The sequence below is a fragment of the Cydia strobilella genome, chromosome 10, assembly GCF_947568885.1.
Source record: "Cydia strobilella chromosome 10, ilCydStro3.1, whole genome shotgun sequence".
NCBI lineage: Eukaryota > Metazoa > Arthropoda > Insecta > Lepidoptera > Tortricidae > Cydia > Cydia strobilella.
The window spans coordinates 15,671,136-15,743,224 of NC_086050.1; the positions used below are offsets into that span (position 1 = coordinate 15,671,136).

The 72,089-nt window shown below is 36.5% G+C and overlaps 1 protein-coding gene across 1 annotated transcript; it reads right to left on the reverse strand.

Annotated features, from left to right (window-relative positions):
- Positions 1-33,116: 33,116 nt before the first annotated feature.
- LOC134745034 (toll-like receptor 7) lies at positions 33,117-37,617 on the reverse strand. Its single transcript, XM_063679006.1, has one exon. It carries the CDS (start codon positions 37,257-37,259, stop codon positions 33,378-33,380), a length of 3,882 nt encoding a protein of 1,293 aa, XP_063535076.1. The 5' UTR covers positions 37,260-37,617; the 3' UTR covers positions 33,117-33,377.
- Between the last annotated feature and the right edge of the window lie 34,472 nt (positions 37,618-72,089).

Sequence of the window (72,089 nt, forward strand, 5' to 3'; positions counted from 1 at the left end):
AATCGTTGAACTACAAAAAATATCTACATGCCAAATACCTGGCATCAATATTACTTATCGAATTTAAACTGTTGTGAGACATACTAACAACACACGGTCGTCGTGAACGCTGCTCGCACTATTAGTGCTTGAGAAAGGAGACCTAGGCTCTCCGAAACATGTCGCGCGAGTGACTAAAACAAGTGAGTCTAAACCGTAAAATGATTTAATATTACTTATGTATTTTCTATCCTGATAATTGTCTAAAGTGGTCGTGTACTAAACCTATGACTCCTATGAGCTTGCGCGTCGACCAGTTATAAAGAATGGTGGAGGTGATATCAATTGTCATGATGCTATTTCTATAGCTATTCGGTTTGCAACTGCCATTAACTGTGCTAAAATATACTACATATATACAAATTAAAACAATCAGTAGGTACTCTAAAAGAAAATCTGATTTACTGAGAAAAACCCGTCCTTTTTTCCATTTTTTCACCCGTAAAAGTAATCTTATTAGGCCTGATTACAGTACAGTCAGCAATTGTTCTACATCAAGTTATTAGAGAGTATGTAGATATATACTTTTGACGCGTAGTCTGATCCGCTAGTTTCGATGCTAACTGCACCAAGGCATGGTCTTACATCATTTTGGTGATGTCTGGATGTCAACCGCAGCTGTATTACTGCTATGACATCGTTGTTGCCGCCGCTGTATCATCTGTGAATTTCCTTGATAAAATGAGTGACTTTCGCCCCCGTATTACTGCCGCGATTATGACGTTCGTTCCGTCACTTATGTTATCAAGGAAACTGCTAGATACACCGGCGGCTATAAGGACTCCGCACCAGTAATCAAACGAACGTCACCACTATTAATATGAGCTTTGAGATTTCTATCCACCGACTGCTCTTTGAGATTTACTACAGATTTCCTTATTCTTTGACGCCATATCATAACGGGGACCACAATGGACTTTCTGCGACACTTGCTGGAATTACGGGGTCCGCAATGGCGTAATACAAGAAAATTCCTATTCTGTAAGGCAGCAATACTGGCTTGAGATTCCTTTGCTAGTCACAATGCTTTTACTTTTTTTTTACAATTGATGTGACACTGATTTGATTGACTCTTGCATATTCGAGTGATAGAGACAGAAAGATAACCAAACCGATTTTCGACGTTCGCGGTAGTATTGGTTAACTCGAATCCTATCCTATACATGCTCTATATATACATGCTCGCAGAACTGATGGCCGGTGGGGCCGGAAGGTTCTAGAGTGGCGTCCGCGTACCGGAAGACGAACTGCCGGTAGGCCTCCAACGAGGTGGAGCGACGACCTGGTGAAGGTCGCGGGAAGAATCGACTCTGTTTCTTCAGACTCTTGTAATTGAGTCGAAACTCGAGTCCCGAGACCCGAGTCTGTTAAGAGTCGTAAGTTTTTCTAACGCGCGGAATCTCGTAAAATGAGTCAAGTTCTTTAAATTTAGACTCAGAAGACTATTTCGTACCAACACTAAGTCGCGAACGCTATCTGTCTCTATGTCGCACTAATATGTAAGAGTGATAGAGAGACAGAAAGCGTTTCTTTGTCGTAGCGCAAACGATCGTTGTCTTGGCTAGCCCCCCTCAGATCAAGCAGACACACAGCAAAGGTTAAACGTTTGTTCGCCACTAAACGCGTCGTGAGAGTTTGACACCCGGGTACTTTACTACGACATTCTTGTTATAAAACGGGTATCGCTTTGTTTTTAATGGCAGTTCCTATTTCGATTTGCTGAGACAATTTCGCTGTCAGTTCTGCGAGGTTTCACTGACTTTGAAGAAACATTCATAGCTTTAGAATTGGAGCTTGGTATAGATACAATAGGAACATTATTGGTGCTAGAATCAACTAAAGATATAAAAAAAACCTGTTACCGTCTAGTAATTATGAATATATTTTATAAGAGAAATAACTTTAATATAACATGTGTGCAATAATCGCACTTAAACTATCGTGAGACATATTTCAAAATATTTAGATCAGTACGGTTTAATATATATGTTCGGGTATATGTGTGCAATATTATAACATACACCTATGTAATCGCACTTAAACTATCGTGAGACATATTTCAAAATATTTATCAGTACGGTTTTTACTCACTATTATTTTTAGTCGCTTTTGGCGACATGTTTCGGATTCTTTGGGAATCCTTCCTCAGGCACGAGTGTCCGCGGCAGTTGTACGTCGTGCACTGCCCGCGCCGCCCGCCTCGTCGCTCGTTGCGCACGCGCTGATGGGGCGGGGGCGGGGGGCGCGGGGCAGTCCGCAGATGGAGTCGTCAAGTGAAGGTCTGGTAGCCGCCCGCCCGCCCCATCAGCGGACATTCGTGCCTGAGGAAGGATTCCCAAAGAATCCGAAACATGTCGCCAAAAGCGACTAAAAATAATAGTGAGTAAAAACCGTACTGATAAATACACCTATGTAGTGCATTTAGTCCGAACTCTGGCTGTAAACAAGCCATTTTTGGCTTAGCAGTTGAGAAACATGAAACTGCGATTTATTTAATGTTTAGACCTTTAATAAACTATTTAAAAAAAACTGATATAAACTTACACCATTTTTGTACATTATCATTTACGAAAACTGGACTTAATCGCGTATAACTGAGTTTTAAAATTACCTCCAATGTTTCGCGGACGCAATTCCATTATGCCAGGGATCATAGTGACATCTATGTAAGATACCGGAATAACACCTTAAGGCGGTTCCCTGAGCCAGAAGGCGAAAAATCTCCTTATATGATCATGTTTTTCTAAGAGGCGTTGATATTCGTAGACGTGGAAAAAATATATGTAGTTCTTGACTATATTATCTTTAACAACATAGCTTCCGATACACGAATTATGACACTTCGCTCGATACAATTAATTCCCAAAGTCACCTCTAACTCGGACTTTTAATCCTACTTTACTCGGTTATTTATTATGTGATACTATAAACAAAAAAAGAAGAAAAAACAATCTTAACATAAATAGTAATTTCACAGCTTTAGAATTTCGATAATGTAAGGTAACGTTTTTAAAATAAATAAAAACCGAAAAAAATCCGATCAAAATTGACACTTGGCGCGTAAGTTCTTTCCCGTTCTTTCTTGCGAAATGTGACAAAGACAGCGGCAAAACGATGGAACGGTCTTAACATTAAATAAAAATAAACCCTCGAGCTATAAATTTAGCGTTAGGTATACATAATTACCTCAAGATTATACCGGTATTTTATAGGTACACAGCACAGCAATATCGTAATCCATCTCGACTAGTATTAATACCTGCCACAGTGCCAATAACTATATAATTAAGCCGTGCCATTACAACGTATTAAATGGGTAACTTGTTGGTAACATTTAGGGCTAGATCGCGTCAATATTAATCACTCACATGGATTGAAGGTATTATTGGTATTAACGCCTAATAATCCTTTGATATTTTGGCAGCTACTTGTTATATTTAGTATTAGTTATTCATGTACATATATTACACCTATGCATTGTCATTAAAGTATAGTTTATATCTACTTAAAAAAGTTTAAGAATCCCCGGCAAGCTCGGTTCTCCATACAAACGTTGTTACACTCTCATTTTAAAACGACTAGCTAGATTGCTCTGAAACTAAGGTATATCTAGGTCTGTAATTAGTTTATGTAGCTTCAGATGTCATCGAATTTGTTTTTCATACAAAACTTGTTTTTGCTTTATTTCGTTTGTTTTATATACTAGAGCTATGTAAACTAATTACAGAACTAGATATACCTAATGCCATTGTATGTGCAGTTTCATTACAATCCAACACGTAGTTTTAAAATGAGAACGAAACTCTGTTTGTATGGGAAGGTGAAATTCGGTCGAGCTTGCGAGGGGACTCTTAATCTATAAGGCAAGGCTAAAACGGTTAATAAATTAATGAAAGTAGAGAACATGTATTTAGATTGATTAGATTTTATAAGGTAGTTTTTACATAGTTACATTCCTACTTACGGTAGTTAAAAAAAATGCGTTAAAAGAAAGAAAAATAATTCCATACAAGGCCTGCCTCTAAATACGAGTTCAGTTTTTATACTTACTTGTTCGTGTTTGACGGGCACAATTAAGAATCTCTTAGTGCCAGTTGCATCATCCGCACTTGACAGACTGATCAACGTCACTGGGCGCGCCGCGGCGGTTTACTATGAAAATTCCCATACAATAAAATTTTGCGAACTCTTTAACGATGACAAACAGTTGGTGCAACCGACCCTTAATCACTTTAAACATTTTGAAGTAGCCTTAAAAATAAATAAATATTGATATATGGAACTCTTACAGCAAGCAAACCAACAAATGTTAGCATATATACAGGAATGATCAATCTTAAGTGCAGTCCTATGGCATAAAGTCGTATATGTCTAAGGATTTCACATGGAGATACGTCGTTTTCACTTAGCACAGTATACCTATATTGTGGTGTTCAGGGTATTGCGCGCAAGCGTGTGGCTCTGCTGGACAATGGTCCTTTCTGCAGAACAGAAGCGCCGACAACCAGCTTGGAGCGGGAGATGGAAGCTAAAAATGTGCTTTGAAATCACATAACTTCTTTATGATAATATCTGCATGCACTTTAAGTCTTTAATACTCGATATTGAGGCCTAGCCTGTTATTTCCAGTAACAAACTTCACCACAGAAATCTATGCTAAGCGAGAAAAGTAATATTGTATTAATTTACGTGTGATTTAGATGTGATGTGATGTGATTGTTGTTACATAGGTAATATACCTATACCTATTATTACAGACGACTAAGATAGTGTAAGTAGTTTGTTGTACAAAAAGAGGTATTAAAGTTGAGAGGTGAGTGAGTTTTAATGAACACATTTAAAATTTTACTATTAAGACAATTGTCAGTTTTAAAACTTTGTAGCGGGCAAAGGGAACCTGTACGCCATCCGCTATTAGTTTTATTTAAGTACATATTTATTATTTGTTTATTCTCTATCAATCAACCACTGGGCCAAAAAGAGACGTTCGTTAGGTTTGTTGTTTAGGTACATATCATTGGAATGATCACAAATTCTAAGCACCACCTCCCGTCCACTAATGTCGTCATAACGAAGCGCGTCATGTTTGTATGTAATTAACGACGCGTGCTATACGGACATTGTTTAACGTTGTACAGCAAACAATGCATAGCATACTACCCCTTATACACACACGGATAAGGATCAATAAAGCACACTAACTCAATAAGTACGAATACCACTTGTGTGGTAATGTGAGCGTCTTGAAATCTGAGCTTAGCGAACAATCAGAGATTGTGCTTGGATCTAAATAAAATTGTAAGTCGGTGTATAAATAGAGTCCTATGAGGATCGTAGCGATTTACGTCCGTATTTACATGGCGTATGTACGTGCTTTCTGGAGTAAGCTGCGCTATGGGATTAAATACAGTGTATGAGTTCATTTCCATATTTGAGCCCTTAGTGTTACTATTATATGTTTGTTTAGACATTGCAGATACTATTTATTTTCGAGTATGACGTGACGGGGTAATTTTCTCTTAGTTTCTGTTTAGTTTTGATGTATTAAAACTTTGAGATAAAAGTAATAATTCTTACCATTTACGTAGTTACCTACATACCTATCGAATGACTTCACGTCTACAAATTGTACAAACGTTTTCAAACGCATCATAATTTGTGTTTTATAAGATACTATGTTATGGTTTTATAAATTGTGTTTTATGAGGTAAGTATTAATATTTTTACAAACTTATTAGGTAACGCTACCTAATTGTGTATCCATCTAATTTCTCTACAACGTTGTAATATTTTCTTATACATGTAAAGCAATAAGATTGTGACAGATACTTCTGACGCGAATTCCAGGGTGGCAGATACTTTGGAATCCGCTACTATTGATGCTGAGTCAACTGCTGAGTGTACAACATTTATTAACCTACGCATGTATATACACGATGGCAAAAAAATAAGTGCATTTCTGTTGCTAGGTAGGTTTTGGATTATACTGAGCAACTTTTACTATGGGACCAACCACGAAATCGCAAAACATTTCATATATTTTGGCTGTTCCATTTTCTGTGGGAGGGTTATTTTTTTTCGCGATTTCTTGGTTTCTTGGTTGGATTGGTTGGTATATACGTATGTGAAGTTTCAGCTCAATTTAGTTTGCAAGATTTGACCCAAACATAAGTCATATACCTACATAGGTACATACAAACATTGAAAGTTAAAGGAATGGTTGTAAAAACGAGCATTGAAAACGAATACTAGCTAGTGGTACCGAATAAGTAAGTAAGTAAGCAGTAAGTAGGTCCAGACCTTGTAATGAACCAGTATAAGACGAGAATGCCTAGCATGTAGTGTAGCAGCGAAACACGGTAATTCCTTGTCATTATAGTATTATTTATAACAGGGGAGCGCGGGCGCAGTTGAAAGAAGGCTGCTTGCTAGCTGGCAAAGAGTAGCGAAGTAGACGCGTTACTCTGATTACATTTTGTTAACTAATAAAGCAAAACAAGCCTTTTAACAATAGCTAATAAAGAAAAAATATTGTATGGAAAAAGAGTTTTAACAAAAATATTTATGTATGTTAAATGTGTAAAATAAAAGTATTTTTATTAGGAATAAAATACTGTTTAAGGTTATATATTTTTATTACTAATTTAGAGATTCGAACTGCATTCTAGTTTCGAGGAAAACTTTATGGAATGCCTTTTTTATATTGTTTTAATCATCAAAATCAATAATATATATTTTATAGCTTGAAACAAAAATTCAAGCTATAAGTTTAAAAATGTCATGTTTTTTTTATAAACGATTGTAGGTTTATTTAGTAACAATATTACCTACCGTAGTTTCTAAAAAAATTGTCGTATTCAAGCTTCAAAAACGTAAAGCCAGTGAATTCCATTCATAATGTGTCTAGGTATACGTATAATTTTGAAGCTCGCTGTGCATTAAGAATTTACCCTAGATAAGTCGTTTAAACACCCACATTGCAAGCTTTATTGTATTCATACTTGAATATTGTGGGACTTCACTTTGTGTCAAATAATAAAAAAAAATTTTTTGTTCCCTGGTGGGCCATCTTTATCGAAACCATGAAAATGATCGTAGGTCAAAACGGATTACCCCTCTGATACCCATTAGTATATCCAGAGCTCCAACGTAACGCCGGCGGCGACCCAACCTGTTCACGGAGAGAGCAGTCATACGTCATTGGACGGACTTAAAATTATTCCCGACTATACCATAAATCATAGTAAACCGGTAATTAACTCAGTCATAACCAGAACCTTAGAATAAAAAGAGTTGTATAATATTTTCACATTAAATACCCATTTCGACCGTGGCGGTGCCTAAACGATGATCGATAAAGGGTTTTTAGTTTTATTTTTCTATACATTTCCTGTTGCATGTAGGCATAATAAATGATCTCACGTGAATTAAATGTCTGTAACAATATTGGACCACTGAGTAACGTATTTCTTAACTGTACGGGAGATTTTAATACGACTTTGGCTGTCCGCTGCATTTGTAATAATCGTTAGTTTGGTGAAGAGAAATAATTAATTACCTATTTGGAAACATTTTAATATTAGGATGAAATATTTTGGATTATTAACATAGAAACATAGCAGTAACATAAGCGGAATGCAGTGGGTGTTCTTAAACACATTTTTGCAAATTACTATTACATTATACAATACATAAGCTAAAGACGCAAACAACTAACTAGAATAACTGGGCTAAATGACGTAGGGTATATACTTAGTTAAGTTATATTTTAGTAATCATTGTTGACATTCTTCTTTTTAATTTTGCTTTTATTATTATTTTGTGTCGTCATGTGTTTGTATTATGGGCTAAAAGACAATCTTGTTGTCGTATAAAAGATCGTAACTTTTGTACCAAGTTGCTGATAAACGTAAAAACAAACTACGACAAAAAAACAGCTGGAAATTGCTAAAAATTTTTTTTTATTCGTTTGGATATATCTTAAATACGTAACATACACAGCAAAACAACGTGACGTGAGTCATCTACTAGTTAGTTGCAAGCAGGCCCGTCCGCATTGTTGGCTGCAAATAGCACAAATGTTAATATAGGCAAATATTCGTTAATATAGGCAAAATCTTGCCTGAAAAAGTTTAGGGCGATTAGCCTTTACGTCCTCTAAGAATACTCCGACACACAAACAAAACTCAAAATCATTTGTGTTATTAATATGGATGAAGCTGAGGTTGAAAGATTTATCATTTACATTATCAGTTCCGATTTAGAAAACACATCTTTTGGCTTGCCACAAGGAAGCGTTTTATCCGCGACCTTATTTTTAATTTATATTAATGACCTATGCAATCTAAAAATAGATAGTGGCAAAATAATTTCCTACGCAGATGACACTGCCCTACTTTTTTCCGCAGTCAACAAACGAACTGCATTAAAAACTCGCGTTGATACACTTGATACGTCGTTTTGAATTCCAGCCGTTGTCGTGTAGACTGTCGTTTAAATTCAGCCTCATTTTGTTCGATACCTTGCTAACGAGACGATGGTAAAATGTTGAACGCTGAATAATGATGAAAATGCGAAAAGATGGGCAATTGCAGATTGGGCAAGGTACTAAGGGCGACCCCACACTAGCATCTTTTAAGCATCAGCGTCTAGTCAGCGCTATGGAAAATGGCGTCGCTGCGCAGTTGCGCCAACGTTGCGTCGAGCAGCAGCCATAGATGTTTTGAGATTAAATTAAGATTGATATATTACATAGGGAAATTTTATACCTGGAAACGAAATACCAAAATGTACTGTTTACATTACAACGCATTTGAATTCTCAGTTCATATTTTGTTAATTTTTTATTAAGTGCTAAATATAAATTATGTTATGGTGACAAGTATTTGCATGAAAATATATTATAATTACATACAAGTACTTTTTACAACGTTTTATATGCTTTCAGGTGTTCCTAAATCGGTCTGTAATCAAATCTTGCAAGTCATATTTGACCCACTTCCAAGTTCGTGATTGAGCTGAAATTAACCACAGCTATATTACATTGTAACTTCAGTGACAATACAAAGTTAAGCTTATTACATAACTCATAAAACCTTTTTCTTTCAGATTTTATTTTATTTATAATTTATGACAAAAAAAACACGTCAGCAATCTGTCTCTTTAATAATCGTTGTTGCGATTGCTTCAGCAAAAACAACTTGGCGCTTAACGCTTTTATTACTGAGAAGTATTAAGCTATAGCTAAGAGCGACGAACCATTTATCTCATGATAACACTATTCTACACCCTGTCCAATAACCTCTCCAGACAATTTTAAAATTCCTAGCATCCCGCGTAAATTCTTAGGTCGATTCTCACCGATAAATCATGTTTTAATGAGCAACACGGGAGCCGATATTATTTCGAAGCAGAAGCGACTACCGAGTACCGACCCATCAATGTAACGTACTACATTACCGTCTTTATTGGTAGGCCGAGCCGCTCACAGAGGTAATTTGCCTTAATAACTTTAAAAACTCATTACGCTTCAAAAATCCGGTGGGATCACAGTGTATCGTGGTGCAGTAGAGAAAGCTTTGAACGCACTTTTTAACCGAGTATTCGTTGTTTTTTATGTCCATATGTCTTCTATTTCTTTATTTATGTAATATGTTGTAGCTTTAAATTTATTTATTTTTATTTTTAAACTTTATTGCACAGTAAAAAATATACGTGACAAAAGGCGGACTTAATGCTACACGGCATTCTCTACCATGTTTGTTTTTACTTTCTTTCTTCATTAATGCTTCTTTTTAAATAGTTTTGATTTTCTTTAAATACTTTATATTTGGTGTATTATTTTTCTTTTGATATTTAAAACAGTATAAAGTATGTATATCATAATAATGTTTCGTTTTACAAGTGGGTAGGTTCGTTCCGAATATTACTATTAAATAAATATTGTTCCTTTTGTGCGTGCGCGTGACCATTATTAGTGAGCGCATGCCACTCGCTGATACACAATGGTCACGCGCTCACCAACAATGGGCACGCGCACACACATAAGGAACAAAGGCTTTTGTTTAACAGATTAGAGTCTGGCGAAAAAATCATTTGAGAAGATGCAGACTATATCCATGTGCGAAACCCAAACGAAAGGGTAACAGCAACTATTGCTTATGATACTGCGTTGAAGCGATACTGTGTCGCTCTACAGTAATTTAATGCTGGCGTCCAAATAGGTGTTGAATTTAGACGGTCAGCCGAAGATAAGTTACACGGTCGGTTCCTAAATAAACGAGTAGATCACAATTTGTTGTGGTAATTATAAAGTCTCGAGAAAGTGTTAGATTGCTCCACCCACAGTACACATTAATTCTCATCTAAACTTGGTAGAATGTTACACATTTCATTAAATATTTAGGCAACTTCACATACTATACATATTTGGGCATGAATTCCCTAGCTAGTCCTAAACTAATTTAATAGCGCTGTAAAATTGTGACTGACTGGATAAAAGTTTAATCCATATTTAAGAACATCCGGATACAACTCTCCTGTAATCCCATTCAGCCATTCGTAACATTCACTCAATCAGTTCCGTCCGCTCGCGAATGAATTGCACATTAATTAAATATTTAGGCAACTTGGCATACTATACATATTTGGGCAAGCACACGAATTGGCCTAGTCCTAAACTAAGCAAATTTTAAATACTTACAAGAGGACAATAATACCTACAAAGAAGAAAAAATTTTGAAATTATAGTTATGTTTATGGTGTATCAGCAATATAGCATGGAAAGGCCTCCAGCAAGGTGGATCAACGTTCCAGTCAATTTCAATAAAAAGCAATGCATGGCCGGTGTAGATCTCCAGGGAAGGTGGCAAATCCAGCTGTGAATTTTCGGATTATGATGTTGATGACTGTCATTTAAAGGCACACTTTTTGTAATATTAATACCGATTTTGACTAATACCAACACTTCAGCCCTAAAAGGTAATGGGGCAATTTCAATAGCTATAGTACTATCTGTTACGGTTATTGACCAAAGCTATGTGACTTTCGATCATAAAATTTTATTAGTGACCATGAATCAAGGTGATAATGATAAGGTTAATACCTTGGAGAAATTTGTGATGTCTACAATGGATTAATTTTAAATGTCGATGTAGATTGTAGACGTGAATTGACGTGATTATCGACATGGTTAATTGATCAATATTATACCTTATTGCGACGATTTAAGTTCTACCAAATGATATTGTTGTTAGTATTTTACAAAATTCCACTTAAATTACTGTTGTTTTTTACCGGGATGACTCACATGATTGTGTTAAGACTTAATTTAAATTTTTGACCGAGCGTCAGTGGACGTCTCCATTTCAGCATGGGCAAAAATGCTTTCGTATGTCCGAATGTTCACCTCTACAGGTCGCCATTATTAACCGATTCTCATGAAGTTTTGTAAGCAGGTTCGGTAGTTATACTTATATAATTTTTCAGTCGTTTAGTTTTTTGAAAATGTTTCAAAATGGCGGAAATTGGCCTATAGGACACGGCATTTCAGACTATTTGTGAATTCGCTGTGAACAACAACAAAAGAAGATTTTTTTACATTTTTTAAGTTTGCTAGAGTTGTGCAGTTTGCGAGAACGTTCTCCGTTTTGTATGGGGAATGTTCTCGATCGAGAATGTTTCCCATAGTAAACGGAGAACGTTCTCGAGAACGGTACAACTACTTATTTCTAACAGAGCCACTATATAGTGCAGAGTTTTTAAAATGATTGTATAATTATAATCAAAATTAATTTAATAGCAGATGTAAAATTGTGACTGACTGGATAAAAGTTTAATCCGTATATAAGAACATCCGGAAACAACTCTCCTGTAATCCCATTCAGCCATTCGTAACATTCACTCAATCAGTTCCGTCCGCTTGCGAATGAATTGCACATATAATGAAACAGCCTGAATTATATCGTTATGGCTCATAAAATTATAGCGAATGCGATATGCTTTTGCTACCCGTTACTTTTCATCTGATAAAGAAACTTATTCGAGATTTCGATCTTAAGTAGGAACATTGGATTAGTTCTGTTAGAAGTATTAGAACAGACTAAATCATTTACAGAAAATACTTTTATTTGTTTTTATTTTAAATAGAAACACTACTCTATACATTATAAAGTGCCAGCCTGGGGCACTGGAGGCTTTGGTCACTTTTTTTTAGTGTATGACATTTATTTCACTTTATTGGATTAGTTGTTTTAACTTGTAGTTTTGTTTTTTAAAAGATTCATGAGTAATTTTAGTAGGTAATTTTCCTTGTTATTCTTTCCCAATCCTACATTCGCCTAAATAGCCAAATATCAAACGACGAAATAATTTTAATCAAAAGGCCTTCAAGGGGTTTCATATTAGTGCATTATTACGTTTGGTATTCAATATAATATGTAATTTGATTCTAGACACTCACCTGATTCGAACAATGTTTATAAAGTCACAGCGATGCGATACCTATCTGTCAGTGTCAAAAGTGACTTTTTTAGTTGAATTTTTTTTCGAAACTGGCCTAGAGAAAGAAGAAAGCATTTCTTTAACACCACATAATAGAACATAAAGAAAAGGAAGGCATAAAACATTGGACGCCAAAATAGTATGTTTCAAACAAAGGCCATGCCAGGATAAGCTAAACTTAGCTTTAGCCATTCAGTCATAATTTTGCAATAAGTAATTATTGCCAGTAAATCGTATAAAAACCGGATAAGTGCGAGTCGGACTCGCCCACCGAGGGTTCCGTACATTTTAGTATTTGTTGTTATAGCGGCGACAGAAATACATCATTTGTGAAAATTTTAACTGTCTAGCTGTAACGGTTGATGAGATACAGCCTGGTGACAGACAGACAGATGGACAGACGGACAGAGGAGTCTTAGTAATAGGGTCCCGTTTTTACCATTTAGGTACGGAACCCTAAAAACAATGTTCCTCATAATCATTCAAGGTTGAACTACTCTCCACATATAAAATTCGTGACTTCAAAAACACAAACACCCCTCGCCATTCAGTAGCTGTCGAATAAAATTTAATTTGGCTATTGTTTATTTTTTCCTTTTCCTCCCCAAAATGCCTCATTACGCGACCATTTCTATACACCGGGGGAGAACTGCGAACACATGTTTTCCTATTCAATGCTAGTTTATGGTGAGCGCACACTTTACCACTACCCGACTTTGTCTTTAGTTTGTGAACAATGTATGGGATAATTGGGATATAATTTGTCACAATTTAAATTTCTTTATTGCTGGTTATATTTCCTAAAATGGTTGTTCGTTATAACCTGCCTTTAAGGTGTATTCTTAAACTACATGTATGTATTACAAATTTATGCTCTACATTTTTAACCTTCAAGTAAACATCATTAAAGCTATAGAAACCTTGACATACGCGAAAAACCAGCTTATTAACTCCCATACAGAGGTTATCCCCTTTTTCCAGCTTAATTTGCCTGGGCTACACTGCAAAAGTGCGTATGTAAGTAAGTAAGTATTTATTTATTTATGTATAAATAATTTTCTATAAATATAACAAAGTTTGCCTCCAACTGAGATCTCGCAATACACCAGCAACTTTTGAGCGTCATATAACTAACCTCCAGAGCGATCCTTTTAAAGAAACTGAAATAAGTCCAATTAACTAGTCCACTAGTGGCAGTGGGCGGGGCACATTGCTCGCAGAACTGATGGCCGGTGGGGCCGGAAGGTTCTGGAGTGGCGTCCGCGTACCGGAAGACGAACTGCCGGTAGGCCTCCAACGAGATGGAGCGACGACCTGGTGAAGGTCGCGGGAATTCGGTGGCTGCGAGCGGCACAGGATCGGTCGGAGTGGCGAGCCTTGGGGGAGGCCTATGTCCAGCAGTGGACGTCTATCGGCTGACATGATGATGATGATGAACTAGTCCACACATAGACATAGTATATACAGTAGTTATAGACATGAAACCGAGCGACCAGGGGTAAGATAAATACATATTCTTGCTGTATTGACAGTTTCATGTATGGCAGCATAATCCTTTTTCTCTTTCACTCGTATACATTTCGGTATTTCGCTATCGCCTCCTTGCTTATGATGCCATAAGTGCCATAACCCGACCATGAAAAAATGCCCGGTCGGTGATAAAGACAAAGCATGGCACTAATTTCTCTTTCCTCTTATAGGAATCGCAATAAGACTATCTTTCTCTATCAAAGAGTGTCAGGCCCTTGAGTCCACACAACGGCTGATGTGACATGTAAACGTCAACCTTTATCCAGAGCAATTGTTGTTGTAAATCATAGAAAAACTGTTGCTCGCTACCGAAGTCGCGTTTTATGATTCTTTTGTATAAAACTTTTATTGGCTCGGCCGTTCCGTTCCGTTCCGGAAACTAATTTATTCAGGATCCCAACCGAAAGCTCGGAACTTGTGTACTTTACATAGACAACCTCCCATAGATTCCGTATTAGAAAACGCTTACAAAAGGTCACAGTCACGAGCTCTGCCTTTTGCATACTTAGGTAGCACGCAACTAGTTAGGAACATCACTTTCATTACTTATTACATATTTGGTCCTAATTTACATGTGTAAACAAATAAGCCATTATTCATTGTACAGTTAGGCGCGCCTGACTGAGAGCTATGATCTGTTACGATATAATTGTTTTACCTAGTAAATTTTTTTTTCAAGCTATCAGAAAATGATGCGTAGAGTTTCAATTAGTGTCCGATCAAAACCAAATATATTAAATTATTTTAAACCGGGTCACTCACGTATTATTAAGTCGAAAAGCTCGACATGTTTCGGTCCAATTTACGAAGACCGTCTTCACGGAGCAACGACACGTCTTCACCAGTTTATGTTTGAATTAATTTTAATTTTATTTTATTCATAGACCAACTGATGAGATCATTGTTGTTAGTACAAATAAAGCTTAAATATATGGTTAGTACTATACACTATATAGTACGAAAGTCAATAAACTTAATAATAAATTAATTAATTAAAATTGAAAAGAAGTGAAAAAGTTAGTCTCACGGGAGTTTTATAGTAAAAACCAAATATTTTACCAAAACGGAAACAGAAATCGAAGGTTCGGTTTTGCTCTAGTTTCGGTCAAAACCGAACCTTCGGCCGTAACATGATTGTTATGCCGAAAACTTCCCAAACCGAAATTTCGGTCAGACACTACCGGAAATACAGTTTCGGCGCGGACGAAAGGTTCGGCAGTATTTATGAGCGAAACCGAACCTTCGGCCGGAACATAAATTTTATGCCGAAACTGAAACCGTAAATTCGGTCAGACACTAGTTTCACTGGTTGATTATTGGTTCTGACTACTCTCATCATAAAATTAATAATGGGTATAGGATAGGAACGCTGCATGGTGATAGTATATCGTATAACATTTAAAACTCGCGTTTTGAACACATAACAAAGGTAACAAAGTAAATTCGCAATAGACCCGGTTTTAAATACGTTTTGATAGTTCATAGGTATATCTAGGGAATGCAAACCGGTTTTTGATTGTATGGACGATGTGATTAACCGAAATTTCATACAAATAAAAGCCGGTTTGAATTCCCTATGTATATCGTTTTTTGCTTTATCTAGTAAATGATCTGTGATACTTTTCAACTGCCATCCCATTTACTTTTTTCTATTTTACGACTGTTTTGGACTTCTGTTAAGTGTTGAATCAAATCTTTTATCGATATCCTAAGTTGAGTGCTTAGCTTTGGGTAAATTAAGCTATTAGGGATGGCCGTTCCTCGTTTACGTTAGTAACTTTTGTATTATAGGAAAACTTTTATTATCAGTTGATTTTACTGACTACATTTCACTTTTGCAGTTTTTCTAGTCTTAAAAAAAATGGAATTTCATAAGATGATATCTGATGTATCTATGATAGAATCCATCTAAGCTAACTTAGCACCGAGTTGAACATAGCAAAGTGAGGGAATGTCAATATAAAAGTCTAGACGAAACTTGACAATAATGACGACATTGTCACACTTTGTCATTACTGTACCTACATAATTAGGCCTTAAAATACTCGTGTGATATTTTTATAAAAATCGCTTTTAGCACGTTTCATAAATCCACACTCATATTTTAATACGAGTACATACTTTTCGTTATCTAACAGTCACAAAAATACTATTACAGTAATATCTTGTATTTTAACAATAATAAAAGTAGGTACTTTTACGAACCTAAATTTACCTTTATTTAATTTCATTTATGTAGTACGAACGCTGTAGCTAAATTTAGATCAGGGCCCTTTTCTCAAAAGCTTGTAACTTGTTATACAAGCTGATGTCACTTTTCGTCAGCTTTTGTTAGAAAGGGACTTCCACTTGTATTATAACTTATAAGCTTTTGAGAAACAGGCCCCACGACGTTGTAAGTTTGTTACTAATATATAAACACAAATGTTGTAAAATGTAGTATGTCCGCCATCCATAGCGATTTGCGGTTTTATTCGGGTCAGAAAACCTACCGCAAACATCGAAAATCAAAATTTCGTGGTCTAACTCTCTTTCGTTTAGTATTCAAGCGATAGAGAGGCTAATAGTGGCTAGTAACGGAGTGTTTCATATAAGACTGCACGCAGTTACTGCCCATGTGTGTTTCAGTTTTGGTTGGCTGCCTCGGCAACTAATATGCCGACCGTATGTTGCAAAAAAGTAAAACGCGATCTACACCAGTCAAAATAATTAATTAACCAGTCTGAGTTTATTTATTCGTATGGCATATACAGAGTCGCTAATTATTAATTACAATATCTAAATTCTTCACCCATTGGGCAGCGTGTGCATTAGGTGAGTGAAGATCTAGGGCCTCACCGATAAATTTCCGTATCGGGCAATTATGCATAATGTGGTGTATAGTCTGTAGTCTGTAGTCTGTACCGGGGCCCCGCAGTCGCACGCTGGTGAGTCTCTCCAGTCTGAGTAAATTATTTTAATGGAAAAAATCAAATAAATTATGGGCGATGTGAATCGATGATGTAGGATCTAATATCCGCTATTTAAAAAAAAAAAAAAAAAAAACATTTTAATATACAAGAACAACAATTTCAATGCTTTTTCTATTAGTCTGTTAATAGTTTACATATATATTAATAAGTGACCTATGTACAGCGATGTCAAACCTACTGAAATTCCAAACATGTCTACAATAATAAAACTAAACATTTCGGTCGAATACGATTACTTAAACAGCGAAAAATCTAAATATTATTTCTGACGTTAACTGTAGATAAGTATATCTGAAAATAGTTCCCATATAGTGTTATTTGTAATGTCTACAGTAGTCACAAATAATGTCTACATGAACGGCATTACTGTCGGATCTTCATTTCAAAATAATCCTCATTGATTAGTATATTCGTTTTTATCGCGTTCGGCGGCACTATATTTCAAGTCTCTTATCCAGATAAATGCTAATTTAAGAAAATTCCTTTAAATTAAATTAATTTGATGTAGGTATTTAAGTTCAACTAAATGAGTATGCTTATCTTACCCCGCTATTCTTGATATGTTAAGTTAAAAATTACTTTTCATTTGTCTGTGTGTCACAGAACTTTTTCAATAAGCTTTTTTATTAATAAGTAGGTATTAGCTGATACTCGTAAATCTGATAATTAATTAATCAGACAAGTTAGTAAGTGTTAGTCATAAAATATAAATAATTATAATGCTTAATTTTTGTATATCATATAAATAGGAAAACTTTCTCTTTATGTCAAGAATGCAGTAGGCTACAAGGCTACATGTATATACGAGTAGGTATTATTTTATGCTCTACCTATATGGTGCTTTCAAAAATGTTTAACCTCCTGACGACCAGCGTCCTACACATAGTACATAGGCCTCAAATAAGTTTTGACTCTTTGTCAATTTGACAGAGTTTAATTTAAACATTTTAAACTAGCAAATTATGATACCCGGCCATCAGGAAGTTAAACTAAGCCCGGGCTAAAACTAAGTTAAACTAGGTTAAGTTGAGACGAGCTTAAACTAAGTTAAGACGAGCTTAACGGGCTCATCAAGTCATCAACTACCTCCATCGGCTTCACCACTATGACTATTATGCAATTAACAAATTAGGGTATTGGCAATAAAACTCAAATACAAATAAACTACCTATTTTAAATAAATCAATTCTTAGAAGCAACAGCAACCGACATTTTCTAAAGGCCAAAAAGTTTGTTTCCATAAAAACACCTTTGTCTCAATTTAAGGCGTCATAAACAGCATAGTAAATTGTTTTAAAACTTGCGTCCCGTGGATAGTAGGTAGTCATTGTGACATTCATTACAAAACGGGAGCCGGAGCGACCATTGTTTAGCTGTCAAAACTGAATGAGAAAAATGTGCAGATGTGTAACAATGTCACAATAAACTTAGCGCACTTAAGCGACCCAAACATTGCCGGTAGCAGCGACTTTTGTCTCTGCCGGCCGTTTATGACCCTATTCTTCAAGCGTGAGCTATTTTTTTCTATCGTCTTAAATAAGACATAATGTTCTAAGAAACGGTACGTAAGAGCTTTCTCTTTTTGTTCGGGACACGTACGCATTTTATGGTCAATTGTTTTACAAGTTAGTGTGGCAAAAAGACGTATGGCCGACATCTTTGTAGTCCTGTTATACGGATTGTAAATGAAGCTTTTTCGGCTCGATAAACCTTTTGAATCGAGGGAAACGGTTCCGCTCGATTTGGTTAGAGTTAATATAATAAAATACCGATCGTAATTTGGTAAATGACAGATATTGGCATGCCTTGTTAATTCGTGTTTTATGACAGAAGAAAGACCCTACTAGACTAGGTAATATTACAAGCGGAACTCCTTTTCTTATAAGTGAAATTAGAAAAAGAGTTCCACTTGTAATATTAGTTGTAGTTTATTATGCAACACTGCCCTGTTGTAAATAAAGTTTGATATGCAATCTCGCCCAATCAGCTAATTAGGCGGTTTTAAAATGTATTGAAAAATATTATGAGAAATCAAAACTACAAACCTAGACTAGAACCCTCGGTAAAAGAAGAATACTTGTACATATCTTTGTCTGCGCGTGCGCGAATGGTTCTAAAAACAACTAGATATGCCACTCATGTCACAGTTTAGTACTGATATGTTAAAGGTAAAAATTATTATAACGATTGCCTAACTGCGAAAAATGTATCTATTCTTCTTCAGTCAGTAAATAGTATTCCATATTCCATGCGGCTTGTAATAAACGACTAACTTTACCAGTTACCAAACAGATGATTAATTATCTATCGATTTATGTATCAATCAACGCTTAAAGATCATAAATCGAATGATCATCTATATTTGGACGAGCTCAAGGTCACAATAATAGAGTTACATCGCTTAACAATTAAAGTCGTCGTCAATAGAACTTGCAAAGAATGTAAACAAACCATTTTACCTTTATTACTTCGTAATCTCGTTCTTTAAAAGGACAACCATGACTTTATCAACAGTCTATATAAAATAAAACTATGAAAACGGATTATATCGCGTATATTGAATTTATAATACATCCCGACGTTTCGAACCCTTTACAGCGTTCGTGGTCAACGGGTGACTGAGGAAAAATTACAAAGTGCAAAATTACCCACATACTAAAATAATGAACAATCATAGACTATAAACTTTAAGGCTGGTTGTACATGCAAAATCGATTCATAAGGCTAGACTGTGGCTGTGTAGGCTGGACTGTGAGTGTGGCCTATCATATGTCGGGCAGACGAAACGGAGCATTTCCACTTGGCTGTCATTATATTTTCACTATTACGCAAGTCAATGTAACCGTCACAAACCTAATAAAACGTGATGCGCGAATGCATTTATCCACGCTCAAAAATTGAAATTTTGGGGAAAAGTGTGAAATAATTGGTTCATTAAGTGAAAGTATACCGCTTGAATAAAACGCTTCTATTGGACCGTGACGGATTGGACGTCTCTATAATGCATGGTTTTATATTTCAGACCGCAGGTGAAAGCACGATCCACATTTGGATTTTATGATATGTGGACTGATGACGGGTGAAGTGCTAATGTGCCGTTTAAAGCCGATAGGCCGTATGTTGCTTTGAAACTTGTGTTCTGATATAAAAATCTTAGGGCGCTTGGCGCTTACATAGCGTATAATTGCATTTGTGTTGAAGCATGATTTAAAATAGCTTAAGCACCATCCCCTTGAGGTCCGTTTTAGTACAAAATGGTCTTATATTAAACTAGCGACCCGCCCTGCGCAAATCGCCATACGACTGTTATATGACACACGAATATTTTCAGAATATTTTATCACAAGAACATAATGCCGTATTGGATTCCATACCAAAAACCCATGAAACATAAATTCGAAGCGAGTATATTTCTATTAACGCCGACATACGTTGGGAGAAATTAAATTAGCTCTTTCAAAATGAATGTCTCAATAATTCTGATATATGAAGTGAAAAATACTTTTTTATTCATCCATATGCAAGCCGAATTGGTATCGGAGAATTTTTTTTATAATTGTGCTCGGTAAAGCGTTGAAACTCAATAACCTACATTTACGGAAATGATTTCATGGATTATATATATTTTTTCGATCGATATTCGATAACATACGTATAAATCAAACACTGCGGTAACTACCGCAGTATCTACCGCAGTTTATTTATACAGGGTGGCTAAAAATAAATGCATTCCCGTTGCTAGGGAGGTTTTTGGATTATACCTACTGAGCAACTTTTACTATTAGGACCAACCACGAAATCACGAAAAGACCGGAACAGTATTGCAGCTGTCATCCGAACGTCACCTTTACGCTATATAGAATTCATTCATAAACTGACCATGCAATTTTCCTGCTTGGTATTATTCAGGGTGTATATTAGGTACATGTTCTTCTTTTGCTTAGTGCAGCATAAGTTAACATTTACATAAGTTAATAGGTTGTTTTCCTTATAAATAAGGACGGTGCTTGATATTGTATAAATACTCTACCAACATGTTTTCCAACCCAGTTCTCGTGTAATAATGCTACAAATTCGTATTAGGACTAAGCCTCGCGCCACGGTTCACTCGCCAAAGCCTCTTACACGCGATACTTTAATTAACACGTGAGTTTTTAACGTATATAGCTCAAAAATATTTTAGTGAAGGCAATTATTTTACCGGTAATATTTTTTATGAGTAGAAGAGTTTATAATGGCCGCCAATGCATTTGGTTGAAACTGTGAACGAACTATAAGTTTTTTCGTAAATACATACTTTACATGCATTCAGAAAATTTCGCATGATTTCAATAAACAATTGACAAATCGCTTTTTATAAAGCAATAAACAATTTAGCAATAAACTCAGTTATCGCTAAAGAGTTAGAGCGTTTTCACATTATCCGATCCGACATCGGATGTCGGAAGGAAATAAAATGTGTGATATATGTGTTTCTCTGTATTTATTATTTATTTATTTATTTATCGTATGTATATTATACATGTATTTAATAAATCAATATTACTAAAAGACGATAAATAACGCAAAAAAGTCGAACTTAATGCCAATCGCACTCTCTGTTGGTTTTTGTTTTAGGCGCCTTCCGACATCCGATATCGGGAGCGCTTCCGATAATTTCAGCCATGTCGGAGCCCCCCGTCAGCTGTCGGACCGATAATGTTTCTTTGTGTGCGTATGTGTATGCATAATGTTTGTAGTAGTGTGCGTGACCGGTAAAGCCGGCGTCAGCGCCCCCGCGGTCTGACTTACCTACGCGGATATGGGATCCTACATCCGAATTCGGATCGCCGCTGTATTTCCTTTATAAAATGAGTGACGGATCCAAAGTCATAACGGCGGCAGCGAACGTCACTCATTTTATCAAGCCTCATGGCTCAGGGCCACCGCAGTAAGATTCCAACAGTAATGCAGCTGCAGTTCCCAACCCAACGTCACCTAGTGTTGCTTTTTAAAGTAACAATTCTACGAGTATTTGTCAAACGCGACCATTGCACAACACGTTTTCACATTTCCACACTCGGTTAGCACACTGCATCAGTTTTATTTACCTTTCTACAGCTAACATTAGCATTGGTAATTTATCGCAAACAGTTGAAATTGCTCTGTCATGCCGAATATTAATTACTGGCTAAATAAACGCACATTTGTGCAAGTCTCGGTCAACCAGGTTTAGTTGATAATCCGACAATAGTAGATGTTTTCCTAGATATAATAATTATGCGCTCCAGCGGGCGCAGCATGGTTCCATTTTTATTGCCTGTCACTATTTCACTATGCCCGTCACTTTCGCACTTATTATTCGCACATATTTGTTTGAACGTGACAAGTATGGTGACAAACGATAAAAATGCGACCGTGCTACCGCCGCAGAACAAAAGTAATCGTCTAATCGACGTAGCTGAGAAAGCGGCCAGGGCTGGTTACATCTGTGACATTTGCCGCAGCATTATTGCCGCGATTAATTTATGACGTTAATTCCGTCACTCATTTTATTAAGGAAAGTAACAGATACAGCGGCGCAAAGACGCCTCAACAGTAATGCTGCTGCAATTGACATCTGAACGTCACCTAATGGCATCGAGCAACAGTGGGAAGGGAGACGGCATTCGTACTATTTCCCCTCTGCCGAAGCATAGGTACAAACTGTACCTATGGCGGTGCGTGTTGTGACTCGTCCTTACACAAAAAGATATCGAGGTGTGCAAGATTTGTTTTTGACGTGTCATTTTCTATGTATTTGTGTCGTCATTGCAGATTGGATTTTGATTGTAGTGAGTGAGAAGTGCGACTGTGTGCGATTCTCCCCGCAAAAAATGGCAGGATTTGTACGATTAGATATCGCTTGGGCTCCTCCCTTCCGACATGTCCGAAGCTGGTGTTGCTAGAATCCTAATGGCGATGACAGAGATTTTATACCTGCATTCATTTTTGTGACAAAATTTCGTCTCTTTAAGCTATTTAGCTAGTTCCTTATTGTTTTAACGCTATCCGGCTGTAGGTTGAAATCTATTTTAGAGAGAAACTGGGTTATTCCCAAGATATTTGATAGGCAGTGCTATTAGGTAAGTTTAGCCGTTAATTTAGTTCAAAGGCTAAACGTATTTTCTGAGTTTCGTGAGCTCCAGTTGCCAAAATAACAAAGCTAAACCTTAACCTGGTTTAGGTTATGTGAATAGAATCGAATACGAAGTAAGACTTATCGCAATACTTTCTGATACATTTCTTCTTTTTCCGTGAAACGAACATCCATATAAATTATGTCAGGTAGCTACTAGTTTTCGTTGTAAAAATTGTTATAGGTAAAGTAAATGGAACGAGTAGTATGTAATTTCTACTCGCTCTAATTTGGTAGTTTTTTTTTTCTTAGCCTATTTGAGTGCCCCCTTTGCACTGCAGTGCTGGGCAAAGGTCTCTCCCCTGTTTCTCCATAACTCCCGATTTTGTGCTTCCTCCGGCCAGCTCTAAAGGAAGGTGTCAAAGTCGTCTCGCCATCTTCTGAACCTACCCTACTACCTACTTCTTTACCGGCATCCACTTGGTGGCTATGTAAGCCCACCTATCCGGATGCATGCGATAGACGTGGCCAGTCCCATTTGAGCCTGGCGTAATTTGGTTGTACGTACTACAATTTCTAGCAGTGAAAACGAGTACTTACCTGACATAATGTATACATCATAAATTAATTTTTAACAAGCAGAAACGTCTGCGATCGATGCTATTAAGCTTAGAATAAATTTAAAAGTGGAAAAATTACTGCCTTGGGTGAGACTTGAACTCACGGCCTCTGGATCGATACTCCAGCGCTCTGCCAACTGAGCCACCAAGACCTCATCTATAGTCAGCAAATCTTCCCACTATATGGGTCTAGGGGACCCTAGCGACATCTACCGTAAGAGTGTTACACTTCTTAAACGAGTGTTCCACTTTAAAAAAATATATACATCATTATTATTATTATTTATTTATTTACAAAAACATGTCCGGCTCACAGCGGAGGCCAAACGCCATGACATATCATCATTATATATTTAAGAGTAAGACTCTTGTCGGTGAAGCAGTATCCATCCATGTTAGGCGACTTTGTCGGTCCTCTGCCTTCTCTTTGACAGCCTGATACGACACGACGTTGAGTTTTTCCTTTATTTGATGCATGTACGCTCTCCTTGGTCTTCCCTTCTTATGTATACATATGTTACTTGATAACTCGAATGTTAATGTTATTTCAGAATGTCGTTTGGAAATGAGAGCGTCACATTGTATGGCGGCGGCTAAGTTCATTAGTTATGTGACTATTAAGACAAACAGTCGTAGATATATATTTTAGAAACTTATATAATTCACTTCTACTTTGTTGCCCATTTCATTGCCATACTTTGTTGGACAAAGTAGGTCGTTAGAACTTTTCAAATGCACATAACATTGTTATGCTTACCGACAGAGGGATTGTAGCTTAGGCATTTGATAAAGGAGAAGCGAACCATGTTTTTAATAATAAAACCGTTTTACAAACTGGTCAAATGTCAAAGGGAAACCAGCAAAATATGCGACTAAATCTACTAAATTGACAAGCTTACTGAATTCGCTGGACCATTTTCGGACATCGCTCGTTTTTGAAGAGTTCCTTTGAGGCAACATGAGATTAGAGCGACAAAGTACGTTTACAGCGTTTATACGAGTTTCTGGACCGTAACTTCGGTATAATGGAAATAAACTACTATGTTCATGGAGCCGGGGAAGGCACTAATAGCTCTTTATTGGAAGTTTTTTTTATGGCGTTTATTGAAAAGTGCCTGAATTTGCCTGATTTAATATTTTCCTTGAAATATAGAAAGTATAAAGCCTTCCTAGCTTCCTTGTTAGAGACTTCTATAACAACATTGAGCTAATCTATAGATTATATTTCACTTAATCATAACTAGCTACTTAGCTAGTTCGATTATTAATCCCTCCTTGCGTCGTATTCCTCAGTATTGAGGGTCGTGACCTCCCTTTTGTAAAATCAACATTATACTCTCATTAATAAATACCTACTTTAAATATAGGTATAATAAAGTAAATAAAACTCGTCGTTCAGGCCTACTTAAACGAGATGAAATATTTATTATGAAAATTGAGGGCAATACGAACACACTTTATTTTGCTCAGTGCTAAACGAACACTATGAGTACTATGTGATATGTGAACGAACACTATGATTCTATAAAGTGTTTTTCTTTTCCCGGTGTTCGACTTACCCTATCTTATTATGCTCGTTAATGAAATTAATTTTAATCTAAACAGTCGTGACATATCGGCAATGATAATTTTGGCCGTAAAAGTTTAAAATACAGTAAACAAACAATTTCAAGCAGTTTGCATTTAGAGTACTTCACGTAAAGCGCGACAATCGCCAGTCGCAATACAGTAAATATCATTAAGAACTTTTTATTATCCTCTCGTAATCCGCGCCGGAAGCCATATCCGCCACGGCGCGTGATCAACTCCTCAGAGACGCCGCGTTCCAGTCTTGAATATTAATGCAGTTACTTGATTCTACACTAAAAGGCAGTAAGTCTTTACTGAGCTCCAATGTGTGTGACCTTCTTGCTAATAAACATAAACTACCCAATGCATTGTCAAACAACGTAAGCTTATACTAGTTTTTAACAAACATATATGCCCTTATTGAATAACATATACATATTGTACATACAAAACTTCTACTGTCTATTTTATTGAACAGTACTTTTTTGCAACGAAAACTAGTACCAGACTAGATACAGGGTGGAATTTTAACCACCAGACATATTCTGCGTCGTGACTTTGTAGTTGACCAATGCCGAAATCGCGAAAGATAAATTAATCGAAAATCGAGATAAAGTTTGTTCTTAAATATCATTGTATCAGTAGGTACCTAACTAAAAAGATACATACAGTTTCGTATGATAATTAGATTGCCTCGCATTTTAAATTCAGAATGAATACCTAATAGGTTATTGTGGCATATCAGTGGGTATTCAATGCTATGTAGTTATTTTTCTAAACATTAACTCTTAACTTCTTCTCAGTGGTTTTATGCAGAACGTCGACAAATTAACTTGAACTAAAATTAACAGAAAGTTACAGTGTAGGTCAACAGAAAGTAACAGCATACTCGTATTACCAATGCAAATCGTGTGTAAAATGTTTTCTCGCATACATCCAAGAAGGAACGTTCTTTAAAGCTTAGTCTTACGGTCAGTTTACTTAGTTGGCAGTGGCACGTGTATTATAGTCGTTCGATTTGTAGCTGGCCCCGAACGGCTAATGATTAACCTAATCTAATCCTTTGTCTATTGAACAAGTTTGGGAACAAATCAAATTATTTTGTTAAATATTTTGATTTGTGTTTTTTTTTAGTAGTCTCACTACTATATATATTGTCCTTTGTCTATTGTTAAATAAAACCGCACGTGCCACCTGCAAAAAAGGGTAGTTCAATGCTCAAAAAATCAGTGTAATTGCGCTCTCCGATAACGCGCCTTTGTTACGCATCTCGATGACACATTTCAGACTGGTTCTATGGCGTTCGACTCGCCGGCACTCAGTAACTGTAGAGGGACTACACAAAAATCGCAAATTACTTTTCACACTAGACAAAGGATAAGCCGTTCGGGGCCAGCTACAAATCGAACGACTTTTACTCGCCGATCACAATATACGACAAGACCTAACATTTTCTATTACTAAAGTGGGTCTAGTCTAGAATCATCATTATGTAAGTAATAGTTATTGAAACTCTAATAATACAATACATCATAAACAAACTAATAATAGAGTTTATTTATTTATACTTCATAGACAAGTATCATTACTGTTTTATGAATAGAAGGAAGGTTGAATCCAATGATAACAAATGTCAAGGACAGATATAACCTTTTCTTTAGATAACCATTGTGACTATTCAGAGACACGTCTTTACTTTATAACTCTTAAAAACGCATAAGAAAAAGTTAGTAATGCTTCGCTTGTGGCCAGAAAAAAAGACGTTTTTGAGCAATTAGTCACTAGGGATAAGCCGAAATATGACATTGACGGATACGTTACCTGTTCCAATGCCACCTAAAAACTAACTTTACTAATAACACTTTAAATTCTAAATTTGCTTAAAGCAATGACGTATCAAGTTCTTATTATTCTCAGTGAAGCTATGAACGGTCGTATGAACAATAAGTTGGTACAAGACAGGAAAAGCTCTATAGTAGCGCTGGAAGGGAGCCAAAGTGAATTTCCGATTATGGTAAATAATTGAGAATGAAATTGTGTTTGCCAAGTGTACTTTTGAGATACATTTAAGAGAAGAAATTTACAAGTACGATCACGAATTGTAGAATACTTCGAGCAACACCGGCTTCCGACACGTCGAAAGGGAGGAGCCCGAACGATATCTTACCGTACAAATCATTCTGCGATGTTTTGCGGGGGGAAACGTGCACACAGGCGCACTAACTCACCACATACAAAATCCAATCTGTAATGACGACACAAATACATAGAAAATGACAGACGTCAAAGACAAATCTTGCACACCTCGATTTCTTTTTATGTACGGACGAGTCACAACACGCACCGTCATAGGCACAGTTGTGCCTATATGCTTCGGCAGAGGGGAAATAGTACGAATGCCATCTCCCTTCCGTGTTGCTCAAAGGTAGAATATGTATAAGGCGTATTGAGGTAGGATAACTTCGAAAGCGGGATAATTTTTAAAATTGCTTAATATGCACTAAACCAAAAGTATTCCATACTTTGGCAACACTTAAGCTTAAGCTACTGCAACGCTTACTAAGAATACTAAGGCAAGTTGCTTACTGTTACTACAATAGAACACGCTTCTAGTTTAGTAGATACGCAGTTTTCAAAATTATCTCACATTCGAATAATACACCTTGCAGGTACTTATACGAGCAGGATAGGTACTTTTAATTAGTAGCAAGGCGGCGGAACAGGTTTTAGGTTGCTTTAGGTCAGATATGGGTGGTGTCAATGCATTCAGTTTGATGTCCTGAACACAATATGACGTCACTGCAACTACCCCCACCACTTTCGCGCTGTCATCTCATACATTTGTATTCAGTACATCAAATTAAATGTATTCATACCATATTCACCCATATCTGAGATGGCATGAGCGAAAATCGATTTCTAGAAAACTTCGAGAAAAGGCCCAGCCACTATAGTCTTCACTAAAAATATATTTTTCACATCACCTATTCGAAAAGGGAACTTTTCTTCCCTGCTAGGAGGGATCAAAGTGGCACTTTTCTGTTCAAGGACATTTTGTTGCCAGTATGAAATATTGACACAAAGACATATGAAATTAGTATGCAGATAATCGATTACAATTTCTTTATAATCGATTACGTGCATACAATTTTTCTAACTTAAATAATATTTTGTTGTAATTGTAAACAATAAATGTAATTAACGTATTTTAAATTAATTAATATCATATTTAAATTAAGTAAATTAATAAATTAGCGTAATATTTACAAAGAAACGTAAAAAAACTTTAGTTTAATAATTTAATTTTTATTTTGACATTTTAGGTCTCCTTAAACGCAGTCATACTTGTCTATGCAATTTAAAAAGTTTATATTAAAAAAAAAATGTACAAATATTTCACAAAGCATTATGCGGTTCTGTATTCTGTATAAATTTGTAAATACTTAGTTTAAATCAATAATAATAGGCCTTTTCATCTGTGTCAGATGTTTTAAGCAGCATCCCGGTAACGACACTAATAATAATAAATATAAGTGATATCAGTCTTCATAGTGTTCTTCCGAAGATTTGGTTCAAAGGGGTAAGAGCTAATTTGTTATCAGAAAAATGTACAAAAACAATGTACTTGATTTTTATTGTATCATTTTAGTTGTTTGCTGCTGTTTTTGAAAATATATTAGGTACATAATTATGAGCTGTAGGTACTTTTAATTTGTCACTACAGTCACGTCTGAAAATATCGATACGGACAAAGTGCCAGAAGTATGTACCTATACTAAGGTCGTGTACACATATTTTTGGCACTTTGTCCGTATCGATCTTTGCTTAAAATAATAATGTTTTAAAACCTAATATATGTTAGTATGTAATTTCCTCATAGGTGATGTGAAAAGCAGTATGTGTCACATGGTAGCAAAATTATTTTCACCTTGGGCGTTAACACTTGAATCCCTCACTACGCTCAGGATTCTATGTTAGAATCCCTCGCTACGCTCAGGATTCTATTATAGAATCCTTCGCTTCGTTTAGGATTCAATTGTACGCCCTCGCCGTAAATATGTCATTTTGCTCCCTTGTGACACAATCTACTATTTTTATTGACAGAGTAAATTATATAGATGAAGCTGGAAGTATCAATAATAACCAGGTACACGTAAAGAGTCCTGAACCCCGGTTTTAAGTGCGATGAGACTCATTACCGGCAGGTGGACTCAAAATGCAGCATAATTACGTAATCACAAAACTGTTTCCCGATATTATTGAATCACCACATTTTTACACTACCAAAGAATTTTAAACTTTAAGATCAGTATTTAGAGAACAAAATAAAGTTGGCATACAAGGTCTAAGTATTTTACTTATCTTAATTACTGTGTATTTAGGTAAAAGGGAATCCTAGACATACAGACGTCAAGACAAACATGCTTTCATATCAGTTTAAATAAAACCGGCCAAGTGCGAGTCGGACTCATACACGAAGGGTTCCGTACCATTAACTATAAAAACGGTCACCCATCCAAGTGCTTGCTTAACTTCGGTCAAAAGTCACGTTTTTAGTATTTTTTTGTTATAGCGGCAACAGAAATACATCATCTGTGAAAATTTCAACTGTCTAGCTATCACGGTTCATGAGATACAGCCTGGTGACAGACAGACAGACGGACAGACGGACGGACAGACGGACAGCGGAGTCTTAGTAATAGGGTCCCGTTTTTACCCTTTGGGTGCGGAACCCTAAAAATAACTAAGTTATTATATAAGTATTCGCTAACAAACTGTCTACAGTTTGGCGAAACTTTTGTATACTTTTGTATAAGCATATTTTTCGAAATAAATAAATAAATAAAAAAATTCGTAAGTTTCATAAAAACTGACCTAACTTTACCCGGTTTCTTCAATTAAGGTTGGCTTAAATATAAATATTTTATGATATTGGATGGATACTTTTTCTTAAGTATACGGAGTGATACATCTTGTTATATTATGTAAATACAAGTAGGTAGGGAGGTAGGTAGTTATAAGTTTTTAAATGTTAAATCAAAGTGTGTATATTATTTTATTGGGCATATAGGGTTTGGTCAATTTTTTTGTCGTAATTTATAATAATATCCACTGCAGTAAGAGCTCGGTAAGTGATTCAATAGTATTCAATTAATAAACTGAAATAAATAGTAGTGTGTCTACTTGAAAAACCACAAATTAAAATATTTTCATAGAAAATGATCTTAGAGTATTCAATTAATAGTTTAAGAACTAAGTAATAAGTATACAAATAATTCATTTCATTATCTCTGCTACCATTAAACCTAGGTAAAAGTAAATTTCATAAAACATGAACTAACTCGGATTTTGGGAAGTAAATATCTAAACCAGGCTTAAAATTTCCGGAACGTATAATTTGATAGTCCTGTATTAGAACTTTTCTCTTGTTTCATATAATTAAAAGGCTTTCAGAGACGAAGTTTATTATTAGCGGACATGCTTTGGCTATGTTAGAATTTATAACTTTACAGCGGACATTGCTAGTACAAAAGTTTTAATGGTAATCCCAGTTCGCATATAATATTCATTAGTGACTTTTAACAAAATCTGTGTGTTATGATTGGGGGTTTTGTGACTAACAGGCCAAATCGAACGTACACTGATGTCAGAATGACATCTAACTGATGTCATTCAGTTATCGTGAATTGCAGTCGCACTTGTCCGTAGGTAAGTATGTATTAGGGCGGGCGAAACGCACGATAAATATATAGTAGATTGTGTCACAAGGGAGCAAAATGATATATTTACGGCGAGGGCGTACAATTGAATCCTAAACGAAGCGAAGGATTCTATAATAGAATCCCGAGGGTAGCGAGGGATTCTAAAGTAGAATCCTGAGCGCAGTGAGGGATTCAAGTGTGTCACGCCCAAGATGGAAATAATTTTGCTACCATGTGACAGATATTACTTTTCACATCACCTATGAGGTAATTATAATGTTTAAAAATATTTAAGCTAAAAAAATAATGCGCAAACAATGTAAAAATAGTGTCCTAGAACCGAAAAGTGTTACTTTGATCCCTCCTAGCAAAGAAAAGTGCCACTTTGATCCCTCCTAGCAGGGAAGAAAAAGGCCTTTTTTAAATTGGTGATGTGAAAAACAACATGTTGTCTAGTGGTTATCATTCTGATGTCATTATAAACGGTGATTGTTTCTTGTCATCGTTATTATAACGAGACGAAATTTAAAGTAAGTATGTAGGTGTTGTAAATGATAGCATTTGATTACAGATTTTTGATAAAAATATTACACAGATCAATATAATTACACAGAACATTAACATAGGATAATTGTAAGATGACGAATAAAATACCAAAATGATATTTTTATAAAGCTTGACTTACTTAATCCATACTATTTAATATTGTAAATGCGAAAGTGTCTGTCTGTTACCTCTTCACGCTTAAACCGCTGAACCAATTTAGTTGAAATTTGGTATAGAGATAGTTTGAGTCCCGGGGACGGACATAGGGTAGTTTTTATCCCAGAAATCATCCTTTAAGGGGGTGAAAAAGGGGGTGGAAGTTTGTATGGAAAATCGATAAAAAGCAGATTGGATAAAAAATAAGCTACCCAAATTACTAACTCCACGCAGACGAACTCGCGGTCAAAAGCTAATAAGGAATAAATCCGGAAAAAATATGTTGACTATGGTGTCTAATCTATTTTGAACTCTAGGGATATCAGCTGTTTTGTATTTAATTATGTTAAAGAATTTAGTAAGTACTTGACTAATGTTTATTTACGATATATAAAATAAGATGCCTACCTATACCTATATCTAACTTACTGGTTTTGAAACCTCCTCACGAGGTTCAAGTTGGTTAAGCTCATGTTTTCTTACATGAGAGTGTGTCGTTCACTAGCATGTTTTCTGTCCTTCATAAAATCCCCGACGCATGTGAAATTGCGTTGTTTCAGGGTTGCCCAAAGAATAGAACATTATACAGTCATGAATACAAGTGGTCTATAAAACGAGTGGACACTGGATACACAAAACAGCGCAAGCGAAGCACGTGGACGTATCTAGAAAACCCTTGTCCTAATGTGCTACAGTTAAAACATTGTATCTCTCTCTGAGTTTTGGAGCACATGCGTCCTTTTTACTTAGTATGACTATTGCAGATACGACTGTTTAAACTTGAAATGCATGTTACGTATGTATTCAGTAGCGTACCTCTCAACAGAGTGGTCAGGACCATAAATATGTAAATTATATTTGCCTTTGCACTTTCATAATTCGAACATGTTTGCGATTGTTATAATTTTAACATTGATCGTATTGATGGGTGTCATAATGGACTCGCAATTGTTACTATTTGCGTTTTATTAATGAAACGGGTATTGTTAAATGTTTTTATACTTGAATGGGAAAATATATTGTGAATACAACAGTGGGATCAGTGAAACAAATTTTATGTTATTTATCTACTTACTCGTGGTTAATGTATGTTTTATGTACATAAAAGTATTTACAGTTTATTTTGTTTTATCCCACAGTTATATTTACTTTTGCTATTTTCTCCTCAGATGGATTAAGGATGACTCACGTTAGACCGGGCCGTGTCTGGGCCGGAGCTTCCGGCGCTTCGTTTTCTATGGAAAGCATCACGCAGCAGGCAGCAGGTGGCCATGTCATAGAAAAGTAAGCGCCAGAAGCTCCGGCCCGGACACGACTCGTTCTAACGTGAGTCATCCTTTATTATATAGTGGTTACTTTGTAAGGTTTTGAATAAAAATCAATATTATAAATCTTCATCTTTTAGTTTTATTTTGTATAAATAACGCCATATTACCGACACTATGATCACTTGTTTTTTGCTATTTACAATACATATTCTACAGCAGTCTTTAAATTTTATTACGAAATCTATACACAGGATAACGAATAGGTAGTACAATTACATAGATTTGGTATAGCACTTAGGATCTAATAATTACAATATTTACAGCGCACTAAATTAACATTTATTTACATAGTTTTGACTGGAAGCGGGGCATGGGCCCTAGACTAGGTAAGCTTGCACGGTGTTGCCCGTGTCCACCAGGGGAGGCGGGGGCGGCCATTGGCGGAGATCCCGCCGCCTGCCCGGGGCCATCCCGTGCTCCAAGGATGAATAGTCCGAGTCTATGGAGGAGTAGATGTGGTCTGAGATCGGCCTGCCATCAGGCCCGTACACTACTCCTTGCGTCTGTCTCACGACTGACGGTGATTGACGCACCTCACTGCTGTACTCCGGCGGCGCGCTCGCGCCCTGCCCGCCACCTATCACAGGCGATTTATCAGGATACGGCATCGTACGATTCCCACTATTAGGCACCGAAGAATCCAACGTATAAGTATTTATATTCTTCCTATAATTCTGGCTTTGCCGCTTATGATTCGGCTGGGACGAATCCGGCATCATATACCTGAGGCGCTCCCAGAACCTTTTTTGTCCCCAGCGGAGACGCGATCCCGTTTTGAGATAAGGCCGTAAATCGGGGTCGCATATTGCGTCTGCCACCACAGTACACTCCTCTATTAGCACCAACTTATAAATGCACCCTTTAAGGGCATCGTGCAACCCTTGACGGAATTCGTAGCGAGACCATTCCGTTTGCATGAAGTTTCTTGTGAGGACAATTATTATTCGCTTGGAAGCTTCCGCCGCCTCGACGACCGGCGGCGCACATTGCATGTATTGCGCCCCGTGGTGCGGGATATCTCGATAATGAAGACAGAGGTGGTAAGATGGATTTCCGTTCTCTAACTCGGCCGCTAATGACTGCACGACGAACTCTTCATCCTTCGGACTGTAGCATACGTACGCGTCATACAGCTTCTCGCTTTCTTCAAAAGCTCCCGCGAATGAGAACACTCTTATGCCACAGTTCGTGTATAGCCACACTCTGAGCGAGTCTCTAAAAAGGAATAGTATGACGAGCGCCAATAAAATTAACATAAAACCGGTGAGCGTTGAGACCATCATGGGAACATAGTTCGACACGAGCATGTTGCCGATGACTGAATTATCGGCGTAATAATCGCTGCAAGCGGTGCCGTTTAAATTGAGCTCTTTTTTCTGCGGCGGTTTCGCGTCTCCATTCCAACACCATACGTCGGTTATGTCAATGATTTTTTGCGCGTTTTCAGCCAGGTATGCGGTTAATTCCTGCAAATAGCGGCATTTGCACGACCACAGGTTGTTTCCGAGCGACAATGCTTTCAAATTAGGGTTATTATTGAAAGTCCACACGCTAAAATCGACCAGTCTGTTGCCGTCAAGGCGTAGGGTTTCCAAAGATTTTAATGTCAGGAAAGTCACGTTCACGATGTGACTGATTAGATTATTTTGCAAAAATAGTTCTTTCAAATTGCTCAACTGGTGGAATTCGTATCCTTTCAATTCTTTTAGTTTGTTATTTCCCAAATGCAAAATTTGTAAAGCATTCAATCCAGCAAAGGTTCTATTCTGAATGTTATCGACGTTGCTATTGTTTACATAAAGTGACCTCATCTTCTGTCTTCCAATGAAAACATGGTTTTGTAGTTCCTTTATATTGTTACCGTCGAGAAACACTTCTGTCGCGTCCATGGGTATTTTATGCGGTACCTCCATTGAAGATTGTCCGGAACAGTCGACGACATTTGTATTCCACAATGGGTCGTGGTAACAAGTGCAATTTTGAGGGCAGGTCATTTCACAGTCGCACGCATCGTAATCACAGCAATGACAGATCGCAAAACAATGAGTCTCATACGCACATAGAAAGTCCGACGACTTGAGATTCGTTAAGGGCACATGGGTTCCGCTCCGAGTGTTTGTCATTTTACACAACACGTTTTCTAAGTCCATTAACCGCGGGTACTGCCTCGTGGCAGTCGTATAGTTTACAATTTGTAACCACTCCATTGTACAATCACACTTAATAGGGTTTCCGCCTATGTAAAACTCGGGCAAGGTTTTATTAATTGGTACTGGCGCTAATCGCAAACTGTTCTGATCTAAATGCACTATTTCATTAGCGTACATGTCCACTCGCGTTAAGTTTTTCTTTTCGTAAAACGTATTCACATGTATATTATTCAAATAGTTATTATTTATAAACAACAGTTCAACACTATTCGGTATGGCCATTGGCGATATTTCCGATATACGATTATGGCTAGCGTCTAAAGTCTTTATACGGATTTCATCTTGTAACTTGTAGTAGTTGCCTAAATGTTCGATATAATTACCGTGAATGTCCAACCACTTTAAATTACTAGGCACAAACGCGTAATCGAACCACACTAGATGATTCTCCGACAGGTTGAGCCACAGGAGGCTCGCCAGCGTGGAGAAGACACCGTTAATGTCCGACAAGAAGTTTCCGTCGAGTCGTATGGCTTCCAATTGGGAATTGCGGCTGAATGTCCCACGCTCGATCGACTGGATCTTGTTTTTTGCTATGTTAAGCACTTGTAGGCTCGGCAAGTCCCAGAACATTCCGACGCTTAAGTTTCCAATTTGATTGTCAATCAACCGAAGCCCGGTAAGCTGATTCAGGTTTTTGAACGAACCATTTCTAAAATTTGTTATTTGATTTTCACCGAGATCCAGCGTTTTCAGAAATGATAGCTCCCAAAGCGCTTCAGGCACATCTAAAAGTTGATTAGAACTTAAATCCAACTCTTTCAAGTCCGAGCAATTCTTAAAAGCTTTACGGTTGATGTTTACTAGCAAATTATTGTTGAGAGTTAACTTGCTCAGTACAAACAAACCGTTAAATAAGTTCTCATCAATAGTATGCAGACGGTTCTCAGCTAAATTCAATGTATGCAGATTATAAAGCGGCAAAAACGCATTGTCTTCAATGTATCCAATGGAATTGTTCTTCAAGTTCAATATTTGCAGGAAGAATAGATCTTTAAACGTCTTTCCGTCGATTCTTGTCAGTGCGTTATTCGATAAGTTTAATACAATAAGTCGTATCAGTCCCAAGAATGTTCCGTCGTCGATATGGTTACTGGTAAGCTGGTTGCTTGATAAGTCTAAAACAATCAACTGTTCTAAACGATGAAATATGCCTCGAGCCAGCTCAAATAACGAATTGTCGTTGAGATACACTTCACGCAACTCTCTGGCGTTAGCGAAGAGCCCCTCCGGCAGTGTGTGAAGGCGGTTATGTGATATGTTTAGCACTCTCATAGACACAAGACCGTTGAATGCTTCGCTTGATATGTCACTGATATTATTATGTTGCAGATATAAAGACTGTAAGCTCCTCAGTTTCAATAATTCCGATTCTTCAGGCAGAGACTTTATCTCATTGTGGCTAAGATCTAGATAGTGCAGGCTAGAGCCACATCCCTGGCCTAATCCCAGCTGCCCAATTGTCTTTATTCTATTATGCGTCAAATTCAATGAGTTCAAATTTTCTAAGGAACAAAACACGCCGGATGGAATGAATTTGATGTTATTTTGAGCAAGATCCAACGAATGCAGTTCCGATAATCCATTAAAAGTGTTCAAAGATAACTCTAAATTCTTGGTAGGACTCCACTCGAAGTTTTTCGAACGAAGCTTCAGCCTTTTAAGTTTTCTCAAGTCTTGAAACGTGCCTTCGGGAAGTTGGAGAAGTTTGCAGTTGTTTATTGACAACTCCGTTAGATCTTGAACAGGGCTGAAGTAGTGGCCCCGTAGAGAGCTTTCGAAGAGCAGAAGATGGTTGCACTCGATGGAAAGATGTCTAGTATCCGAGGATACGGTGGCGATGCCGGCACCATCGCTGTCTAGAGTCCGGACCCTGCACAGGACACTGTTGTCCACGGCACCGGACACTTTGATGCATTTGTCCGAGCCGTAGGGCAGCGCGGCCCGCCCGACTTGCAGCAGCGCGCAAATTACCACCACGGCGTACATTATGAAGCTATATCACAGACTCCTCATTTCACTACAGAACGTCTCATAAACACTCTCCTCGGGTCGATATCACCATTTCCGAAACAAAGTCCGTAGTACACTTGACTGAAGAAAAACTCGCTAACATATCACTGCACTGTGGTCCTTATTGTCCGTTGTGCTCACAAATATGGTTTGAATGTGAGTTTCACTGAAGAATTGGGTTTATCGTTTGAGATCAGGTTTGTTGAATATTTAGTGCGTATTTTATAAAGGCCGGCGTGGAGAGTGTGCACGACCTCTTCGCGGCGCGGCTGCGGAGCGACTGACAAGCGGAGAGCTTGACTTGTGGAAGTGGCAGTGGGGACGCGCAACTTTACCCCCCGCCGCCTGCCCCCCGGTAAGCTCACAGCTACGTTCAACTTGGACCCGTGCTGCCATCTAACGACGAGTAGCGGTATCGCGGCAAGTAGCGAAACAACGATGCATTAATAAAATAATGATTAAATTCGTGGACGATGCAAGTGAACTAGTTATGTAAGTTATACTATGGGTTAAAAGGTTTTTTAGTAAGTAAGGATTTGTAAGTTGAAATGAATTCTGTATAACACTTTTATAACAAGAAAAGAATTGGGTAGCGTAATAAATTCATATTAAATCACATTTAAAATCGGGTCTATCGCGAATTTATTTATTAATAATATTAATATGTGTTCAAATTCAAAACGCGAAAGTTTTAAATGTTATATAGCGTAATTAATTTACTTTTAAAATATTTTAAAATTATTAATGTATTTACTATGAATTTACTTTTAAAGGAACGTTACTTTTCACTTAGGTAATAGCCTAATGGCCGTAAATTAATTATCACAGAGTGCTTAATACAAAAGTTTTTATAGCCCCTTTTTGCTTCTCATTTTACGATTATTCCAAGTTAGGTACGTGATAAGTTTTGTCTTTTAATTACAAAATACAATGTAAACAATAAACCCTTACACTTATTTACATTATTTCACCCAGAATTTTATTTTTATTTATTTATCCAGACACAAGAAGTCTATTGAAAATACATAATGATGATAAAGATAAATTGTGGCATGCACCGTCTTTACCATAAGGGCGCACATGGCCCGTGCCCAGGGCCCCCACCTCAGAGGGCCCCGAAGGACAGACAGTAACAGTATATTTCATTACCCATAATAAATAGAAGATCATAGTAGAAAAATAGGTCGCACAGAACCGTGACGAATGGTGCAAAATGAACGAAGCCTACGCCCGAAGGTTTTAGTTTACTTAATTCATTTTCTTTACTTTTCAAAAGGGCCCCAAATTCTTGAGTGCCCAAGGGCCCCAGCATAGTTTAAGAGGGCCTTGGTGGTGTGACATTGTAGAGCTCAAAATACGAGTACGTGTACCGTTTCAAGATAAAAAAATCATCCTAATCATCTTTTCATGCAAATCACCTAAACGTTGACCTATATTCTAATGTCCCACGTGACATAGCCAAATTAAGCCCTACTAGGACCGAGTCAGGCATAATTTATGGTACAGACGCCATCAGATATATCGGAGCGGGCAAGGTGCTCATAAATATCTGAACACGCCTCTATTGTCAAGGCGTTAGTGCATGTTCAGATATTTTGAACACCTTGGGCGCTCTGATATATCTGATGGCGACTGTACCACAAACATTTTTGTAATGTAAAATTCAGCCAAGGTTCACCGCGACGCCTCTAAAACTGAAGACTTGGCTTTACCAGAGTAGACCTATTTTGAGTAATCTAACTAAATTTAAGTCACACGAACCCTTCGCCAAAAAGACGCTACCATATAATCGAAATGACGAACCAAATTAAAACGATATGCTTAAATTATATGAAACTGCGCATGAACATTTACGTAACAAATACTACTACTACTACGTATACTACGTACTTACGTACGTATACTAGTCTGGTACTACTTTTCGTTGCTCACGCAGCGTACTACGTAGGCGAACGACAAAGAATTTATTCACCCCGCGCCGCATCGCTTCGCTTCGCGTTTGCGTGTTGTTCGCCTACGTAGAACGCTGCCTTTGATACCTATACAAGTGTCCTCTGTGTCCTACGTGGGCCATCTCGTTGCGAACGCGAACGCCGTGGGCCCGCCGCGCCGTGTCGCGCGTCGCGCCGCTTCGCTTCGCGTTCGCGAATTGTTCGCTTACGTAAGGCAGCGTTAAGGTGACTGTCCATTTTCAACCGCAGCTGCGTTACTGCTCCGACACTACTGCAGCGGCCTGAACGCGTCGGTGTTATTGTCAATTTCCATAGTAAAATGAATGACGATATCGACTGCACGTAATATGGTGATTTTAACGTTTTCCCGACCGCAGCTGCACTACTGCTCCGACACGTCGGTGTTATTGTCAATTTCCATAGTAAAATGAATGACAAGACCGACTGCACGTAGCATGGCCATTTTTGCGTATTTGGTGTATTATTGCAACTGCGGCTACAGACCGCACGTCAAATCTGTCACCTGCACTGAATTGTCTTTGATCACAGATATTAGTAGTTTTAAGCAAAGAGGATATAACCACTACGTTCTAAGGAGTTATTACACCCACGGATAAACAACCCCGATGGTTCCGTCGCCATATATCGCAGATATATCGGGGCAGCCAAGGAGCTCACAAATATCTGAACACGCCTTTATTGTCAAGGCGCTAGAGTGCATGTTCAGATATATTTAGCACCTCGGTCGCTCCGACATATCTGATGGCGACTGTAGTACTACTGTAAACTTTTTTGCTAATCTATATTGAGCCATACGAGTATCACAGAGCCAGTTAGGAAACTAGAATGATAGGTCCGAAAAAGAGAGTGTCAAATTCGGAAGTTAACTATAGTCTGGCAAACCCTTCGAGCAACACCGGCTTCCGACACGTCGGAAGGGAGGAGCCCAAGCGATATCTTACCGTACAAATCGTTCTGCCATTTTTTGCGGGGGAAAACGTGCACACAGTCGCACTTCTCACTCACTACTTGCAAAATCCAATCTCTAATTAGGATTGTTCATTTTTTTTTAATGTTCTATTTCGAAAACCATTTCGAGATATTAGGTTTTTAAACAGTTTCCGACATTTGCTGCGATATAATAATCGAGGATTGAAGATATTTCAACAAATATACTGATGACCTTAGTTTGACCTTCTCGCGAGGCTGAATATAATAATGTCATCGTATAGTAAAAGTTATCGAACCATAGTAAATAAATCCGTCACTCACGTAATTGTCAAAGATGTCATTGTCATCAATTGACATAATATAAAAATTCAGTTAAACCGCTAGTTTCTTACGATTTGATTTATAATTTTTAATACCTAAACAGTAGATTTTGATTGCTTAATATATCAAAAACCATGTTTCCACTTGTGGGAACGATTTACAAAAATTATAGTCCGCGAAGACCTACGTGAAAGACAGTGTTGTCATGAAAATGTGGAATGGAATACTTCAAGTGTTACACACAATATTGCTGTGAGGATCACGTCGATGTAAGTATAAAATTAATATTATTTTACTACGAATATTTAAAAGTCCATTTTGGTGGTCGGGTCACTATTACCTATTTATTTTCTGTGATGATGTGGCCAGAATATCTAAAGACAAACCGTTTAACACAGCTTGTCCGCTACTAGCTCCGTTTTACTGATTTGAAGTTAAATTCAACAAACAGACATACATATATGTATCTTATAACCATCTTGCAAGCAATAAATCATATACATACAAAAATACATAGTTATATTCAAAATACAACATGAAACTGAAAAGATAATTTCTAATTTCCAGGTACCTACAAGTTGCAGTTCAAGGCTCAAGCTGCTGATATCACGGTCATGGCGGACAAAACTAAAGTTAATAAAGAGTTGTGAAAAATAAAACATGTCTTATTTTTTACTTTTTTATTAATTTACGAAAAACCTGTTTCCCAAAAAAGTGTATACATTATATGTTCAACATGTTCTGCACGTAAGGTTGACATTGAGGGCTTTGTTTAGTAGCATTCAGTTGAAGTTGATTTAGGTTCTACTCTTGTTGATCCAGAAAATAATTGTATAGTTTATTATTAAATCTATGCCCACGCCCAGGCACTATTCTTGCTATAACTTTACATTCTCCGCCTTCTCTAGAAATTTGTACATTATATACATCCAATAAAACTAAGGTATATAACTTAAGGCAGATTTGTGGAATCAGCTTTCACAAATTTAGCGTATTTTGAGATTATTGATTTAGGGATTCAAATAATACGACGATATTATTTATAGATTCATTAAATAAACTGTTCTTTTATTTTTTCGTAGTTTTGCGAGGATAGCTATAAGCTCGACAGGGCACGAGCGATAGAGAGGCAAATAGAATACCGAATATCCGGCAAAGTGGCCAAATACCGAATAGTTGCCGAATATTCCTGGCAACTGTAATTGTATTGTAATATATCATATTATATAATGTCGTTTATGGTGACAATTTCTCATTTTGTCATTGCAAAGCCATTCCTGAGCTAAATAAAAGAAGCAATCATTTATTTTTATTACAAGGGGCAAAGATGTTATTTAATACCTCATGGTAACATATTGATATCCAAACATACGAAACGATACAAAATTGAACCACGAGAGAAGCGAATGGTTTAAAATTTAGAATATTGACAGTTGCGGAGGTCTCAAGGCATGAGGGTTAAACAAACTGTGTTACAGTGCAACACGTAATTCTTCACACCAACACGAGGAAACCATTTATTATTCAAATTAATTTATTAAAAGTTCTTTCTATCGGCCAAGGCGAGGGAAATATCTTTCTTCATAAAGGATTTCTTGTCTCGCCCGTCAAGTTTTATATGGATGGTGCGGTCATATCATAGAGTGCCGTCGCCCATTCACACCTGCAACTGGACAATATGAAGTGTAAATTATAAATTATTTTATTCATCATACTTCACTGTTTGGTACCTAAGGAAAGTAAAATTGGCTTAATATGGTACTTAGAAAGATAAATCTGTAATATTTTGCTAACACCGAACGACTGCCTGCCCACCATTGGATTATTTTATTCTTACGTGTCGCATCGTCATCTCCAGAACCCACGAATCACTTTGCAGAAATCAATAAAAGGCCTGCTAAAAGAGCCTACCTGGCATGGTTTTGAGGGGACGTTTATTACAGACTTCTAAATCCAGCCGCACTTTTCTGACGGGCGAGTACCTATACGTGATGCAGGTGGATCAAGTGCGCACTCCCCCCGTATATATCACGAACTCCATGAGTCCCGTTTCCGTCGGATTGCTGTGTGCGGTGGTCACGCATTTAGGCAAGAGGATGGGGAAGAAAATTTCACATTGTGAACTTACCTTAATGTTAAGAATAATTTTTCCTCTGCATTAATTTTATTTGAGTAATTTGATTGTATTTCGTCAATTATTAAGTCTCATTCAATGTTGAATTATCTGAATAAAGGATCACCATTAAATATCCGATTTTTTATTAATATTGCGTAGCTGCCTTCGTCGGACTCTGACTATTGTAGAAAGGTAAACTGGTCTTCTTTTTCATGTAGCATGTAGCATTATCGTCACTCGCTTCTTCACGCAAAAATACAAAAGTAAATTAGTATTTTATTTGTACGTCTGACATTATATGACTTGACATTGACAAGCCATCAACGAACGCTGTCGCGACTGCACGCCGCAACAGCCGCAGTCGTGCTGCTACAGTAATGCGGCACCGCGTAACGTCGCAACTGCAGTGCAGCGGCAGTTACAAACGGACAGTCACCTTTAGTGTTCGAACTTAAATTATCAAACATCCATCGGTAAATATTTGGAGATAGTACTGTGATTTTTCTTATACTCTGGTTTTACTTTTTAGCGTCATTTTATTTAAATGTTTTCTCGAACACGGATTCACTTTGCCTATGTTTTATTCAGCAATAAAATAAAATATTCTTTATGTTGATTTCAATATTCTGGATATGGACATTATTGCGATAAAAAAAGGTTATTACTTATAAGTCTTTCAGGCCAATTCGAACGTACACTGATATTTAACTGATGTCATTCAGATATCGGTGCATTTCCTTTGTATTTACGTATACATGTATTGGCGCGGGCGAGACGCACGATGTCTAAATAAACATGATTCAAATATAATCCTGATGTCAGTGAACGTTCAAATGGGCCTGTATGTAACCTGTTTCACAAAAATTTAAACATGATTGATAAGTACTAGTTACCTGTTACAAATAAGCAGCAAACATGACGAAATAAAATAAATACCTACCTATAGGCACACACTATATGATTACTATATGCTATAGGTAATTTTGGATAATAGGTAATGATAGTCACTTTAGAGTCCCCGGCAACTCCGGTTCTCCATACAAACGTAGTTACGGTCTCATTTTAAAACGACTAGCTAGATTGCTCTAAAACTTTGTACTTAATAAGGTATATCTAGATCTGTAATTAGTTTATGTAGATTCAGATACAATAGTAAAAAAATACAGCGAATTTAAGTTCATACAAAACTTGTTTTTGCTCTATTTCGTTTGTTTTATATACAAGAGCTATATAAACTAATTACAGACCTAGATATACCTCATCTTAATGTATGTGCAAAGTTTCATTACAATCCAACACGTAGTTTTAAAATGAAAACAAAACTCCGAAATGGGAAGGTGAAATTCGGCCGAGCTTGCCTTGGACTCTTTAGCTAATTTCCTTGAAATATATTCAAATATGACTATTAACTAGGTATGTACTTTAGTCTTAAAAACGAAGAAGTAGCCAATTTGAAATACTTATCGTCCAAGAAGTCCATTTTAAAACATCAATGTTCTCAAGTTATGACATCAATTCAAATATCACATGGAAACTTCATCGAAACAAAGCACTTCAACTCATAACTCCTCAGAGAACTTACGCAGTACGGTACAGACGGAAACTGGAAAAATGGAAAAGTCTTGTCGACGCCAACATTTATTTACAACTGAACGCCGTATCGCTGCTTTACATAAAGTGAATATTACATAACGTGAGTGCCTTGAGTGTTCTAGAGATCGTTAAAGAATTTTTGGCACTTTACTGAAACTTTTTAATAAATAGAAGGTATATGTAATTCTGTGTTAAAGAGGCTTTTTATGTATCCTGTTTGTATTACATGTTATGATGCTAATTATAAAACATTTTAGATTAAGGAATCAACTTTTTTTAACACTCGTTACGTTCTCCTGGGTAACTCTTATAGTCCTGGTTTTATTTATATTAATAAGACTAACAAAATAGTACATTTTACAACTAGTGTGAAAAGACATTTCACACGTGTTGTAAACGACGTTTTTTAATACAATTGCGAAAAAATAATAAATTAATATATCATTAGTAGAATCATACCACCAAACCAAACCAAAACCAAAAGTACCTATACAGCTAAGATCCGCGAGCTGCCGCAGCCCGCGATACCTTCATACTCGTGCGCGCCCCGTCGCGGCCGCGGCCGCCGCGGGCCCGGCGCGGGTTGGTCAACGACACCTCCTCATAACTCATGAGGCCCTGGTACCTGCTCCGCGCTAAATTCAATTTTAACTGCGTTTCGAAAGTATAGTTTGGAACTAAAAAGTAAAAAGCACTATTTCGAGAAATTGAGCTTCTCGCACGCTACGCAGCCACAAAAAGTACCACTTTTTGAGCAACTGTATTAAAAAATGCATTTTATGGTAGTTATCATAATAGATCATCTACCAGATTTACAAATATTACAGTGGCTGGTATTTCCTTTTAAGTTATTTACAAATTCCATATCTAAATTACAATTGTGTGTGTGTGGCTAGGCTAGGCTAGGCTACATATAATAGTAAGTCTTCCATCTGATCGTAGTGTACTGAAAGAAATGTATGCATATCAGTACAAAATGTGTTTTTTTTAAATACTATTTATATACTTACACAAAAATTGGGACTTAGAACTAAGTATGTGTTGTACACCGGCTAACTATATCTACTGTTATACAGAAGATAGCTGCCGTATTTACCTTTAATCATATTGAAGCTGTCCGAAATGCTTTAAGGGGCTACCTGAGGTTTTCACCGATTTTTGACAAGTTTTGAATCGTATCTCCTACTTTTGCACTACATATAGAATTATAAGACAAGCGGCTATCGGTTCTTCAATCTTTTATCTCCATTTTTGTCTACCGGATTGTGAAAAAAATGAATACTTATTTATTTATGATTGTTTTAAACATTGTCTAAAAAAACACTTTTTTCGTATCTCGATTGCTGTGAAAGATCTTACTTATACGAAATCTACATATTTGGGTTCGTCTTAGACGTCTCTAAAAATTTGTCTAAGGTTTTAATTTTAAACTAATTAACACAAAAGTTATGGCCAGAAAACCAGTTTTTTTGCCTAAAATTGTTCAACTTTGATGCCAAATATTTCGAAAACAATGAACTTTGAAGTAAATATGGGATACTATATTGCTAAAATCCGTTGCTGTTAATATGATAAGGAACAAAAAACATTAGAAAACTAAGGGATTCAAATCGATGGTCATTGGGGCATGGAATCCCCTTAAGTCTATTAATTAAATTATTTTAAACCGGGTCACTCACGTATTATTAAGTCGAATAGCTCGACATGTTTCGGTCCAATTTACGACCCGGTCCGGTTTAAAATAATTTAATATGTTTGAGTCTCACGGGAGTTTTATAAGTCTATTATAAATAAATAAATAAATAAATAAATAAATATTATAGGACATTCTTACACAGATTGACTAAGTCCCACGGTAAGCCCAAGGAGGCTTGTGTTATGGGTACTCAGACAACGATACATATAATATGCATATAAATACTTAAATACATACAAAACACCCATGACTCAGGAACAAGTATCTGTGCTCATCACACAAGTAAATGCCCTTACCGGGATTCGAACCCAGGACCATCGGCTTCACAGGCAGGGTCACTACCCACTAGGCCAGACCGGTCGTCTATTAATGTCTATAATAAAGGAAAATATATTTATTGTTAAGCTTTAAGAAAATAAAACAATACTATACAGATTTTATTAAGCGTAAGGTATTATTAAGGCCGAAACACAACGTTATACAGAATTAGGCTATTCTTATAACTTTTACATCAACGTTATATAACGTTTAACTATGTAATGAGTCAAATGAGTACTTTTATCACGCTTGTGTGTTACTTGAGTAGGTATTATTTCTAGGTAGGTTTTATTTCTTTATTATACTTGTTGTAATTTCTTCGCTGGTCTCAGGTGTTGTTTAGGTGGTGAAATAAGAGTGGACTGTAGTTTTAAATGCTGGTTTACTTTCTAAACTACAAAGAAGTACAAAAAGTGGCAAAGTGAATTGTCGTTAGGAATCGAGAGAATGAATGGTGAGTTTTTGAAAGCCCTAACTGTCAAAGTTTTAAATACAAAATTGCCATAGTTAAATATTGAACATATAGATTTGAATGATAATTGTATTTATACATATATATCAATGAATATTTTATTTAAAAAATATACAATTTGGATGACGTTAATTGTGAGATTATTTTATTACATGAAATTAGAATAATTTTTAATTGCAAACATTAAATAAAGCTAAAGAAAAAGGATCAAAAATGAATCCATTTTTGAACGTTTCTGAACACTTGTTATGTTTTGAATTACTCAATGAGTTCAGCTAATTATTTTTTACAGTTTTTCTAACAAATTTTGCTATTATTGTCCCATGAGTCCCATGACTGCATGACAGGACAGAATAACAACCAAAAGTAGTTGATTCGTTCGTATTCCAAAAACTACTTCTGGCCTTATAATAAAGGTTAAACTTCGAAAGCGTACTAGCAGTATGTTTATATAGAGAAAATTCAATATGTTTCCACTACGAGAAATCTATTTTGTGACTAGCCACGGCTTCCAAAAAAGACTAGGCAAGAACGCTATTTCAATTGGGCTCTAGATAAAAAGTAAAAAAAAAAACTGTTGGATCTCTATTACGGATTTTCTTCGTATAGATGCTGCGTCTATTTGCAAGTTGGGTCAAATTAAACCAATGACTATTTGATGAAACATACTGTAATACCCATATAACTACTTATATACCTACCTACCTACCTGTGGTCTGACAATAAATGATTTCATTTCATTTATATATTTACAAAGTTTGCTAACATCATAAGCCTCCCTTTTGGCTTCGAAGTCACTAACCGAGTAATAGAAAATCTAATAAGCCTTTCCAATGAGTAACAATACAGTTATAACACTTTATAGAAATACACACGGACACAACACACAGATTACACATTTCAAACTAGAAAGAGAAACCAGAGAGTTTCATTTTTACAGATTTCAAAACGAAATAACCTTAAAATTTACTTTTTCTCTCTACCCAGCTAGACATCAATGACCTGACAAGGAGGCTAGCCATGTAGTACCTACCCCCATAATAGTATTAAAACCTATTTCTAGTCACATAAAATAAGTTATCTGGTCTAAGCGCTTTCATAATATAATTATTAATAAAACAAATTGCAACACTTTGGTGGTTACAGCCACAAACACAAGAAGGCACAAATTGTCACCCCTTGCAAGAAAGTCACAAAATGCTCTACCTAATTGTACATAAGTCATTTTGTTCTACTTGAGATGTGACTTTTAAAAAGTCATAACTGCTTCGTTTATCCTACGACATCCAACGTTTAGGAAATGTTTATTCAAAACAGCCGCAGCCGCGGTTGCCCTAACTCCGCCGCAATAATATAATTGAAAGATTAGTACTAAGCCTCTGAATGAGAGGCTCAAACTGCACTTGAATGTTGAAACTTCGTTAACACTAGCTTCAAGCTAGCATAGCAAGAGTTATGACCCTTAGCTGTAAGTAACAGAATACTTGTAGTTGTTTAAGTGAAACGAATCGAAACTGAAGTCACCGTTGAATTCAATTTAGGAACAGACTAAATCAGAGACAGTTTATAATTTTGCATATTATTCAGTTCATCATCAGCATATCAGCCGAATGACGGCCAAAGCACGACATGAGGGGAGACCTTCTCCCAAGGATCCCCACAATGACCGGTTATTTGATGCAACCTTAAAAAAACGATGTATACGTAACGTCAGCGATGTGTGTGCTATATAGTTAGTAGCTACTTAAATAAAATAACATATTTATTGATAATGTTAATCTTAAATCTTAATCAATCAACGGATATATATATATTATTATCAAAAGATATTTAGACTTGCAAGTCTTACATCCAAAAATTTTACTATAACGCAATAACAGGAAAATTCAAACTAACAGGTAGGTACTTACATAACATACATATTATCGTTAAGTTTAATTTATGGTCGAGAATGTACATAGATAGGTACGTTTTCCATAACGAAAACAAGTAGAAACAATCTTTGCGCGCTAAAGCAATTTCTTGTAATGTGTGATAACCAGGCAACGTAAACTGCGAGCGAAATCCATTGAAATGACGTACTTTGACTTGACAACAACCCTAGTACTTCAATGGATTTCGCTCGCAGTTTACGATGCCTGGTGATAACTTAAATACCTAGTTTACAACAAAATAACAGCGACAAGTTTGATATATCAACACTTTATATAATTGTTTCTATCATTCCAAATTATTGTGTAGTCGTGTACTAATACTCTAATCCCACAGTTACATTCCCACGGGGGTTACAGCAATAATGTCCAATACATTAACAAAAGGGTGCAACCACATTATTTTAACACAAATAATAAACGAATCCAAAGATAACAATAGAAATCATAATGTCACTAGTAACTACTGGTTAAATTCTATTCATTGAAAATTTCATTAATCCGACAAAACAGACAGTCAAAAACATTTCCTCATTACTTTAGAATCATTTGTCAAAGTTTTAACACCTTCATTGTCTGTAAAGATTATCTCTACGCACTTGCAGACCACACACAAAGCTTCATTAAGCAATCATTACCAGGTATGCTTATCGTTACAACCCTACCTCTTTTGTTTAACCAAAATATTACCTATGACTCATTCGTGAGAACCCTTTAATCTGTGGTTTAGGGTTCGCAGTATCATAAAATTTCTGGATATTTTATCTTTTAACAAAAATGGGTTATAGACGGCGCTTATAACAGGAACTCAACCTTACCACAGATAGACTTTATTTCGGTGCAGTAAGTCTTAAAAATGGTCAATTATGTGTGAAGGCGTTGGTACTATGGTTGCGTCTCATGATACCTGCCTATTTTAGTGTCCTTTTGTTACTCTTTATGGTCGTACACAATCATACGCAAGGCTTTATTTTGCGGCAAGACGCAAAGGACACAAAAGAAGCTAAAGATTTATCTGTGAAATGGGTGCCCAAAAACCTTGCTGAGGTTTAGGTAGTTAACCATTAGGTACCTACTCATATCAAACTCATAACACATTTTTTCAGGTACATTTTTATATTTTCTCAAAAACGGTTCTATAGCGATTTCTATAAAATTTATAATATAGGGGCTCCGTCCACATTATACATAGGAATTTACGTTTTATTGGAGACATAAAGATGTCAAATTTTGGTGGTTAATAATGATTACAGCAATGATATTGTATTCAGAGAACGACAAAAGGCTAATTTATAGCTAACGCCCAATATCTATCAGTCCACTACCAATTAGTACGAGGTGATTAGTGAGTGATAATTACCGTGCTTTCATCTAGTTCACATGAAAATAAAACAATAATCACTCCTATTTCCAAGGAAACCTGCTGTGCTCTTAAAATACACATGCCCACAAAGAGGTGGTCCTGTCCTACAATAAAAAGGCTTATATTCTAACAGAAATGTGTGTAGTTACGTCCTTTTAGCTATAGCGTTGTGGGAGTGCGTAATGTGTTGACATCATTATGCGCCGCAATAAGAACGACAATGCAGATAAGAGTCGTGTTCGCTAGGGGTTGAGTTCTTCACGATAGGGCGGTATGGAAACTGCTTTTTGTTAAAAATAAAGTACTGTTTTTTTTATACATATGTACGTTTATACGCTATCATTCGAAATGAAATGCGTATATAAATTCAACGGACAAGCAGTATTCAGACAAAGATGTAACTAATTCGGCGTTATGTGAATTAATATTTGCTAAGGTATTTCTAAATGCTACTTCCAATTTAAAGAAAGAAATCGTCTATATGAAACCTGCTTACATAAGTAAAGAAATCATCAAACATCAAATCAAAGTGTTTGCTTTAATTAAGCGTAGTTTAATTGGCATAGCATTGGTATGTAAATCCTCGTACAATGAGACCTGTGCCCACTGCCCATCAATGAGACAAAATTTACACAGTGCTTTTTCGACACTTAGCCATTTTATGCGAGGCAATAAGTTGGATCATAGATACTGAACAACTTTGACTATGGCAGAAACTCCAAAATCGTAATAAAATTAGCGATTCTGTTCATTTCGACCTCTCAGATATCCATGGCTTTCTATGAGATAGGCAACTGTTTCGCTGTTGATTTTTTATGTTGTTCAGTACCTATCTAATGACCTCGCAAAATATGGCCGAGGGTTGAAAAACACCCTGTGTAGGCTATAAATGATGATGATGATTTGATAGCACTTATATAATTATATTTACAAAAATACTAGGGAAGTTTTTTCGGAACACAGTCCGTCTCCATAGCAGTATTCAATAAGGATCGAGACGCGTTCCCGTTCCCCGGCATCCTTCGGGTGTTTCCGGTTCCGCTCGGGACAATATACCGACTGCTTAGAATACAACCTTACATACTGCTTACACGTACAGTCAGCATCAAAAGTAGCGTATGAAACAACGGACCAAATGTATCTGCCACAATCAAATAGGTATATACTTTTCCAAATTGAGTGTTAAAGCTTTATGCGCCTAGTCTTGGAAACATTTTAAATGAAATGTTTTTGGTGGGATATACTTTTCTAAATAGAAATATTATACTAGCCAGGCAGGCCACTTCGCTTTCTCGGCCAGAAGGTACTATTAGTTATTCTGTGCCAGAAGCCAGCGCGAGTCTCGAATTACTCTCGATTGCGATTAGGGTTTGCAATATCCGTCCGATTTTCTTGTTCGGATAATTCGAATAATAAAATTCATATTATCCGAATATTCGAATATTGCGGATAATTTCAGATAATTATAAAGGAAACAAAATATTGATTCCAAGTAATATAATTTGTATATATAAAATAAGATCGGAGTTGATTGCGGCGATGCTAGTGCCATAATGCGAAGTTAGCATCTTGCTTTCAATATTTTTTGCGTAAATCAGCAGATTTATGAACAAAAAAAAAACACCTGGGACTATATAACTATTAAGGGGCCCACTGACTATCAGTCCGCCGGACGATATCGGCCTGTCAGTTAGAACAAAAATTTGACAGTTCCGAACAACTGACAGGCCGATATCGTCCGGCGGACTGATAGTCAGTGGGCCCCTTTAAGGATGCTACTAGAACTCTCATAAAACAGTGAGATGCCAGTAGAGATATATCTAGCCAGTTTACGTTCAAAAGTACATATCTGCAACAGTTTAATTGTTCTACATTAAAAAACATAGAGTTAGACCCAGCTAAGTCGCCATTGATTTTGATAGCACACTGTGCCACTGTTACTTTAAACGTCAAACTTCTATGAAGTTATGACTATTTTGCGAAACGCCAAACGCATATTCAACCTTTCAGCTGAAATGCACACAGCGTCTAAATCCCGTAGAGGGCAAAAACAAACACTGGAATTCAGGGATTTGGAAGGATTCCATGAATATTCGCTTACCAACATGCTGGTTTTCGCTAACAAATAAACAAGCAGGTAAATGTAACTTTTGTGTGCGTTGCTTCGTATAGTAAACACTTGAACTGTTTACCTATTTTATGAGTTTTCATTAAAATATCCGTAACTATGCGTAGTAACGTCGATAAGCCAAGACTTCCTGCTGGCCAAAAGCGTACCTTGAGGATCTCCAGTCGACGTCTACGCAACGTGTAAAGGCGGTTAAATGTGTCGTTTTCAAGCAAAAGGTAACTTCCTATTGGTAACATTTTGTTAGGTACTACTAAAATACCTCAATGAAATATTAGTATACACTTAATTTTTTTTCCGAAGCTCAGTAGCTAACACTTAGACTTTTTGTGACAATTCTTCAAGCTGCCATCACTCATCAGTCTCCGACAACTTTGAAAGCCATTGTTGATAATTTCGCTGTCTTTAGAAATATCATTATGTATGAATAACTAGAAAAGTTAAAAGCTGAAAACTGTCACGATATAAGCAATCTATAATAGCTTGAAAACAGCACACTTGCATAACACACGAAAAACGAACACCCTCCTTCGTAAGCGTGTAAACAAATACGCAAAGAATTACACAAAGAAAATAAACAAAATATAAACCTTCATTTGGTTCCCACCTTTATTACAACCCCATGCTAATTCACTACCCGACACTCCGAAAACTGAATACAAATTTTACTAAAGTAAATAAGTGTCCGCTGGTTACAGTTTACGATACTGTATACACTTTGGCCCCAAAATTGGAGCACGTATGGCAAGAAAAGTGTTTGGAATTCCGTTATTGAAAAAACATTTACGTGAACGAGGTGGTCGGCAATTTATTGTATTTGATGATATAAATGATATGGAAATTCCATTATCGAATTAATTTCCTGTATTGGTAAATAATGCGACATGAGAAACGGAAAGGCTTTGTAATTCAATAAACAGTGTCATTTTGGCAACGGCTAGACTTTATTTAAGGGATAAAATTTGTGGTAGTTAACGAGACTTTATCTTTCTAATTTACCAGGTACCTATTTGTAGATCCATAATTATACTTATCATAAAATAGGGAATCTTAGGATAACGATAAAAGTTTTGTAATATTGATTTTTCAAAACAACATTAGGTATTTAATAAAAAAATTAATAACCCCTAGGTAGACAGTATAACGCATTATGCCAAAAATGCCTTACATTATTTTGGAAGAGCTGATACTGTTCTAACTCTACCTAAGAATCACTGCAAATTCGTTTTCACGTAAAAAACTGCATCGAAATCGGTCTATCCGTTTGAGAGCTACGATGCCACAGACAGACATTCGTGTCAAACTTATAACACCCCTCTTTTTGCATCGTGGGTTTAAATACGAAAAACGCAGTGCGTTTACCTTTAGTCCTCAATTTTGACTTTAATTTTCGACCAGCGTTAGAAAATTATGTGCCTAAACGTTGTAACAATACTTTTTTAAGAGTTGATAAATATTTATTGATATAACGTTGATACCAGATGGTACTAAAGCGCAATAAAATACACAAAAACTGGCAGAATATCAAAGATTTATAACTCCACTTTACGTCTCATCCTTTCTTTTAGAACGACGAAATAAATTGTAGACTTTCCTTAGCTAAAAGATTTTTGAAGTGCGTGAGTTTGAAGATTTATTAAGTAAGCATTCTGAAGACATTTTTGTAAGGAAACATTTATTGTGATTTTGTGCGATTATTATGAGTGAAGTAAAGAGGCGAAACAAAAACTAAACAGAATGATTATAAACATACTGTACTATAAAAATATGTTCTCAATCCTTGAACTAAAAAAAGTAGCGTAGAAAATGACTGTTTGGCAATAACAATAACTCCATCGTCAAAGTAATAAGTCATAGCTAAAACTCATGAATTAGTGACTGGGGTATTAAAAATTCATCACCATACGGATACCAAATTATTATTTTACGTTAAAATTATAGCTTTCAAAGGTATTAGCGCGTGTATAGGTACGTACAGTAAATACCTAGTATACCTACACTACCTACACGTGTCTCTATAATTATACAAATTGCTGTTGTTACACACCGTGGTATTGTTTTAAGTAGATTGACAAATTATAACAAGGTGTTATTGTAAAAAATGACTATATTATTATACGACTCATGAATAAACTCCAAAATAAACAAAGACCCCGAACAATGCAAATTGACAAATTTCTGCCTGATACCTCCTAAGAGGGGTAACAAAAAAATTATTCAATTAATCAAATAGTCACGGCGTGACTCGAGATCTCCAGAATTGACGATATTATTAGTCTTCCCTTGTAACGGCATCGAAGGGCGTATTTCAATTTCGTCTAATGCAAATTTAATACGCTCCCTACGGCCCCTGAAGGGTTCCAAATCGAGTTTCTTTGTTTTCCCGTTCACGTTCCCTCCTTAAGGCCCGGGAAAAAACCTCGAATGTGATTGTACCGGAGCCTTAATTACTATTCCTCGGGGCTAAACTTGTGAGCTATTCATCTTGATTAATTAAAGTTTTTCAATGCCCCCTTCTGTTTGTGTAATAAGTTTGCAACAATTAGAATTAATTGTTCCGTGAATGTTTTGTTTAAGTGTCTTTTGAGAAAATAAACAGAAGTCTTACGGTCTGCCGCTTTTCATATTTTTTATTTTTGTTGAACTATAATGAGGAGCAAGAAGAATCAACTTAGTCGTCTAAGTACCAGTTGCACCATCCGCACTTAACAGACTGATCAACGTCAACCGGCGCGCCGCGGCGGTTTACTATGAAACTTTCCATACAATGAAATTTAGCGAACTCTTTAACGATCACAAACAGTTGGTGCAACCGACCCTAAGTACGTTATTTGTTACGTTCGCGCAAAGCTATACTTGCAAAAGGAAGGATACAGATAGAGATGTATAGGGTGTTAGATAAAGAGAGTGAGATAGTGGTATATAAGTATAGAAGGGATTTTAAATTATTGACAAATTTTTATGACGCAGCAGATTTAATAAAATGTTCTATTAAGTTAAACTTAAATATTTAGCAATTCGTGTTTTAAAAATCAATAAGACCTCAATAGCTTGTTTCATTCTTATATGTAAGTGCATATATGTATTTTCATTTCATATATTTACTTTGTATATAAATCATTACAAAAGATTAATGAATTGCCAGATCCCTAAGAAGGTTTATAGTAGGGATTCCTACTTGAAGGAACTTCAGACATAATTTCTAGCCTTTCTGAGATATAAAGCAGCTGCTAATTATCCACATTATCGCTGTCATATACTTGAAGTCGGTAATCCTTCCACTTAATTCACATCACTCAGTGACAATTTTTCTACATGTATGTAGAAATATGGTTATGGAAATATGGATGGTGGGACATGTATGGTTGTCTGTAGACAAGGTAAATCCGAACTACGATTGCACATTGAACAAGTTATTGTTTAAATCTAATGCTCTGGATGTTGTGAGACGAGTTGAAACAGGTATGTAAATAGCATTAACTAATTCCTTCCAGGCAATGTGGGTATTGTTGGAGGTTCCGAGAACAAGCGATTTAAACGCTTAGACAAAAAGCGTACCTAACTAAGACTATTACGATGACTTCTGCCGATGTCATTACCGTGGAAGAATGTTTGCAGGTTAATAGAGTAAATAATTACATTCATGGCTGTGATTATATATCACTACCTATAATAGCAGTTATGATTGACATCCGAGGAAGTGAACGTGTGTATAAAAACAAAAGTAACAACAACCCACATCCGAGGAAGTGCATCTATGTGCAGGAAAATAAGAATGGACCCAATGTTCACCTCATAGTTCACCTCACACAGCTAAGATCCTGCCTCGCACACCTGAACTGCCGCCCGCGGTATTTCCGGACCAATACGACCTTCAAACATTCAAGTTTTTTTTTTTGTTGACCATGGTTATACTGTTTGGCTTCACCTGGGGCCAGTAACAGCTTGATATGTGAGTGAGATCAGTGCGTGACTGAAAGAGTGAGGGATGATAGAGAAGAATAGAGGAGAGAAGTTAACAACAAATATACAGCAAAAACATTCAAGAAAAGAGCGCACTCCCATCTTAAATTCCCACAACTTCTCTTATGTTACATGTGTGCAAGGGCGCCGGTAATTGGTTACCATCAGGTTCGTCTGCTCGTTTGCCTCATTATCATAAAAAATACTTAAGTGACTAGGTAAGCGATTGAACTAACATCTAGACCGAGCGGCCTCGGGACTTGAACATGTATTCAGCCTTCGCGGTTTCGTCTTCATTAACCCTATACAATTCGGTTAGCGGGTAGATTGTAGTTTTACTTTACTTCTGCCAGTCCTGTTTCAGTATTAATCAGGGCTGGAATACTTTAGTATTAACCAGACACCTACCTACCGGTGCCTGGGCTACACACTTTGCTGGGCATCGCACGGCTATCTCACCGTCTGTAGTGGTAGATAGAGAATGTTACAGAAACACATCGGCGTATTCTGATTTTATTAATACGTTAAGAATTAGATCCATATCTAATCCAGATTTAATTCTTAACCTGTTATTAAAATCAAAATACGCCTGACAAACTTTAAAAGTACGTAGATATATTTGTACATAGTACATTCACATAGCGAACTATCTAATATTTCTTTAGCAGTAAGTTATTTACTCACAAACGATTTGAAGCAATCGCACTAAGAGCTTTAGATTCTCTAGAAGCTTTTAACATTACATAACAACTATGTTTAGTACGTTTCATTTAAGACAACGTTTAGTCTCTAGTGAGATAAAACTGCGGTAACACTGCCTCTTTTCTTAAAAAGTCTTAAGTGTATATTTCAATCTTGGTTGTTCAGTCATTTTGTTATTGGAAAGTAACTTGGAATTCAAGATTCTGGTATCATAATGTCCGCGCAGTTTGGTGGCTATCTGATGCATCACAGAGTTTGTATTGTGGCATTAACAAAATGTGGAGCTTTGTTTGTATTTTGGGAATTAAGAAGTCCCGGAAATTAGCAACTGTATTACTTTGTCGCATAATAAATTGTAGCCGCAGGTCGAACATGCCAATTGAGAACATCTCGTTTTTGTTGAATGTTTATTTGGCTTTTGTTAAAGCTTCATTTTATTTAAAATATATTTTTATTTTATTTTCTTAAGACCAAATCGCACCGCAATCCGCATGCAGCACGGATTCGGCTTTCTGCATTATAATACATCGCCTGCGTTGCGTAAATTATACGCAAATTATACATTTTTATTAACTTCACATGAGTCACATCACATGTAACTAAAAAAAAATACAATAATATGATATTATCATAAACTCTTGCAAGTTGATATTAAGCTACATACTTATAATTGTATTGATGTGAAACTTTGCAAATATTTGTTATACCGATGAAAATGTAAATTTGGTATTTTGGTGAGTCAAGAAGTGCGTAGTGGAACTTTTCGGTTGCTAATAGTAAATCCCTCGAGGTTACTAATAGTAAATTAAGTAAGTAGTTCGTTTAATGTGGTGTACAATATATGTACCTATTATTACCTATACTTTAAAAGTTTATTACCAGAGGTATTTATTAAATTCTGCAAACTTCTGTAAAATTTTGTCCGTTTCTAATAAACATAAGCGTTATAATGACAGGCAAAATTACACTCCAAAGTAAAACTGTATCAAAAATTACATGTGTCACGGAAACTGGCTCTATTGAGCCCAGTTCAAAGTTTAAAGCTTTACGCGAACGGTAGTTGTCACGGGCGTGGCCCGTCTATCAAGCTATCGATGTCACGTCCGTAGCACGTGCTCTAATCACGTCCGCCATGTCACGCAACGTGTAATTGTGCTGGCTTAATTTGTCCATAACAAGTTAAGCAGGTCGTTGACGTTTGATGAGATTGTGACCACTAGACTAGTATAGCTATATTATATACCAATAGCGAATTACATGCTACAAAATAGGAAAGCCAGTGCAAATGTTTTTTTCCTAAACATTCTAGAAGGCAGGCTTGAAAAGATGAGAAGAAGAGAAAGAAGATTACAAAATTATTTCAGCTAAGTGAGATAGATTGTGTCGTATGAGGAAATCAAAAGATTGGCACATGAAAGAAAGGATTGGCGATTACTCCACCGACAAGAGCAGATGAATGATTAATGAATGTTCTCTTTATATAACAATAAATTAAAAAAAAAAAAAAAATCTCTAAGTTATGATGATGACAAACTGAACATCTATTTCAGTTACATTTTTTATAAGAAATAAATAGTGACAAAGTGTTCAGGGCTGGGATCGATTTAGCATTTAAAACTGTCGTATATTTATTATCATATCACCTCCAAATCTCAAGCTTGGACATGTGACATGTATATCAAGTTATGTATGCATGCTAGTTTTAAGGTATTTATCTATGAGCCAGTAGTTGTTTGAAAATAAAGATTTTCATTTCATTTCATAATTTACGTCGAAGTAAAAGTACCAGTAACCTTAAAATTAAAACAAGCCACATGTGTACATCTTCATATTCAAATGCGTCACAATCGCAAAATTTGCAAGAAATATAAAGCAATAAATGTCAACAGCAAAAACAGGCCAAACACACCTTTAGTATAAAATTGTATCGATGTTATCCCGATGTGGCTAATGAGCGCTTATATTTTTATCCCCACCAAAAAAGGGCGTCGACAGACAGTTTTGACTGACAAACGCTGCTGTAGGTCCTTACCTACGCTTAATGACGCATTCTCCACATAATTTTGCCGTTGCCGCATACTAAGTACTTTTACTTGGTATTCGGAATACTCGTTGCGCGAACTAATTTAGTTAATTAGATTTTTGCTGTGTAATTGCTTTTGTTTTTACAAAACGTTCCTTAGAATTGCTCTTGTTTGTTAGCAATAAAATTAGGTATTCAAATTAGTTTTAAGATGTTTAATATTTAATATTGTCTTCGGTTACCGCGATAGTTACTCATGAAATAAAACTATGAAAACGGATTATATCGCGTATATTGAATTTATAATACATCCCGACGTTTCGAACTCTTTACAGCGTTCGTGGTCAACGGGTGACTGAGGAAAAATTACAAAGTGCAAAAATACCAACATACTAAAATAATGAACAATCATAGACTACAAACTTTAAGGCTGGTTGTACATGCAAAATCGGTTCATAAGGCTAGTTATACACTACAATTATTTTCAAGTAAAGATATATATATATACGCGATAAAAACTACGCCGGCTCCAACCCTACACCACGGACCCAAGAAGATTTAATTCCCTTCTAAATTGTAGGAGGGTATCCCAATATGGGACCGGCAACAAACTCGGCGGGACACATCTTTTCAAAACATCAGAATGTCCAGCATCATCCAACACTAAGGTCTCACAGTCTATGTCTCGCTTGCTCCTTTATCAGATGGACTACAGGATCCCAAGCTGGTGGTAGAGAAAAGCCATCTTCCCTATTAAAGTTTGGATATTTCTTAATCTCAATGGCCTCGCGCAGCATTCTGGGTATGTAACGCTTCTCCTTGGCAAGAACCAGAGGCTTATCAAACTTGATTGAGTGATTGGCTTTATCCATGACATGCTCACAGACAGCAGACCTAGGTCGACGGTGCTTGACATCAGCTATGTGTTCCTTCACCCGAGTGGAAATGCTCCGTTTCGTCTGCCCGACATATGATAGGCCACACTCACAGTCCAGCCTGTACACTCCTGCAGTCTGTAGAGGGGTATTGCATTTTACAGGCCTCAGGAATTGTGACATCTTCTTCATTGGCTTGAAATATGTTTTTATAGAATCACGCTTCAAGATGTGGCTGATCCTGTCCGTGACCCCCCTGACAAAAGGCAGAGTTCGAAACGTCGGGATGTATTATAAATTCAATATACGCGATATAATCCGTTTTCATAGTTTTATTTCATGTTTAATATTTCTTAACATGCATTAGTTGTGCCAATAAAAAAAAACACTGAAATATTTAAAAAAGATTAATTAATTCTTTTTTGGGCTGGACAAAGTGATAAAATCAGTACTCTTATGCTCACATACGAAATGGTAACAATGATAGTGATAATTTATTATACAAATGTAATAATACTAATAATGTTCTCGCTGGTTATGACATAATGACTTTTCATATTGACCTTTCAGTAGTTGTTTGTCTTAAGACAGCCTTTTTAGGGTTCCGTACCCAAAGGGTAAAAACGGGACGCTATTACTAAGACTCCACTGTCCGTCCGTCTGTCCGTCTGTCTGTCACCAGGCTGTATCTCATGAACCGTGATAGCTAGACAGTCAAAATTTTCACAGATGATGAATTTCTGTTGCCGCTATAACAACAAATACTAAAAAGTATGGAATCCTCGGTGGCCGAGTCCGACTCGCACTTGTTCGGTTTTTTTTATAATTGTAATTAACAATGAATCAAGTTAGATAGGTACCTTAAAATCATCTAACTCTAATCCAACATCTTCCAACTATGATAGGAAATTAACTCGTATAGGTATTTTAGTGTAGGTGAGAGTATTCTTTGAATTGGCCTATTCTAAGGCGATTTAATTTTATAAATACGAGAACAAACTCAGAAAATAAAACAAAAACAACATTGGTATATGGATACTAACGTATTGAAATTGTGGACTATAAACAATATAATTGTATTGTATGTTTGTTGTTATAATATAATTGTGTTTAAAGGTAATCACGGTCTATATCCCGGTCAATATAAGTCTATTGTGGACTATAGTCGTAGTAGGTGTTGGACTATAGTTAGATTGATTTACTGTATCGTGTATAAATACTTATTATTTACATCGAGTTTTAAACTAACTGGTATGTTACATTACTCTATCGATACCGGTATAGCATCTAGAAAATTCACACTTCACAACTTTTATAAAAGCAACAAAAAGTTCACCTGTATACCTAGTATTAAAAATAACAAGTATCAACGTAACAGGTAAAAATACCACTGAACGTTTGTGACGTCTTCGACAAAACGCGCCGATATGGCGCTGCTTTCCTGTTGCATGATTAATGCCTTCCGTTCGAGTTATCATTCATAATGTAACGCCGGATTAGCGATACGGCGCTCGGGTTAGGAGCAGATGGTACGGAACTCACGGGCCGAAAAGTCTTACCGTAGCGACTATTAAGTTTACGCGTTTTAGCGACTTTTTTGGGCTTTTGGCTTTTATCGTAATAGGTCCAATACTTCCGCACTACAACGTTTATCATTATCTATCATATGGACTTATGTATTTGTAAGAAAATGATAGAAAAAAACCGGCCAAGTGCGAGTCGGACTCGCTCACAGAGGGTTCCGTACTTTTTAGTATTTGTTGTTATAGCGGCAACAGAAATACATCATCTGTGAAAATTTCAACTGTCTAGCTATCACGGTTCATGAGATACAGCCTGGTGACAGACAGACAGACGGACAGACGGACAGCGGAGTCTCAGTAATAGCGTCCCGTTTTGACCCTTTTGGTACGGAACCCTAAAAATAACATAATAAAATCCGTATAATCTGTACAAATCTCCGTTAGACTTTTTAAATTATGAAATCCCAATAAAAATATAAATTAAGCAACTAGCGCGCTTAAATCCAATTTCACTAAAAGTCAAAGATAACCAGTCCCTACCGGTCTTCACCAGGATATACCGGTTCATACCGACCAGAATTACGGTCCCATTTACCGGTAGAGCTTCCAGACTTACACAAGAAATGAATGGTTCAATTTTCTCTTCCGGTAATCGAGCATGGAGCGGCGTAAGCCATGAAATAGGATTATTAGTGAAAATTAAAAAGTTGCCAGTTACTTCCCGGTTTTAGACGCGTGCCAATCTTATGTGTGGTTGTTTTTATTACGAGTATTAACTTGCGCACATAAAAAATATGCTGAAGAAAGTCGTTAGAAGAAAATTAGAAATGCAATTATCAATTGACTTGGACATTGATTGATTTTTATGGCGGGAAGAGAACACTAGAAGAAAAAATTGACATTAGGTACAGGACTTCCAATAATAGAAATGACGGCGACGATAACTATAATGATAATGACAGAAGGACAGAACCCTGCATACTAAAAATACAAATAAAAATCATTTATTTCCATTAATATCACAATCAACTTAGGTCTTAATATTAATTACGTTGTTCAGAAAAATGGTATGGGCAATTTGAGTATGATTAGGTACAACATATACCTTTACTAATTGTACCTATATACATACATACAACATATACCTGTACTAACATGGCATATTATTTTAGTATACTATATTTTGTATACCTATATTACTGTATATTTCAATTCTATCTTCTCAGGTTTTCATACGTTGCCTGATCCTTAAAACTGCCTGTTGTTACTTTTACAAAAATGTATTTCCTTTGTTTATATGTGCCATTTTCAATCAAAAGGGTACTTATTGTCGGTTGTCAATAAGGCGCTATTTCCATACAGCTTCAATTTGAAATCAACCTTATTGACAAGCGACAATGTGGTACCTTTTGGTTGAAAATGTCACATATTCTTTTGTATCTTTATTTATGTGGGGCGTCCAACAAAGAATAAGAACGTGTGATTCTAATTTAAAAATTTGTCATGATTTTAATCTGGTTTTGATATGACTTTGACGACCGTCTTGGTGACACGCGCATCTCACAGGCGACTTTCACCTCATTTCGCATACCTATACCAATCAGTGATCTATCTTCAAGGTCGTGTCAAAATAATATCAAAACCGTAACCAGTTTTTTTATCTGAATCGAGCTTTAGATGTTATAATAATGATATATAAACCCTATAGAACGAGCGACTGCACATTGTTCTCACTTTAGGAAAATATAAATTTAAATGCAGTGAAAATATCATATTTCTACTTACTGAAATAAAAACAAAGCAAGGTTTACATTAACTTAGTTTTCGTTTTATAATATGCACCCAAATAAAATAAAAAAACAGAACTGATTCCCATGTCTGAGATAAATCAGTCACAAAACAAAACTAGAAACTATAAAGTTTTTGTTTAGTCTTTCTAGAATATTCATCGCTAAAGAAAACTAAAGTTTTGCCGTAAACGATTTAAATATAGGAATAACTGAAGCAAAAGTTATATAATGTATAATTCTCCAGAAATACCTAATTTCGAGAGACTTATTTTCTAGATTTTTTAGGTAAATGCTACTTATCCCAGATTCGCGTTTTTAGCAGTTTTGAGAGTTGAAACAATTTCAGAAATTTTCGCTAAGTGCTCACCTATGTGTACCTCTCGCAGTTTTTTTTTGTAAAATCTTATGATTTGTCAATTAACGTTCACACGTGTCAAACATAAAATGAAAATTAAGTCAATTCGATATACCGATATTGATGCAAAATTACTCAAAATAAATGGAGAATTTTTAAACATAATACATATTGCACTTAACATATATAATTTAAAAAAAGCTCAAAAGTGGATAGTTTGATAAGCCAGTAACTAAATTAGAAATGGAAAAGTCAAATCAGAGCCCTAATGAGCCGATTTTACTTTAATAGCAATTTGAATATACCCAAACAAATTGCCCCAGCCTAATAAGACAAAGGTGAGACAGATAATTAATTTGTCACCCAAGCTCCCAACAGCACAAGATTCTAAAGCGTATTTTTAAAACGAACTGCACAATTCTATTCCCACTCAAACTAAAAATAACAATTAAACCGCGGGTTCGTGACCTCATACAAATAACAAAAGACAATCGGCACATATCGAAACAAATCCAAAAAGGAGTTGCCCCAATTAAAATTGACACGGGCAGCTCCCAGCAGCGACGCATCGCTAGCACGCGATCTCAACGGCGAATGCTAAACGATGCCATTCATTTTGTTCGGTGTCGCGCACTGTTTAATGTTTTCGTGAATTCAAATTGGACTGTTAAAAATCTTGGCATTCGGCGCTAGTTTTGGAGATTGAGCCCGATTTATTACTGCTAAGCGCTGATTTATTCTCTTCCCTTCCGATCTCGTCATTGTTTAGAATTTAGATGTCGATTTGGATTGGTGCGTCGCTTCGCAGGCAAATTCTAGCCTAGGCTATTTTAAAACTCCTAACTTTATTTAGAACGCAAAGTTTCTCAAGCAGAATTGAAATTATTTTTTTAAAAGGGGGAGATAATTTCGAAAGCACAAGGTGTAGGGTGCGTAATTAAAAGAGACGCGTCGAGCGACAGTCGTGAGGTGCAGGGTCTTATCGCCTGGGTTTTAATTTGAGGCTGGCATGGGACACGCGAGCCGGTCACGCGAGCGAACGCATCGACCGACGCCAGGAACAACACCGCACTTTTTTTAATATCCTTTATCCATACGTTATCGGCCAGTGACAATTCGAATGTGGAATTTAAATTTGGAGGCTCATTTTTACAATCCACAACTAGCCAAGTTGGACACTAAGAAAAACTGTCCATAAGTTAATTTAAACTGACGTACTTAACTATAGTCGTTTATTGATCAAGTAAATAGAAAATACTTCTTTGTCAGAATGTCTCAATCAGAAAATTGGGCTTTTTAGACACATTTTGGGAACCAATACCTATCCTCAGTATAAATGTGAATCTAATTGAATTATATGATTTATGAGAAAAACAATGTTGTGTAAAGGTACTGAAATAGTTAATATTATTTATTATAGAGTTTTGTATCGATGACTAAAATCAAAAGGCAAAATTTGTTGTTTTGTTTTAAAACGGTGTCTAATTGTCCATGAAATACACACGATGTTTTGTTTCTAATGACCCCTTTTCTATCATCAGCCAGTGACGCGAAATTTAAAATTGGAAGCTCTCGCTCCGGTGACTTGTCTATAGGCGTTTTCTATTTGTTTTTTACCGGGATAGGAAATAAGATTTCACGTAGCAGTTTTTTGGGACAGTTTCGGTCGCGTGTCGGATCGTAAATAATTAGTTCATTCATTCACTCCCAGCCCAGGACGTCGCGCCATTGTTTGTTTAGAACGCGTGAAAAACTGATGTCTTCTTTCGTTCATCGGCTATACCATTTTTAATCGGAAACGGTCTAATTAGTCTTTGTTTTTCTTCATAATACCTTGCAAAGTATTGGCAATCAGTCACTCATTTTGCTGGTTTTTGTGTCCAGTAATTAGGAAAAAAAAACCTAAACGTAACTACCTACGCACTCCTTTCTTTAAGATATTAGTGCCCGAAAGATTCTCTCTGTATGTTTCCTTTGACAAACTATATAAGTATAATTTAAAAATGTGTATATTTGAATGTCCTTTTTTATTGTAATGATGACGATTTAATTGTAATTTTAACTCTAATTATATTTTGTTTCTATGACTTAATTATATAAATGTATTTAAATTTAGTATTTAACCCCGCAAAACGGCATAAAGGATTTGGATGAAAGTTTGCACTCCGCTGATTTGAGTTTCCAAACCGTCCCGCTTGGCGCGCTGTTCAAAATCCCATACAAAAATAGACATAACGCAAACGCGAACGCACGTCACGCTATCGAATGAAATTTAAACTAGGGGTTCTGAGTATTATTTTTAGCTCCTTCCACTACCTGTTGACTTTTGTATGAGTTCTACATTTCCTGCTACCCAAAAATTCTCTGGAAGAGATCGCTTTTTAGCGGTTCTATTTTTCTTTAAAAATTTCTTTGTAGTTTTACATGTATGTAAAATGTATAATTTTGGTGCAATAAAGAATATTTACTTACCTACGAACGAATGAACGTACGTTTGATAAAATCATGGTTGAATTATTTATTTTTCTTCACAGTTCTCTTGCGTTAATGTACAAACCGTTCTTATTTATTCACTAATAGTCACCATTTAAGCAACTCCAAAGTTAATCTATGTTCACTGTTACTGCCACAAACTTGGTCCAGATAATTTATTGGTTCATTGGAAGTTTCCGAATTCTAAGTCCGTCATTAATTGGAGTTTCGCCGCAAGAACTTCAGATACACTAAGTTTCACAATATTTGAGCCGATTATTTGTCGCTTCATTGATTTACCATTATCTCAATGGCAACTTAGGGTCTACTGCGAACCACTTCATTCGCTTGTCTGTTTGCCTCTCTAGGTATTATTCGAATATCCAAGAGCGATAGAGACGCAGCGCAGATAACGAAATTTCGATTTTCGATGTTCGCAGTAGGCCCTCTGTGTTGGGAGGGCGCCTTAACTAACCCTTTATTAGTTTGAAACTCGCTGTAACTAATATAATATATTAGATGGATTGGATTATATTTTGTGCCTTTATACTAATATCATTAATTAATACGTTCCCTAATAAAATCAATCATGAAATTAAGCGTCAGCACACAATTTAGTTATATTGAAAATGTATAGGTAGGTAGGTACTTACATAATTCAAAATTATTATTCCTTCTTATTAAAAAAAAATATTGTTAACAATGAATTACTGGAATGCTTGCATACAAGATTAACAACAATTTCACAGAACCGATAGTAAAGAGATTTTACTGCTGATTTTTTTTATACTGGAACCAATCATTCGATTGTATTCTCATGTGACAAATATGAGGGGGATTAAAAATCAATCAGACGAACTTGTAGTTTCACAGAATCCTGGAGATATTGTGTCGATGCCGGTAGCAGTACACTATAGACGATTTATAAGTATTTAATGTTGTGTTGTCTTGTGTGGGGTTATTTATAATTCTTGGGGCTACTTAATTTAGATCCATCAGAATTATAAGCTCAAATATTTAATACCAAACACCTATGTTGAACATAATCCCATCATCATTAGTCATTTTTTTATAAAGTTAAAGTTTATTTCTAATGCAACTAAATACAATTATACTGTCATCTGAATTAAAACCAAACCTTTATACTTATTGGTAATTTTATTTCTAATTAATCTCATCTGTCATAAGTACTTAGTTTTAAAAATCCTCACTTGTTCCAAATAGCCCCATGCGACGGTAATATGCGTAAGGGAAATTAGAAAAAATAACAACCATGGGAGTTTTTATTGGATAATAGGGGAAATACAAGTGACGACAACGCGCCGTGTGGGAGAAGTACGAGGAATATGGCTTTTGATGGGATGGGATCTTCATACAAACAATTTGACAGCTGACATCTATTCTGTCAGATAACTTATGTGTACCATCGATAGTGCGGCGCCACAGTCATGCACAGTGCGAATGAAATTGACGACGATATTATCCTCGCAGCAAGTGATGATAAAGTGTATGTAATATTATTAATTGCCTCATTTAGTCGAAATATATAACATTCGAAATCACCTCATTTTTGTATTTTTCATCTACTGCAACTTCTTTGTTTCGTACAGTATTTACTAGAGGGCGGTCTTATTAGTTTACAAGTGTATCATCCGCCCCTCTGTTTATTATTGACTCTATACTCGTGGGACGATATTACTTTCCAACTCTTTCGGAAGTTTACTTTCATTGTTGACGTCTGTCTCCAGATTATTGGAACCCGCCGTGCTTATTTGTATAAGGGTTTATAGGGTTCAGTAGCCGAACGGTGCCAATGAAACCCATTCCGTCTAAGTATATAAGTCTGTATTTCTCTCCGTTTTGGACCCGGGTATGTCCTTAAACTACGTCGAAAAGGGAGGTATGGGCACTGTGAATGTCATCTCCCTTTGTGTGGTAGGGCACAGCATAGTGAATGTTATTCCAGATCAAGAGTAGAGCCCAACTGAGGAAGTACCTCCTACCTTACAGAAAACCGCAGCCAAATAATACTAGACCCTACTAATGGTGATGTGTTCCTGTCACTACTACTGCTAGAAGCACTTTCTATACTGTAGCAACAGTAAGCAAGATGCCTTGGTAAGCGTTGCAGTAACGTGTTTGCCATTTTCAAAATTACCCCGCTTTCGAAATTACCCCAGTGCACCTCAGGTATTGGTATTATATTTTGTCAACCACATTAGCCCTGATCTAATATGTAGGTACATGTTATACATGTATTTCGAGCCTTCGAGAACTTTCTTGATACCTGTCTAAAGTTGGCTCTTTAATTGGTTGTATTCGATTGACAGATGTCAATTTAAGCATTAAACTTATCATCGTTTTTCTTTTTAAGTAATACCTACAAGTATACAACCATAAAATAAATTGTAGTGTATAGTTTTGAGAACTAAGAAAGGGTATTGTAATGTGTATTTCTTATAAAATTTAGATACTGTCTCGTATCATTACAGAGTGAAATTTTAAACACTAGCCATGTATACTCTGCGTAGTGACTTTTTAGGTCATACTGAATAACTTTTATTATGAGACCAATGCCGAAATCGCGAAAAAAAATTTTCTGTCACATACAGATTAGGGGCATCACACAATAATAGCCGTATAACCTATAAATTCACTACACGTATTTCACTACACGTATGGCTATAGTGATTAAAATCTCACTTAGGTATATACCTAAATTAAATATTTTTTTCTTTTTTAGCAAAGAAAATTCTTAGTTTATTGAAAATAATTAATCGTGCCACGCTATGAAACCATCCGAGCGTAAGAAACTAAACTTGTCAGTTCAATTCACGTGGCGCTAAGTAGGGCAAAACCTGCCTTTGACTTAATGAAGAGATAATATCGCGCATCGACCGTTGCAGCTGTTATATGATTACTAGGACTAGGCTTACATAAATTATCTACATGCCAATTCAACATACAACCATGCTTCAATTCTTAATGTTGTAAATGTGAAATTGTTTCTTGACGACCTAAAGGCGTATTCTGATTGTAATATCAGGTGAATGAATTTGATTTAGACTTGCTATGGATAATGATCTGTCGGAGTCAAGTGACATTTTTTTACCAGAAATATTTGGGATTATACATCGATACAAAAATTTTCTATTGTCACTTACGTTTTTTAGCTACTAACCCGATTTTTATGAACTTTAACTACCTACTTTTTGTTTTATCGTCAACTCCCTGGGTCGCTTATTAATAAGATTTAAATTAAAACCATCTGTATATATATTATAACCACAGTAACTGAAAACCCGTTCGTATAACTATCTCAAAGAGTTCACAATCTCACGATCTTGCGACAAAGGACTCCACCGTTACACTACCTCTTAATTAAGCATTAATATGAGTTGCTACGTGTTGGCAATATTACACTGTAAACCACACTCAAATTAATTACTACCAACTTACATTACAGCAGCACTATTCTACAAAGGCTTAATTTGACATATAATAACTGTCGCTTAAGTCCTTCTTTAAATAAGCAGTTATATTACCTGAAACTTTATTGCCCCTAAAAATAGTAGCCTCAATGTAATAAAGACGTAAGTGGCAATTAACTTGATACTAAGAATAGTCGTTGTTATATCGAATGTGTGTGTAGTACCTACTAAAGGTAAGGTTGTAAAGGACTTTTGATTGGATTCATAGTTGTTATATTACAGAATCAGGTTTATTAGTTTGGCATAGTTTCATATTTTAATAGGCTGGAATGGTGTAATTAAAACCGACTTTTGTTTTCGTGGATATACAATTGTTATGATTTTAACTAAACATCCGTTTTATATTGATTTAAACTAACACGATTGTCACTCATAATTTTAAACTTTTTTCATTAATTAAGTATTTTTTAAACTAAACTATACCTAATAAATCTTACAGTAAGCTTATAAATAAAAAACCGGCCAAGTGCGAGTCGGACTCACACACGAAGGGTTCCGTACCATTAACTATAAAAACGGTCACCCATCCAAGTACTGACCCCGCCCGACGTTGCTTAACTTCGGTCAAAAATCACGTTTGTTGTATGGGAGCCCCATTTAAATCTCTATTTTATTCTGTTTTAGTATTTGTTGTTATAGCGGCAACCGAAATACATCATCTGTGAAAATTTCAGCGTCTAGCTACCACAGATCACAAGATACAGCCTGGTGACAGACGGACAGACGGACAGACAGACGGACAGCGTCTTAGTAATAGGGTCCCGTTTTTCCCCTTTGGGTACGGAACCCTAAAAATGCTCCCCAGGTCACCTTCATGCGTTATGGTGCCCAGAAGGCTGGCAGCGCGTCGTCGCGTGCGATACCGTTCGGCTGTAGGATGGCCGGCACGCTAACGGAAGCAAGCGCCCTCCGGATGACACCATTCAGGGAGGCGTGGCGAGAGATACGGCCCGCGCTTCTCTGGCAGGATAAGCCGTGGTGGCCCAGCTCGTCACATGGTGGCACATTGGAGCCACAGCGGCAGCGGTGGGGCTCATTGGTTTTGACCCCCAGTCGCAGACTGGTAGCGAGTGCGAGGGTCGTTCTCTCTTGTTATGATGTTGTGAAAGATTAACATCATAACCTAGTTATATATGAACTACAGTATGGAAAGAATGAATGGGCCCTGGAGGGAAAGTGCCTTATTAATCTTAAGTTAGCTCATTTTGCTTAAAGGAAACATTCTTTAAGCAAACCTACAGCTTTCAACAATCGTTTTTTTATAGAAAATATAAAAGGATATTAATACTTATTTACACAGAAAGATGATGATGGAGAATTTGTGATTAGGTAAGTATAAATAGCAGTTTAAAAAATATTTAATTGGGACACCAGTTTTTTAATAAATCAATTCATGTTATTATTATTCTTTATTTGAATTGCCAAAAGAAATCATTAAAAAAAAACCGGCGCACGAAGGGTTCGGTACCATTACGCAGAAAACAAAAAAAAATCACGTTTGTTGTACGGAGCCCCACTTAAATATTTATTTTATTCTGTTTTTAGTATATGTTGTTAGGTATAGCGGCAACAGAAATATATCATCTGTGAAAATTTCAACAGTCTAGCTATCACGGTTCATGAGATACAGCCTGGTGACAGATGGACAGACGGACAGACAGACAGACAGACAGACGGACGGACAGCGGATTCATAGTAATAGGGTCCAGTTTTTACCCTTTGGATATGGGGGTATTGGGTATTGGGTATTTTACCCTTTGGGTACCCTAATTATTTCCAAGTTCAGATAAAATTTAAGCACCATCTAACCATAAATCAAGTCAGACTAAGCTAACTCTGAGTTGCATTTTTAATGACAAAGTGTGGACATGTCATTATAATTGTCAAAATACAAAAATAAGTTTATAACGACACCACTACACTTCGTTGTATTAAACTCGGTGCAGAATTAAATAGCTTAAACGGACTGGTCACTATTGACTTACGTCCAATTTTGTCACCAGTAAAGTAACAAGTCAATACTTTCCTAACCTCCAATCTGTGAAGACGTATTGACAACTAGTGCCGTAAATAAAATGCTAACTCCGCCATAACGCTAAACAACGTCAGTACGGCGCTAACAAGCCAATATGGCTAGTGGTCTGTACTCGCCCAGCTTACTGAGCATAGGACTTTCTAGAACCAGCTAAGGTGTGAACTAATATCCGTAAGAAGCGTCTAGCAAACAAAGGCTGTTAATTAGACATGATACGAAACTTCTCGTCATAGCTTTAGGTTTAGATGATCTCACTCACATTAACACAGTCTTAGATCCATATTCGTAAGGCGCTTTGAATTGTGCTTAGGATACGTAAGTACGTTATTTATTTGAACTATGTCAAAAGCTCAAAGATAATAATTATCATCATCATCATCATCATGTCAGCCGATAGACGTCCACTGCTGGACATAGGCCTCCCCCAAGGCTCGCCACTCCGACCGATCCTGTGCCGCTCGCAACCACCGAATTCCCGCGACCTTCACCAGGTCGTCGCTCCATCTCATTGGAGGCCTACCGGCAGTTCGTCTTCCGGTACGCGGACGCCACTCCAGAACCTTCCGGCCCCACCGGCCATCAGTTCTGCGAGCAATGTGCCCCGCCCACTGCCACTTAAGGTTTGCAATTCTGCGAGCTATGTCGGTGACCCTAGTTCTACTGCGGATATCATCATTTCTGACTCTATCACGCAGAGAAACCCCGAGCATAGCTCTCTCCATTGCCCTTTGCGTGA

What these genes read in the sequence shown, in the direction of transcription:
- LOC134745034 (XM_063679006.1), bottom strand. Translation starts at nt 37,259, where the DNA reads ATGTACGCCGTGGTGGTAATTTGCGCGCTGCTGCAAGTCGGGCGGGCC.